At 34.2% G+C, this 72,089-nt stretch overlaps 2 protein-coding genes and 1 long non-coding RNA gene across 8 annotated transcripts; 2 read left to right on the top strand and 1 right to left on the bottom strand.

The window, feature by feature from the left end:
• The first annotated feature begins 731 nt into the window (after nucleotides 1-731).
• Nucleotides 732-1,799, top strand: LOC108336715 (uncharacterized). The gene is made up of 2 exons (XM_017573181.1): nucleotides 732-1,142; nucleotides 1,200-1,799. Exons 1-2 carry the CDS (start codon nucleotides 732-734, stop codon nucleotides 1,797-1,799), a joined length of 1,011 nt encoding a protein of 336 aa, XP_017428670.1.
• Nucleotides 1,800-38,692: 36,893 nt separating this feature from the next.
• LOC108338038 (MADS-box transcription factor 23) lies at nucleotides 38,693-64,626 on the top strand. Of its 5 annotated transcripts, XM_017574692.2 has the most exons (9): nucleotides 38,693-38,765; nucleotides 39,000-39,225; nucleotides 52,957-53,035; nucleotides 54,231-54,292; nucleotides 58,939-59,038; nucleotides 59,118-59,159; nucleotides 59,232-59,273; nucleotides 59,440-59,591; nucleotides 62,075-62,213. In XM_017574692.2, the coding sequence occupies exons 2-9, from the start codon at nucleotides 39,044-39,046 to the stop codon at nucleotides 62,136-62,138; spliced, it is 723 nt and encodes a 240-aa protein (XP_017430181.2). In that variant the 5' UTR covers nucleotides 38,693-38,765; nucleotides 39,000-39,043; the 3' UTR covers nucleotides 62,139-62,213. The 5 variants fall into 5 exon arrangements, with proteins under 5 accessions (XP_017430181.2, XP_017430183.2, XP_017430185.2 ...); XM_017574694.2 differs by lacking the exons at nucleotides 38,693-38,765; nucleotides 62,075-62,213 and adding an exon at nucleotides 64,440-64,626 and having other exon boundaries at nucleotides 38,806-39,225; XM_017574696.2 differs by lacking the exons at nucleotides 38,693-38,765; nucleotides 62,075-62,213 and adding an exon at nucleotides 59,679-59,919 and having other exon boundaries at nucleotides 38,806-39,225.
• On the bottom strand, nucleotides 53,256-67,050 carry LOC108338040 (uncharacterized). 2 transcript variants are annotated; one of them, XR_001832993.2, is made up of 4 exons: nucleotides 66,712-67,050; nucleotides 66,450-66,516; nucleotides 58,389-59,578; nucleotides 53,256-53,694 (listed from the first exon to the last, which is right to left on the bottom strand). It is a non-coding gene; the product is annotated as an uncharacterized LOC108338040 (long non-coding RNA). The 2 variants fall into 2 exon arrangements; XR_008250357.1 differs by lacking the exon at nucleotides 53,256-53,694 and having other exon boundaries at nucleotides 58,208-59,578; nucleotides 66,712-67,045.
• Nucleotides 67,051-72,089: the final 5,039 nt, after the last annotated feature.

Genomic DNA, 72,089 nt, shown 5'->3' with positions numbered 1-72,089 from the left:
GTCTTGAGAGTTTCTTAGAGCATCGTCCAGCCAAGTTTAATGGACAAGTTAGTCCGGATGAAGCAGATAGATGGTTCAGAGATATGGAGCGCATCTTTAATGCCAAGCGGTGTTTAGAGGAAAATAGATTAGCTTTCACGGAATACTTACTATCCAGGGAAGCTAGTCATTGGTGGAGTAGCATGAGGACGCTATTGGAGGGCAGTAACACTCCTATCACTTGGGAGTTGTTCAAGGGGAAATTCTATGCTGAATATATTACTGACAGCATCAGATTTGCCAAGGAGATTAAGTTCCTTTAGCTGATTCAGGGAAATATGTCAGTCTCTGAATATGCAGACCGATCCAAGCATCTGATCAGGTTTCATCCAGTGCCTATGAGTGAAGAGTGGCAGTGTCGAAAATTTAAAAATGGCCTGGGAGGAGAAATCAAGTTGTTGGTGAAAGGGCTTTCTATCAAGGAAATCCCTGCTTTGGTGGAGATGGCAAGAGTCTTAGAGAAGACCGTGTTGGAAGTTGATAGCCAGAAGAGCCAATCGTTGAGAGTGGGAGGACCAGTGGTGTCCAGAGGTGGTTCTAGTTCTAAGAGGACTCCCTACTCTAGGCCTCCTTCTCATCGGTCTAGGGGTTCCTTCTCTCAGTCTTCAGTGCCATCAGGGCAGTCCAGTCATTTTTGGGGTGTGAAGTGTTACCCTTGTGGAGGGCCTCATCTTCAGTCAGTCTGTCCTTAGATGGCTGGTTTCAGGAGGTGTAATATTTGCCGTGGTGAGGGGTATTACACTAGGGACTGTCCTATTGTCAGGAAGATAGGTCAGCAGACTCATCAGGCTTGGAGAGCTCATCCGAGGGGTGGTGCCAGACCGCAAGCTTTAGGCAGGGTGTATGCTTTATCTGGGTCAAAGGCAACTAGCTTAGGTACTCTCATTGTTGGAATTTGTTTGCTGAATGCTAGGGAATGTTGTGTGTTATTTGATTCTGGAGCGACACACTCCTTTGCGTTTGAAGATTGTGTTGCTGATTTGGGTTTGGTTGTGAGAGAGTTACAATATGATTTGGCTGTAGCTACTCCCACTTCGGGATTGGTTAAGACATCTACATTGTGTGCTAGATGTTCTATGGTAGTAGAAGGGCGTCAATTCAAGGTAAACCTCATCTGTTTACCTTTGCAAGGATTAAATGTAATCTTGGGGATGGATTAGCTATCTGCCAATCGCATTCTCATCGATTGTGGTGAGAAGAAGTTAGTATTTCCTGAAGAAGAAGTGGCAATGTTGTTGTCTTCGGGGCAGCTGAAGCAAGAGTTGGTTGAAGGAGCTTGTTGCTTTCTTGTGTTGTCGCATCTGGTGGTTGAGCAGAGTGAGCAGGGTTTAGATCACTCAGTAGTGAGTGATTTCTTGGATGTGTTTCCTGAGGAAGTGTCGGGGTTGCCTCCTCAGAGGGAAGTTGAGTTCTCTATTGATCTGGTGCTTAGAGCAGGACCAATATCAATATCGCTGTATAGAATGGCTCTAGCTGAGTTAGCTGAGCTGAAGAAGCAAATTGAAGATTTCCTTGAGAAACAGTTCATAAGATCGAATGTTTCTCCGTGGGGTGCACTTATGCTGCTTGTGAAGAAGAAGGATGGTAGCTTTAGACTATGTATAGATTACAGGCAGTTGAACACGTTAACAATCAAGAACAAGTACTCGTTGCCCAAGATTGATGACTTGATGGATCAGCTGCATGAAGCTACTATTTTCTCCAAGATAGACCTAAGGTCAGGTTATCATCAGATTCTGATCAAGGCAGGTGATGTGTAGAAGACTGCCTTTAGGTCTGGTCAGTACGAGTATGTAGTTATGCCTTTTGGTGTGACTAATGCTTCAGACATATTTATGGATTATATGAGCAAAATCTTCAGGCCGTTCTTAGATAAGTTTGTTGTTGTCTTTATAGATGACATACTTATTTATTCTAAGACTCGGGAGGAGCATGAAAATCACCTTAGAATAGTGCTTGGGGTATTGAGAGAGAAGAAGTTGTACACTAAACTGTCTAAGTGTGAGTTCTGGTTAGATGAGATGCAGTTTCTAGGGCATGTTATCTCAGCGGGTGGAATTGTTGTGGATCCAGCTAAGGTTCAATCAGTGCTTCAATGGGAGAGACGAAGTCTGCCACTGAGATAAGGAGTTTTGTTGGTTTGGCGGGCTACTATCATCGTTTCATAGAAGGTTTTTCTAGAATAGTAGCGTCGTTGACTCAATTAACGAGGAAGGATCAACCTTTTGCTTGGACGGACCGATGTGAGTCTAATTTTCAAGAGCTAAAGCAAAGGTTGACCAATGCTCTAGTGTTGGTTATCCCTGACACAGGTAAACCTTTTGTGGTTTTCTGTGATGCTTCTTATCAGGGACTAGGTTGTGTGTTGATGCAAGAGAGAAAGGTGGTCGCCTATGCTTCAAGGTAACTCAAGGTTCATGAGAAGAATTATCCCACTCATGACTTGGAGTTGGCAGCAGTTGTGTTTGCCTTGAAGATTTTTATGCACTATTTGTATGGTGCACAGGTTCAGGTGTTCAGTGATCATAAGAGTTTGAAGTATCTCTTTGATCAGAAGGAGCTGAACATGAGGCAGAGGAGATGGATGAAGTTTTTGAAAGATTTTGTGTTTGATCTCCTCTACCATCCGAGGAAGGCGAATGTGGTTGCTGATGCGTTGAGTAGGAAGACGACTCATGTATCAGCATTGATGGTTAGAGAATTGGAGGTGGTGAAGAGTTTTAGGAACTTGAGACTGCAGGTGGAGTTAGAATCAGATTTTATCAAATGCTGCAGTCTTGTGGTGTCTAGTGGGTTGTTGGACCGTATTAGAGATAATCAATTGTTAGACGTCGAGCTTCAAAGGTCAGCAGGGTTTATTGGTACCGAGCAGGGTAGAGACTTCATTATGGGGACTGATGGTATACTACGGTTCAGAGGCAGGGTTTGTGTTTCTAAGGATTCTGAGTTGAGGAGATTGATCCTTGAGGAGGGTCACCAGAGTCGTTTTAGCATGCATCCTAGCATGACTAAAATGTATCAAGACCTCAAGGATTCTTTTTAGTGGTCTAGTATGAAGGGAGACGTAGCACGGTTTGTTACTTCTTGTTTGACCTGTTAGAAGGTTAAAGTGGAGCACCAACGACTTGGGGGTTTGTTGCAGCAGCTGGAGATTCCTGAGTGAAAATGGGATAACATAGCTATGGACTTTGTTACCCATTTGCCACGAACGGTAAAAGGTCATTTTGTTATCTGGGACAGGTTGACCAAGAGCGCTCATTTCTTGGCAGTCAATTTGAGAATGTCTATGGCTAAGCTTGCTCAGTTGTATATCACAAAAGTGGTGAGACTGCATGGGGAGCCTTCCAGTATTGTATCAGATCGAGATCCACGGTTTACATCTTATTTTTGGCAGACTCTTCAGAGTGAGATGGGCAGTAGACTTCAGATGAGTTCAGCTTATCATCCACAGACTGATGGCCAGTCAGAAAGAACGATCCATTCACTTGAGGATTTGTTGAGGACATGTGTCTTGGATCATTTGGGAATTTGGGATGAGGTGTTGTCGTTGGTGGAGTTCACCTACAACAACAATTATCAGGCCAACATTGGCATGACACCGTTTGAGGCATTGTATGGGAGAAGATGTAGAACGCCTCTTTGCTGGTTTTAGGATGGAGAATTAGTATTGACTGGGTCGGAGTTGATTCAGCAAACGACCGATAAGGTGAAGTTGATTCAGGAAAGGATGCGGGCGTCTCGGAGTAGACAGAAGTCCTATGTTGATCAGAGACGGAGACCGTTGGAGTTTGCGATTGGGGATCATGTATTCCTCAGAGTGACTCCTACTACTGGCGTAGGAAGAGCCATTCGTGCTAGGAAGTTATCTCTTAGGTTCATTGGTCCTTTTCAGATCCTGAGGTGTGTAGGGCCACTGGCGTATGAGATAGCCATGCACCCCAACTAGCGAATCTTCATTCAGTGTTTCATGTATCACAGCTTAGGAAGTATGTGCCTGATCCTTCTCACGTGTTAGAAGTTGAAGAAGTGCAAGTCAGAGAAGATCTGTTGAGGTGCATCATGTCAGGATTGTGGAGAGCCAGACCAAACAGCTTAGAGGAAAGACCATCAGTCTATTCAAGGTTGTCTGTGATAGTAGAACAAGTCATTCCACTTGGGAGTTAGAGGGAGTTATGAGAGAATCCTATCTTCACTTGTTCTCTGGTAAGTCTAATTTTCGAGGGCAAAATTTTTTGTTGTTGGGGAGAATGTAAGGACCTAGAAAATAGAGTATTATAGAACAGATAGGTGTATTAAAATAATGAGACAAATTATTTTACTTTAAACTAATCTTATAATATAAACAGAATTTTATAAACACATCTCATTATTCTAAGAACACTTCATCTCTTTAGAACTTTATTCCTCAGAGTTCTCTGACTTCTCTCTACAATCTCTCACTGCTGAGTTATCTGTTCGACGATCAGGAGGTGCCTAGGCAATCCTGGCGTTGAGAGCTTCGATCTTGACCGATCCATTCTTTGATTCCAGCTGGTAAGCTGTTTATCCCCTTTCTTCTCTTGTTCTTGATTCTGGATCATGCAAAGTAATGCTGTTGCATGTGTCTCGCCGTTTTCTTCTTCAATTTTCAGCTCAATTTAGGTTCTAAGAGTTGTTCTTTATCACCAATTGGTGAGTTGTAGATTTCTGTTGAGTTCCCTTGCAGTGCAAGGTACGGTTGGAGCGATTCTATGTTTTGGACTATTAATCTATAAGGTAAGGGAAGCTAGGTTGTATTTCAGTTATTAGTATGTTCTGTGCGTGATAAAGTATGTGTTATAATGTTGTTTGGTTGAAAATTTAGGTTGTGAGTGTATGTTCTTTGAATGTTAAATTGTGAAAACTGTGAAATGATGATTATGAACAGAATTGGATGTTTTGTGCTGCTGTAATTGAATATATCAATGTGAGTAATCTGTTATAGTGGTGATCAAATAAAATGTAAAGTGAATTGTGCTTGTTTAAGTCAATTTAGAGGAAGTGAGGTAGTGAATTTTAGCATTAGAGGTCAAGTGCTGTTAGAGTCTGCTGGGGTTGTAAACATACTCAAACACATACATCACAACACTTGAATCATCCAAATTCAATTATTATACATATTATAACCCAAACAACACAATTATAATGCATATGATTATTACCACACCCTTACACATACATTTGCATGGAAAACCCCAAAGCCTCATAACTTTATTCTCCCTTAGCATCAAACCCTCTGTTGGGATAACCAAACAACCATACATACATTCATAGGGAAAACCCAACACAAATATTACATAAACCCTATACTCATGCGTACATAAACCTTTTCCCAACAAGAGAAACATACAACCATAATCATAATCTCTCTCTCTCTCCTTATCTCTCTTTCTCTCTCCTTATCTCTCTTTTCGTTTTAGATGTAGTTTAATTATGAAACCCTAGTTTCCCTTTCCCCTTTTTTTTTATCTTTTCTTATTCTATCTTTATCTTTTTAAATAAAATAATATCACCAACTACTAAATCTTTTAATTTCATATTTATTTTCCTTTCCTTTACTTTTTACACACCCATAACTTAATTTCTACACTAATTAATGAGAGTAAAATGACCTTTTTTCCATTAGGCCCAAAATACAAATTAAAACCCAAAAGTTTACTTGAACTCTCTTTCTTTCTAGAATTTGGCTCACACCTATTCAATCATAAATCATCCTTCTACCCTCAATCCAACACATCATATTAATAACAACAAATTACACAAATCATTCAAATAACAATATATCAATCATATGTTTCACTTAATCAATAATAACATCAAATAATAAACATAATAATTATAATTTTAGAAAACAATTAATCATAAAACACCAATTATCAAACAATGATATACAAGTCTCATAATCACATTAATTCCTAATAACCACAATTTCCTAGGGTCTTACAGTTATTCTATATAATATGTATGATTCAAGATTGGTTGCAGATATTGTTGACTTGGTTTAAAATAGGAGTATATATTTCAATATAATTGTGATTGTTTGATTATAATGAGTTTTGATGTTTAGTATTGTAAAAGATGGTTGTGTATATGAGATGATTATGTTTTGGACTTGAGTTTGGTTGTGAATTATGTTAGTTCGATATTAGTGGTGTCAAATTGGTATAAAGTTGATAAGGAATGAACTAGACTAAGTTACAAGTTATGTCTAAAATAGAGTTGATAGGTGAAATTTTGAATTAGGAGTTAAAAAGAGAAAACTGAGTTTTATATGATGATTTGGAATCAATTAAGACTTGTTGGGGCTATTAGTTGATAATAATATGTAGAATAAGGTGTGACTAGTCAAAAAGTTGATTTTAGAGGGTTTTTAAGTTCATTTTGGGGGTTTGGACTACTGAGATTTTGAATTTTAGGTTTTGTGTCAAAATGGTCATTTTGGAGGGTGTTGGTAAGTCATTTTTGACTTGTTAAAGTTTCAAAGTTGATCAAAAATGAGCTAGAACTTGTAGAATTTAATTTTGGTCTCTAAGGTGATGTTTTAGTTGTTTTTAAATTAAAAATCTTGTTGTAAAACAGTTAAGAACTAGTTCAAGTTGGATTATGCACATTTGTTTAGGTCTATAATAGTTTAGAATCTAATTTAGGTGGGTTAGAAGTTGGTAAAAGTGTTTAGGATAGTCATGGGGGGTTAAGTGTTCAAATTATATAGTTTTGGTGCTGTAGAATTATGCAGTCTCGTTAAGCGAGTGTAACTGCTAAGCGAGTGTAACTGCTGAGCAAGTGTATTCGTTGAGCAAGTAGAACTATATCTAGATGAGCGAGTGTAGTCGCTGAGTGAGCTGAACTCACTATTTTTGTATTCGCAAAGCGAGTCATGGTGGCTAAGCGAGTGGACTGGCAAACATTTTTAGTTGAGCGAGCAGACTTGGTGGCTGAGCAAAAATATCATATTTTCAACTAAGTCTTTCTATATATTTCTTAAGGTGTGTTCAATGTATGTGATTGTTTGAATGATTGTTTATAATACTTATCTTGAAGTATGAATTGATTTATAATATGAATTGGAATACATGATGATACGTTTCTGTCTAGGAAAGAGTACGATCTTTTCTGAATTTGAATCCTCAAGGGGCACAATAAAACTAAATCAGAGAAGAACGCAGAATAAAACAGAGATGGGGATGTCACAATCTAGTAGATTGATAAGTCAAGTGAAGTTTAACCATAAAGATGTTAATCTTTGATAAGAATCAGAGTTCTAAACCAAGAACCAAGAGAATCCTCTCTCAAAAATGAAAATTCATATATTATGACTCAAAAGTGTCTACATAGATATTTGGTACCCCTATATATAGATACAAATGTTTTAGGCACCTAAGAAACCCTAAAAGAAAGCCCAAAGACATCGGATATAAAAATAACTTGAAAAATTAAAAATAGAAACAAATTGTTTGCAATTAAAATAAAATTATAATTTATTTAATTTCCTAAATTATTCTTCAATTGTGCTCATGATCTTCATGTTCTTTAAATTTCTCTCTTCATGGAACATTATAAGATTCAAGAAGACATGTTTTGATCTTTGACCTTGTCATAGATCCTTGGAATTGCAAATGTTGCTCTTCAAGTTCTTCTCATATATGTTTCAGGAGATAATGTTTTATGACATGATGGTTAATTCTTGAGGTTATGTATGTACTTAAAGTATGATTGAAAAAGGATTCCAAGGAGGAAATTCCCATGGGTGATTTCATGTGTTGTTGATTTGAATGTAATAAGCTTTGTTCTGATGGGTTATCCTAACACTCTAATGGTCATGTATTCTCAAGTAGAGAGGGTGAGGCATGTGGTTAGAGTAGCAGGAGGTCCTAGTCTAGGGGCTTTAGCTTGGTCTAAGGCGTTGGTTAACAGACTAACCTTGTGTGGTAGCTTTGAGTGGGTTAGTTGTTCCATCACACAAATGCATAACCCACCATGATCCTAGCCTGAAGGCCTTTCTCCATCTGGAAAAGGGCGCTTTAACGGACTAACCTTATGTGATAGCTAAGGGGGGTCAGTTGTTCCACCACACCAAGGGCAGAACATGTTAAAGCTCGACATTCATACTATATCCGGATGAGTAGGTCTATGGTTGTTGTGTGGTTCTAAAATGTGTGAATTATTGGGGTTAGGATATATATTGAAATTTAAATATTATGTGATACTTCTTTTCATACTAGCTTACCCTTGTTTTTGTCTTTGTTTATCTATGTATGTTTCTCTTTGCAATGATCACCTTAAATGGTATGAGCTTAGGGAGGGGATATTTCTCAGTTTGTTTCAGTGTGAAGAGAAGGATGAAGCAATAGCTTAGATAAGTCCGTTCTTCAAGTGTATAATCTCCATCTATAGAAATCTCAAGTTTCTTGTAAGATATCAGCTATGTAACATTTTACTTTAGTAGTTTTATACTATTAAAATGAGATATTACAAATTACCTACACAGAAAATTCTTAAACAATATAAAAAAATTGTAAATAAAATTAGGTTATTTACGTATTTATTATAACAAAAGAATATCTAAATATATTACTAATAGTTAATTTACAATTGTAAAAATTCTTAAATAAGTTACATAAGAATAAATTTGTAAATAAAATTTAAACCTACAATCATGTCAACCTCTTTTCTTTTTCTTTACCCATTTTTGGCATATATTTATTATAAGCAACCACATCATTTCGATATGCTTCCATTCTTACATTATTCAAAATACATATTTCTACCATATGCACATTCATACCTTCAAATTTCATGTTGAACACTATAATTTTGGAAACAAGTTTTCATCCAAATTTCATCATGTTTTAAGAAAGTTATTATTAGAAGTGGGCTTTGAGCCTAACTCAACTTCACAAAACTGGCTTGTAGGATGAGGTTTGCACCCACTTATAAACTATGAATTGGTCTTATCTCTAGTCGATGCGGGACTTCCAACAATTATCACTAATGATTTTTTATGAAAATAAAGATGTAATTGTACAATTAAACAATTACTATTTAAATTAAAAAAAAAACATGAAATGTTATAAAAATACTCAATCTATATATTATTACCCTAAACATAATTGAACATATATTATTATTATTATTATTATTATTATTATTATTATTATTATTATTTTCATACATGTAAAAAATTATTTTTATCATTTTTATGAACCCAAATTTGTCATCAAATTGTAAAACATTGTTTCGTCATTCTAAACGAGAAAGCTGAACTTTATTTTTTTTATCAAGGATTTTTTTTATGTAAGTAAATTTTAAAATTATTTTACAAAAAATAAAATTTATTTTACAATATTTTCGTACAATAAAATGTAACATTAATTAGTATTGCAATGAGTTGGTTTCAATGATAATATAAGTTTATGAATTAATTTTAAAAGAATAATTAAAATCCATTTACGTTTAAGATTTGTTTAATTTAATGACATATTTTATATGGTGTATGTATTCATAGGAGGATGCATATAGTAGTGTTTGGACTGAAGACAAAAAAAATGAATATATATAACTTCGAGTTAAGAGAGTGAATTTAGAAAACGGGGATACAACAAAAAAGTTTCTAACTTTTCTTCTTTCAATACATAAAATTACTCCATCTTTCTTTTGTTCCTCTTCCTTCTTAAAAGCTCATCTTAGTTATGGTTTTCTCCTTTAACCTTTGGTTTCTTGTTTTCCCTTAGTTGTGAAAATTTGTCTTCTAGATTGTAAATGGAAAAACTTGTCTTCCTAGGTAACTACATGAAAACTTATCTTTTAGATAGTTGTGAGTAGGGCTGGGCAAAAATAACTGATCTGTACTGTACTGTAGTTAATTATACTATATTATACTAAAAATAACTGATCCATTTTTACTAAAACTTAAATATACTATTTTATGGTTCAGTTTTTAAAAGCTGAACTTATAAGATTTTCAGTTCAATTAACTGCTAGAACTGTTATCCATCCCTCTTTCATTTTTAATTTTTCAAGTATTCCTAAAACGTGCCCTAGCTCGCGTGTTCCACCGTGAGAGAGCTTCAGCGAAATCTCGCATTGTTCACTGTGACGCTGTTAACGAAGGAGAGCTTCAACGAAATCTCACAGTGATCTATCGTGACTCTGCCCTAGCTTGCGTTTCAACGTTGTCGTCGAAAGAGATCTCCAAAGATAACGCGCGGTCGCTGCCACCGTGACCCTGTCGACAAAGGAGAGTTCCACCGCGGCCTCTACCTCTTTGTGTTGTGTCTCTGCCTGTGCTGTTGTACTTTCCTTAAACCAATCTTTTATGAATTTTTGTTAATATTCAGTTCCATGTTATGATTTTGTTTCTTATATGATTCTCTTAAACTAGGGTTGATTGGTGTGTGAACCCTTTTAATCTTTCAGATATGATCCAAGTGTTTTCTGAATTGCCAAGAAGGGATATCAATTTCATACAGCATAACAGTCAACTGGGTTGAAAACTGTCACGTCTCATTTATTACTGTGCTGAATCACCTCTCTGCTTCCATTAATGCTCCATGCCACGCGTTCAGTGCATTAAAAATCCACCACCGATCCATGCATGCGCGCCACTTGTCAAATTGGAAACTTCTGAAGTCAGTGGTGGGGTGCAGGTGTCGACGAGAGGGACGCTCGTCCGTCTGACAGTGGGATTTGAACAAAAGTGAATTTCTGGAAAAATCTTCCACTCTCTCTCACGCGCACCTTCTCCCCTTCCAAACTCAGAATCTCCATTTCTCCCCCTTCTCTCTAGAACCCTTCTCCTTCTCTCTTCTGCAACTTACCACCCTTTTCTCCGTTCACGTTTCAGCACCGTAGGAACGTTCCCTGCACCGTGAGCTTCACGTCAGCTAAAAATACATGAGAGGAATTATCCAACGCACGACCTGAAGTTGGCAGCGGTCGTCTTTGCTCTGAAGATTTGGAGGCACTATTTGTATGGATCAGTTTTCCAAGTCTTCAGCGATCATAAGAGTCTCAAGTACCTCTTTGATCAGAAGGAGTTGAATATGAGGCAACGGAGGTGGCTTGAATTTTTGAAGGACTATGACTTCGAGCTACTTTATCATCCTGGCAAAGCGAACGTGGTAGTAGATGCGTTGAGCAGGAAGGTGGTGCATGTCTCGTCCATGATGGTTAGAGAATTGAGCTTGGTGGAGAATTTTAGAGACCTAAGGTTGCAGTTCGAGTTGGAGCCGAACAGTATTAAATGCTGCAACCTTAGGATAGCAAGTGAAGTGTTCGACCGGATCAGGATGAAGCAAAGGGAGGACGAAGATTTGGTGTTGATCTTAAACGCGCTCGGTACAGATAAAGCTAAGCATTTCAACACCGGGACGGACGGTCTTTTACGCTACATGGATAGGACGTGCGTTCCGAATGATGGCGAGCTGAAGAGAATTATTCTGGAGGAAGGTCATCACAGCCGTCTTAGCATGCACCCTGGCATGACTAAGATGTACCAAGACCTCAGGAAGTCGTTTTGGTGGCCGGGCATGAAGAGTGATGTCGCTCGCTTCGTGGCGTCATGCTTAACTTGTCAACGAGCGAAAGCTGAATATCAAAGACCGGGCGTCCTACTGCAACCTCTGGAAATTCCCGAATGGAAGTGGGACAACATTTCAATTGACTTCGTGACTCACTTGCCTCGCACGGTCAAGAATCACGATTCCATTTGGGTGATAGTGGATCGTCTAACGAAGAGTGCTCACTTCCTAGCGGTTAACTTGAAGATGTCATTGACTAATTTGGCAAAGCTTTACATCAAGGAGATCGTTCGTCTACATGGAGTGCCATCCAGCATCATCTCTGACCGAGACACAAGATTTACCACTCGGTTTTGGCAATCTCTGCAAGGTGAACTGGGCAGCAAACTCCAAATGAGTTCAGCGTACCATCCGCAGACGGATGGTCAATCTGAGAGAACCATCCAGACGCTCGAAGACTTATTGAGAACGTGCGTGCTTGATCACATGGGCGTGTGGGATGAAGTCTTGCCTCTGGTGGAATTCACCTACAACAACAGCTTCCAGTCTAGCATTGGAATGGCTCCCTTCGAAGCTCTGTACGGACGTAAATGCCGCACCCCACTTTGCTGGTTTCAAGAAGGAGAGAATGTATTAACGGGACCGGAGCTTATTCAACAAATGACTGAAAAGGTGAAGTTAATTCAGGAGAGGCTGAAGATGTCTAGAAGCAGGCAGAAGTCATATGCAGATAAAAGAAGAAGGTCATTAGAGTTCAAGGCTGGCGATCACATTTTCCTTCGGCTGAATCCAATTACTGGAGTAGGCCGAGCGTTGCGATCCAAGAAATTATCTCCCAAGTTCATAGGGCCGTATCAGATTTTAAGGAGGATTGGATCAGTTGCTTACGAGCTAGCATTGCCTCCTCAATTGTCCAACCTTCATCCGGTGTTTCACGTGTCTCAACTCCGGAAATACATAGCAGATCCCTCGCACGTATTGGAACTAGAGGACGTTCGTCTTCGTCAAGACCGAACGTTGGAAATGAAGCCGGTTCGTGTGGAAGACGTTCGCACCAAGTTATACAAGGGAAAGGACGTTCGTTTGGTGAAAGTTGTATGGGACGAAAAGACGGGCGACTCTACCTGGGAAGTGGAAGAGGCCATGAAGGACTTGTACCCTAGTCTATTTCCGGGTAAGTATTAATTTTCGAGGACGAAAATTTTTGTAGTTAGGGGGATTGTCACGTCTCATTTATTACTGTGCTGAATCACCTCTCTGCTTCCATTAATGCTCCGTGCCACGCGTTCAGTGCATTAAAAATCCACCACCGATCTATGCATGCGCGCCACTTGTCAAATTGGAAACTTCTGAAGTCAGTGGTGGGGTGCAAGTGTCGACGAGAGGGACGCTCGTCCATCTGACAGTGGGATTTGAACAAAAGTGAATTTCTGGAAAAATCTCCCACTCTCTCTCACGCGCACCTTCTCCCCTTCCAAACTCAGAATCTCCATTTCTCCCCCTTCTCTCTAGAACCCTTCTCCTTCTCTCTTCTGCAACTTACCACCCTTTTCTCCGTTCACGTTTCAGCACCGTAGGAACGTTCCCTGCACCGTGAGCTTCATATTGGACCGAACAACTTCCAGTTCTGGTAAGTTTCCACTTGGACGCTCGTTTCTGGATTTCCTGCAAACCAGTTCCATCTGCATGCATGGGTTTAAACTGAGCTCTTTGTGTTTCTTTTAGTTTTAGTGAAGAGCTCAAGAGAAAAGTTGATAGAACCATATTTGGACAAGCCAAGACCACTCATTTTAGAACGATCACTACTGATCCGGGTAAGGGAAGCTTATTAGATTTAATTCTTATGATTTTACTGTACTGCATGTGCGTTATGTGTTGTTTGAAGTATGATTTATGATATTGGATGTTTGGCATATGAGTATGATCCTGAATTGATGTATGGAAATGATGAAATGTTTTATGGTTTGATTAAACTGAAATATGAGCTGTATGATGAGATGAATGCATGAAAGTATATACTGAGAAAATGTATTTGATGTAAATGAAACTTTGAATATAAATTCTCATATGATATGGAACGTTCGTTATCGAAACGGTCTTTGACCGTTCGGTATTCTCAGTAAATTCTTTGAAATAGTCGAACCCTTTCATTTGGAAAGGATTCTATTTGAGGACGAACGCCCTCTTATAAATAACTTTACGTTTGAGCGTTCGGCCAAACGTAGATATCCTGAGTGTTGTGTGAGGATTTGAGAAGCTTGAGAATACACCTTCAGACACTTAGTCATATTGTCAAAAACATAACTTCACCATTACAACTTATATAAAATCCTATTTCTATGATTTTAAATCAGCAAATGGTCTCGACCCATAGACGTACGTCCCAAAGCGTACGTGATAAGTAGCGCTCGGTCTTATACCTAACGCTCGTCCCAAAGCGTAAGTGATAAGTAGCGCTCGGTCCTATACCGAACGTTCGTTCTTTATCAACGAGCTGAAATAGCGTTCGTCCTGAATTCCCATAAGCGTTCGTCCAAAAAGTAAATAGCGTTCGTCCTAAACTTCAGTGAATTCGCGTACCTCATCCGGTCATTTACTGGCAGTGGGTTTATTCTAACTAAATTGTACTTAGTACATTTAGCACTCGTCTTTTGTATCTTCATTCAGTTGGATTGACTCTGAATCTTGATTTTTGAATTATTCGAAGTATAAGTTGAATTGATCTAGAGTCAGTTCACTTAACTGATTCAAATTTTAATAACGTTCATCATGAAGTGTCAGCCTTATCCCTTTGGAAAAGAAGATCTTTCTGTCTCGCTCTTGACGTTCGTCCTCATTATGAAGAGGATTGAACGCTCGTCCTTTTATGGAAGTGGAACAAAGAATGAAAATGTGATTTAGAAGGAAGATTACAATGTGCGAACGGTATAAGAGATGAAACTATGATTGTGGATTTTGAACGAGCGTTCCAGGGAGGAACGACTCTTGAATGGAAATTGAGATTTGTAAAGTATGAATGTGGTAAGCTTAGCTGGCGGGTCATCCTGATATTCCGTGAGTGCTCGTTCTCAAGTAGAGAGGAGTATGTCATGTGTGGGAATGGCAGGAGGTCTTAGTCCATAACTGTAACTTGGACAGAACGGCCTAACCTCAGGTGGCTGCTGACGAGTATTCCAGCTATCCCACCTGGGTGCACGGACGTCGTAGCTACACAGAATTCATACAGTCCGGACAATCAGTCTAGTATCAGGAATTTGATTGAGTTAATGAATGAGTTGAATGTATGTGTTGTAATTATTTGACGTGCTTGATATGTATGAAATGCTTGATATTACTCGAATTAAATTCAATAAGCTTACCCTTGCGTTTGCTTTGTGTTGTCTGTATCTGTACGTTTGTCTTGTCCTTGCAATGATCATCCGTGTGGATGTGAGCAGAGGGAGATGCATCTCTGGAAGAAACACTTAAAGAAGAATTCATTGCTGATGAGAATCTTGTAGAGGTTGAAGTGAAGGTCGAACAGAAGGACGTTCGGTGAGCTGTTAGCTTAGTTGGATTAGCGGGCCGTTTTAGAACGAGCGCCCTTTTGCTATAGTTGTGTAGTTGAACGTTCGGTATTTAGTTTTGTAAATCGTTCGTTCTTAATTATACTGAACGCTCGTACGTTTATCTGTACCTATGTAAGGCCGTTCGGCCAAATTGTGAACCCGATCCCTTTTATTTTGTAAAACTGTTTTGTCATATTAATATATGTTAATATTCTATTATATAGTTGATGACTGTATAATTTTTGGGATGTTACATTATTGGTATCAGAGCAGTTTTGTTCTCTTAAAGGACATTGTAGGTTATGAGTGCACTGTGTTTTGCTGTGTGCTTGATATGTGTTTAATGAGTTATTTTTCAAACTCTTTGAACGTAACTAACGCTCGTTTTCTCTGTTCTAGAGAACAAATGGCTCCTAGACTTCCTCCTCCCCCACAGCCTAACGAGCCTGATGCGTCCAACAACGCTAGGTTGTTGGAAACGGTAATTGATAGATTGCAACAACAAAATGTCACTCTGATGGAGCAGAATGCTACTTTGATGCAACAGAACCAGAACGCTTTACAGAGCTTGGAGGCCGCTCGCGCCAACTCTGAGACTACACAGCGGCAGTTAATGGAATTTCTTGCTGCAACCAGGGGCACACCGGGGGCGTCCTCTTCTACTGCTACACCACATGCTGAGTGGAGCTTGGAAAGCTTCCTTCAACATCGACCGGCCAAGTTCAGTGGGACGTGCCTTCCTGATGAGGCAGACCAATGGCTGCTTGACATGGAAAGGATTTATAACGCTAAGATGTGCCCAGATGAGAATCGCTTAGCATTCACAGAATATCTTCTGACTGGAGAAGCGAGCCACTGGTGGGCGAGCGTGAGGGCCATATTGACGGACGCTCACAGTCCTATTACTTGGGAAGTTTTTAGAAGCAAATTCTATGAAGAATATTTTCCAGATAGCGTTCGTTTCGCCAAAGAGGTGGAGTTCCTACAGTTGACACAAGGAGGGATGACCGTTTCTGAGTATACGAACAAGTTTAAGCACTTGGTTCGTTTTAATACCATGGCAACCAGTGCGGAGTGGCAGTGTAGAAAATTTGAGAATGGTCTAAGGAGCGATCTAAAGGTGTTAATCTCCAGCCTGTGTATCCGTTCATTTCCTGCAATGGTTGAGAGAGCAAAGGTGTTGGAGAAGAACATGGCTGAAGCCGAACAACGTAAGAAGCAACAAGCCTCCAGGGGACCGATACTAACAAGACCAAATCTGACTCAGAATAGTACTCCATACGCTCGTCCAGTACAGTCGAGTGGATCACAAGCAATGGTAGTTGCTGGGCAGTCGGGACAACAGGGAGCCGTGAGATGTTTTCAATGTGGAGGACCCCACTACAAGTCAGTTTGTCCTCAATTGATAGGAGTAAAGTATTGTAATCGGTGTAGAAGAAATGGCCACCTGGAGAGCGAATGCAATATGGGCGGACGCGCTGTTATGAGAAAGGACGTTCGTTTGGTGAAAGTTGTATGGGACGAAAAGACGGGCGACTCTACCTGGGAAGTGGAAGAGGCCATGAAGGACTTGTACCCTAGTCTATTTCCGGGTAAGTATTAATTTTCGAGGACGAAAATTTTTGTAGTTAGGGGGATTGTCACGTCTTATTTATTACTGTGCTGAATCACCTCTCTGCTTCCATTAATGCTCCGTGCCACGCGTTCAGTGCATTAAAAATCCACCACCGATCTATGCATGCGCGCCACTTGTCAAATTGGAAACTTCTGAAGTCAGTGGTGGGGTGCAAGTGTCGACGAGAGGGACGCTCGTCCATCTGACAGTGGGATTTGAACAAAAGTGAATTTCTGGAAAAATCTCCCACTCTCTCTCACGCGCACCTTCTCCCCTTCCAAACTCAGAATCTCCATTTCTCCCCCTTCTCTCTAGAACCCTTCTCCTTCTCTCTTCTGCAACTTACCACCCTTTTCTCCGTTCACGTTTCAGCACCGTAGGAACGTTCCCTGCACCGTGAGCTTCATATTGGACCGAACAACTTCCAGTTCTGGTAAGTTTCCACTTGGACGCTCGTTTCTGGATTTCCTGCAAACCAGTTCCATCTGCATGCATGGGTTTAAACTGAGCTCTTTGTGTTTCTTTTAGTTTTAGTGAAGAGCTCAAGAGAAAAGTTGATAGAACCATATTTGGACAAGCCAAGACCACTCATTTTAGAACGATCACTACTGATCCGGGTAAGGGAAGCTTATTAGATTTAATTCTTATGATTTTACTGTACTGCATGTGCGTTATGTGTTGTTTGAAGTATGATTTATGATATTGGATGTTTGGCATATGAGTATGATCCTGAATTGATGTATGGAAATGATGAAATGTTTTATGGTTTGATTAAACTGAAATATGAGCTGTATGATGAGATGAATGCATGAAAGTATATACTGAGAAAATGTATTTGATGTAAATGAAACTTTGAATATAAATTCTCATATGATATGGAACGTTCGTTATCGAAACGGTCTTTGACCGTTCGGTATTCTCAGTAAATTCTTTGAAATAGTCGAACCCTTTCATTTGGAAAGGATTCTATTTGAGGACGAACGCCCTCTTATAAATAACTTTACGTTTGAGCGTTCGGCCAAACGTAGATATCCTGAGTGTTGTGTGAGGATTTGAGAAGCTTGAGAATACACCTTCAGACACTTAGTCATATTGTCAAAAACATAACTTCACCATTACAACTTATATAAAATCCTATTTCTATGATTTTAAATCAGCAAATGGTCTCGACCCATAGACGTACGTCCCAAAGCGTACGTGATAAGTAGCGCTCGGTCTTATACCTAACGCTCGTCCCAAAGCGTAAGTGATAAGTAGCGCTCGGTCCTATACCGAACGTTCGTTCTTTATCAACGAGCTGAAATAGCGTTCGTCCTGAATTCCCATAAGCGTTCGTCCAAAAAGTAAATAGCGTTCGTCCTAAACTTCAGTGAATTCGCGTACCTCATCCGGTCATTTACTGGCAGTGGGTTTATTCTAACTAAATTGTACTTAGTACATTTAGCACTCGTCTTTTGTATCTTCATTCAGTTGGATTGACTCTGAATCTTGATTTTTGAATTATTCGAAGTATAAGTTGAATTGATCTAGAGTCAGTTCACTTAACTGATTCAAATTTTAATAACGTTCATCATGAAGTGTCAGCCTTATCCCTTTGGAAAAGAAGATCTTTCTGTCTCGCTCTTGACGTTCGTCCTCATTATGAAGAGGATTGAACGCTCGTCCTTTTATGGAAGTGGAACAAAGAATGAAAATGTGATTTAGAAGGAAGATTACAATGTGCGAACGGTATAAGAGATGAAACTATGATTGTGGATTTTGAACGAGCGTTCCAGGGAGGAACGACTCTTGAATGGAAATTGAGATTTGTAAAGTATGAATGTGGTAAGCTTAGCTGGCGGGTCATCCTGATATTCCGTGAGTGCTCGTTCTCAAGTAGAGAGGAGTATGTCATGTGTGGGAATGGCAGGAGGTCTTAGTCCATAACTGTAACTTGGACAGAACGGACTAACCTCAGGTGGCTGCTGACGAGTATTCCAGCTATCCCACCTGGGTGCACGGACGTCGTAGCTACACAGAATTCATACAGTCCGGACAATCAGTCTAGTATCAGGAATTTGATTGAGTTAATGAATGAGTTGAATGTATGTGTTGTAATTATTTGACGTGCTTGATATGTATGAAATGCTTGATATTACTCGAATTAAATTCAATAAGCTTACCCTTGCGTTTCCTTTGTGTTGTCTGTATCTGTACGTTTGTCTTGTCCTTGCAATGATCATCCGTGTGGATGTGAGCAGAGGGAGATGCATCTCTGGAAGAAACACTTAAAGAAGAATTCATTGCTGATGAGAATCTTGTAGAGGTTGAAGTGAAGGTCGAACAGAAGGACGTTCGGTGAGCTGTTAGCTTAGTTGGATTAGCAGGCCGTTTTAGAACGAGCGCCCTTTTGCTATAGTTGTGTAGTTGAACGTTCGGTATTTAGTTTTGTAAATCGTTCGTTCTTAATTATACTGAACGCTCGTACGTTTATCTGTACCTATGTAAGGCCGTTCGGCCAAATTGTGAACCCGATCCCTTTTATTTTGTAAAACTGTTTTGTCATATTAATATATGTTAATATTCTATTATATAGTTGATGACTGTATAATTTTTGGGATGTTACATTATTGGTATCAGAGCAGTTTTGTTCTCTTAAAGGACATTGTAGGTTATGAGTGCACTGTGTTTTGCTGTGTGCTTGATATGTGTTTAATGAGTTATTTTTCAAACTCTTTGAACGTAACTAACGCTCGTTTTCTCTGTTCTAGAGAACAAATGGCTCCTAGACTTCCTCCTCCCCCACAGCCTAACGAGCCTGATGCGTCCAACAACGCTAGGTTGTTGGAAACGGTAATTGATAGATTGCAACAACAAAATGTCACTCTGATGGAGCAGAATGCTACTTTGATGCAACAGAACCAGAACGCTTTACAGAGCTTGGAGGCCGCTCGCGCCAACTCTGAGACTACACAGCGGCAGTTAATGGAATTTCTTGCTGCAACCAGGGGCACGCCGGGGGCGTCCTCTTCTACTGCTACACCACATGCTGAGTGGAGCTTGGAAAGCTTCCTTCAACATCGACCGGCTAAGTTCAGTGGGACGTGCCTTCCTGATGAGGCAGACCAATGGCTGCGTGACATGGAAAGGATTTATAACGCTAAGATGTGCCCAGATGAGAATCGCTTAGCATTCACAGAATATCTTCTGACTGGAGAAGCGAGCCACTGGTGGGCGAGCGTGAGGGCCATATTGACGGACGCTCACAGTCCTATTACTTGGGAAGTTTTCAGAAGCAAATTCTATGAAGAATATTTTCCAGATAGCGTTCGTTTCGCCAAAGAGGTGGAGTTCCTACAGTTGACACAAGGAGGGATGACCGTTTCTGAGTATACGAACAAGTTTAAGCACTTGGTTCGTTTTAATACCATGGCAACCAGTGCGGAGTGGCAGTGTAGAAAATTTGAGAATGGTCTAAGGAGCGATCTAAAGGTGTTAATCTCCAGCCTGTGTATCCGTTCATTTCCTGCAATGGTTGAGAGAGCAAAGGTGTTGGAGAAGAACATGGCTGAAGCCGAACAACGTAAGAAGCAACAAGCCTCCAGGGGACCGATACTAACAAGACCAAATCTGACTCAGAATAGTACTCCATACGCTCGTCCAGTACAGTCGAGTGGATCACAAGCAATGGTAGTTGCTGGGCAGTCGGGACAACAGGGAGCCGTGAGATGTTTTCAATGTGGAGGACCCCACTACAAGTCAGTTTGTCCTCAATTGATAGGAGTAAAGTATTGTAATCGGTGTAGAAGAAATGGCCACCTGGAGAGCGAATGCAATATGGGCGGACGCGCTGTTATGAGGCCGCCGAACGCTGGAAGGACCCAGCAAGGGAGAGGTGGTCGAGCTCAAGCTGTTGGGCGTGTGTATGCCATTACTGGAGCGGAGGCAGCAAGCTCAGGTACGCTCATCATCGGTACCTGCTTAATTCATGGAAATTCTTGTTGCGTGCTGTATGATTCGGGGGCAACACACTCCTTCATCTCGAAGGCGTGCGTTGAGAAACTGGGGTTAGCAGAGAGTGAAATGCAGTTCGACTTGGTGGTGTCAACCCCAGCGGCTGGTGAGGTGAGAACTTCCACAGTATGTGTTAGATGTCCTCTTGAGGTTGAAGGGCGTAGGTATAAGGTGAACCTCATATGTTTGCCTCTCATGGACTTAGAAGTGATTTTGGGAATGGATTAGCTGACTACCAATCACATTCTCATAGATTGTGGAGCCAAGGAATTAAATTTTCCTGAAGAAGATGAAGAGGAATTAGGAGTAACACTCGGGCAATTGAAAGAAGATATCATGGAGGGAGCTAGCTGTTTTTTGATAATGACGCACGAAGACAGGGGGGTTGGAGATATAAATTTTGAGCGATCGTCCAACAACAAGCACAGTGGAGGACGATCGGTTGTGGACGAATTCCCGGACGTCTTTCCGGATGAAGTGCCAGGATTGCCTCCCGTTCGTGAAGTGGAATTCACGATTGATTTGGTGACTACAGCAGCGCCTATTTCCGTTCAACCTTACCGAATGGCACCAGCTGAGTTGGCTGAACTTAAGCAGCAAATTGAAGATTTGATGGACAAAAGATTTATTAGACCGAACGTCTCACCTTGGGGAGCGCCCGTACTGTTAGTGAAGAAGAAGGATGGCAGCTCTCGCCTCTGCATTGACTATAAGCAATTGAATAAGCTGACCATCAAGAACAAATACCCACTGCCTCGGATTGACGACTTGTTGGACCAATTGCATGGAGCGAGCGTGTTCTCTAAGATAGACTTAAGATCGGGCTATCACCAAATTAGAGTTAAGGAGGGAGATATTCAAAAGACGGCCTTCCGTTCACGTTATGGACATTATGAGTATGTGGTGATGTCGTTCGGTGTTACGAACGCTCCAGCAGTTTTCATGGACTACATGAACAGAATCTTCAGGCCGTATTTGGACAAGTTCGTGGTGGTATTCATTGACGATATTCTCATCTACTCCAAGAGTTGTGAAGAGCATGAAGAGCATTTGAGATTGGTACTTGGAGTTTTGAGAGAAAAAGAACTGTACGCTAAATTGTCTAAGTGCGAGTTTTGGATGAAAGAAGTGCAGTTCTTGGGTCACGTTGTATCCCCTGGTGGGATTTCAGTGGATCCGGCTAAGGTACGAGCGGTGTTGGATTGGGAGAGTCCGCGCTCGGTCACTGAAGTGAGAAGTTTTGTGGGATTGGCGGGCTACTACAGGCGTTTCATAGAAGGATTTTTGAAGATAGTGGCACCGTTGACACAGCTGACCAGGAAAGATCACCCGTTCGCTTGGACCGATCGGTGTGAATCTAGCTTCCAAGAATTGAAGTAGAAGTTGACGAGCGCCCCAGTTTTGGTGATTCCGGACACGGCCAGACCTTTTGAAGTCTACTGTGATGCGTCTCTACAAGGTTTGGGCTGTGTATTGATGCAAGACAAACGAGCGGTGGCGTACGCTTCACGTCAGCTAAAAATACATGAGAGGAATTATCCAACGCACGACCTGAAGTTGGCAGCGGTCGTCTTTGCTCTGAAGATTTGGAGGCACTATTTGTATGGATCAGTTTTCCAAGTCTTCAGCGATCATAAGAGTCTCAAGTACCTCTTTGATCAGAAGGAGTTGAATATGAGGCAGCGGAGGTGGCTTGAATTTTTGAAGGACTATGACTTCGAGCTACTTTATCATCCTGGCAAAGCGAACGTGGTAGCAGATGCGTTGAGCAGGAAGGTGGTGCATGTCTCGTCCATGATGGTTAGAGAATTGAGCTTGGTGGAGAATTTTAGAGACCTAAGGTTGCAGTTCGAGTTGGAGCCGAACAGTATTAAATGCTGCAACCTCAGGATAGCAAGTGAAGTGTTCGACCGGATCAGGATGAAGCAAAGGGAGGACGAAGATTTGGTGTTGATCTTAAACGCGCTCGGTACAGATAAAGCTAAGCATTTCAACACCGGGACGGACGGTCTTTTACGCTACATGGATAGGACGTGCGTTCCGAATGATGGCGAGCTGAAGAGAATTATTCTGGAGGAAGGTCATCCCAGCCGTCTTAGCATGCACCCTGGCATGACTAAGATGTACCAAGACCTCAGGAAGTCGTTTTGGTGGCCGGGGATGAAGAGTGATGTCGCTCGCTTCGTGGCGTCATGCTTAACTTGTCAACGAGCGAAAGCTGAATATCAAAGACCGGGCGTCCTACTGCAACCTCTGGAAATTCCCGAATGGAAGTGGGACAACATTTCAATTGACTTCGTGACTCACTTGCCTCGCACGGTCAAGAATCACGATTCCATTTGGGTGATAGTGGATCGTCTAACGAAGAGTGCTCACTTCCTAGCGGTTAACTTGAAGATGTCATTGACTAATTTGGCAAAGCTTTACATCAAGGAGATCGTTCGTCTACATGGAGTGCCATCCAGCATCATCTCTGACCGAGACACAAGATTTACCTCGGTTTTGGCAATCTCTGCAAGGTGAACTGGGCAGCAAACTCCAAATGAGTTCAGCGTACCATCCGCAGACGGATGGTCAATCTGAGAGAACCATCCAGACGCTCGAAGACTTATTGAGAACGTGCGTGCTTGATCACATGGGCGTGTGGGATGAAGTCTTGCCTCTGGTGGAATTCACCTACAACAACAGCTTCCAGTCTAGCATTGGAATGGCTCCCTTCGAAGCTCTGTACGGACGTAAATGCCGCACCCCACTTTGCTGGTTTCAAGAAGGAGAGAATGTATTAACGGGACCGGAGCTTATTCAACAAACGACTGAAAAGGTGAAGTTAATTCAGGAGAGGCTGAAGATGTCTAGAAGCAGGCAGAAGTCATATGCAGATAAAAGAAGAAGGTCATTAGAGTTCAAGGCTGGCGATCACATTTTCCTTCGGCTGAATCCAATTACTGGAGTAGGCCGAGCGTTGCGATCCAAGAAATTATCTCCCAAGTTCATAGGGCCGTATCAGATTTTAAGGAGGATTGGATCAGTTGCTTACGAGCTAGCATTGCCTCCTCAATTGTCCAACCTTCATCCGGTGTTTCACGTGTCTCAACTCCGGAAATACATAGCAGATCCCTCGCACGTATTGGAACTAGAGGACGTTCGTCTTCGTCAAGACCGAACGTTGGAAATGAAGCCGGTTCGTGTGGAAGACGTTCGCACCAAGTTATACAAGGGAAAGGACGTTCGTTTGGTGAAAGTTGTATGGGACGAAAAGACGGGCGACTCTACCTGGGAAGTGGAAGAGGCCATGAAGGACTTGTACCCTAGTCTATTTCCGGGTAAGTATTAATTTTCGAGGACGAAAATTTTTGTAGTTAGGGGGATTGTCACGTCTCATTTATTACTGTGCTGAATCACCTCTCTGCTTCCATTAATGCTCCATGCCACGCGTTCAGTGCATTAAAAATCCACCACCGATCTATGCATGCGCGCCACTTGTCAAATTGGAAACTTCTGAAGTCAGTGGTGGGGTGCAAGTGTCGACGAGAGGGACGCTCGTCCATCTGACAGTGGGATTTGAACAAAAGTGAATTTCTGGAAAAATCTCCCACTCTCTCTCACGCGCACCTTCTCCCCTTCCAAACTCAGAATCTCCATTTCTCCCCCTTCTCTCTAGAACCCTTCTCCTTCTCTCTTCTGCAACTTACCACCCTTTTCTCCGTTCACGTTTCAGCACCGTAGGAACGTTCCCTGCACCGTGAGCTTCATATTGGACCGAACAACTTCCAGTTCTGGTAAGTTTCCACTTGGACGCTCGTTTCTGGATTTCCTGCAAACCAGTTCCATCTGCATGCATGGGTTTAAACTGAGCTCTTTGTGTTTCTTTTAGTTTTAGTGAAGAGCTCAAGAGAAAAGTTGATAGAACCATATTTGGACAAGCCAAGACCACTCATTTTAGAACGATCACTACTGATCCGGGTAAGGGAAGCTTATTAGATTTAATTCTTATGATTTTACTGTACTGCATGTGCGTTATGTGTTGTTTGAAGTATGATTTATGATATTGGATGTTTGGCATATGAGTATGATCCTGAATTGATGTATGGAAATGATGAAATGTTTTATGGTTTGATTAAACTGAAATATGAGCTGTATGATGAGATGAATGCATGAAAGTATATACTGAGAAAATGTATTTGATGTAAATGAAACTTTGAATATAAATTCTCATATGATATGGAACGTTCGTTATCGAAACGGTCTTTGACCGTTCGGTATTCTCAGTAAATTCTTTGAAATAGTCGAACCCTTTCATTTGGAAAGGATTCTATTTGAGGACGAACGCCCTCTTATAAATAACTTTACGTTTGAGCGTTCGGCCAAACGTAGATATCCTGAGTGTTGTGTGAGGATTTGAGAAGCTTGAGAATACACCTTCAGACACTTAGTCATATTGTCAAAAACATAACTTCACCATTACAACTTATATAAAATCCTATTTCTATGATTTTAAATCAGCAAATGGTCTCGACCCATAGACGTACGTCCCAAAGCGTACGTGATAAGTAGCGCTCGGTCTTATACCTAACGCTCGTCCCAAAGCGTAAGTGATAAGTAGCGCTCGGTCCTATACCGAACGTTCGTTCTTTATCAACGAGCTGAAATAGCGTTCGTCCTGAATTCCCATAAGCGTTCGTCCAAAAAGTAAATAGCGTTCGTCCTAAACTTCAGTGAATTCGCGTACCTCGTCCGGTCATTTACTGGCAGTCGGTTTATTCTAACTAAATTGTACTTAGTACATTTAGCACTCGTCTTTTGTATCTTCATTCAGTTGGATTGACTCTGAATCTTGATTTTTGAATTATTCGAAGTATAAGTTGAATTGATCTAGAGTCAGTTCACTTAACTGATTCAAATTTTAATAACGTTCATCATGAAGTGTCAGCCTTATCCCTTTGGAAAAGAAGATCTTTCTGTCTCGCTCTTGACGTTCGTCCTCATTATGAAGAGGATTGAACGCTCGTCCTTTTATGGAAGTGGAACAAAGAATGAAAATGTGATTTAGAAGGAAGATTACAATGTGCGAACGGTATAAGAGATGAAACTATGATTGTGGATTTTGAACGAGCGTTCCAGGGAGGAACGACTCTTGAATGGAAATTGAGATTTGTAAAGTATGAATGTGGTAAGCTTAGCTGGCGGGTCATCCTGATATTCCGTGAGTGCTCGTTCTCAAGTAGAGAGGAGTATGTCATGTGTGGGAATGGCAGGAGGTCTTAGTCCATAACTGTAACTTGGACAGAACGGACTAACCTCAGGTGGCTGCTGACGAGTATTCCAACTATCCCACCTGGGTGCACGGACGTCGTAGCTACACAGAATTCATACAGTTCGGACAATCAGTCTAGTATCAGGAATTTGATTGAGTTAATGAATGAGTTGAATGTATGTGTTGTAATTATTTGACGTGCTTGATATGTATGAAATGCTTGATATTACTCGAATTAAATTCAATAAGCTTACCCTTGCGTTTCCTTTGTGTTGTCTGTATCTGTACGTTCGTCTTGTCCTTGCAATGATCATCCGTGTGGATGTGAGCAGAGGGAGATGCATCTCTGGAAGAAACACTTGAAGAAGAATTCATTGCTGATGAGAATCTTGTAGAGGTTGAAGTGAAGGTCGAACAGAAGGACGTTCGGTGAGCTGTTAGCTTAGTTGGATTAGCAGGCCGTTTTAGAACGAGCGCCCTTTTGCTATAGTTGTGTAGTTGAACGTTCGGTATTTAGTTTTGTAAACCGTTCGTTCTTAATTATACTGAACGCTCGTACGTTTATCTGTACCTATGTAAGGTCGTTCGGCCAAATTGTGAACCCGGTCCCTTTTATTTTGTAAAACTGTTTTGTCATATTAATATATGTTAATATTCTATTATATAGTTGATGACTGTATAATTTTTGGGATGTTACATTATTGGTATCAGAGCAGTTTTGTTCTCTTAAAGGACATTGTAGGTTATGAGTGCACTGTGTTTTGATGTGTGCTTGATATGTGTTTAATGAGTTATTTTTCAAACTCTTTGAACGTAACTAACGCTCGTTTTCTCTGTTCCAGAGAACAAATGGCTCCTAGACTTCCTCCTCCCCCACAGCCAAACGAGCCTGATGCGTCCAACAACGCTAGGTTGTTGGAAACGGTAATTGATAGATTGCAACAACAAAATGTCACTCTGATGGAGCAGAATGCTACTTTGATGCAACAGAACCAGAACGCTTTACAGAGCTTGGAGGTCGCTCGCGCCAACTCTGTTTTGTCATATTAATCTATGTTAATATTCTATTATATAGTTGATGACTGTATAATTTTTGGGATGTTACAAAAACTGTGAGTGACATTGCTCCATTATTTGATTTTTCTACTTTAAGCCTTATTTTCTACATTTTCTACGCAGGAATGTTAACTATGAGTATCATATTTATTTTTTCTCTTTGCTTTCTTAACGAATTTGTTATTTCTTTGTGTATAAATGTTTTTTATGAAGCCACATTTTTTTTCACCTGTAATGTTCTTATGGTTAATAGGGTCATATTAATATTAACTTTTCTGGTAAATTAAAACAGAGGTGTGTTGGTGCACTTCTTGCCTATTAAAACTTGGAAACTGGGGAAATCTACTAGTACGTTTTGGTGTGGAATGAGAGAGAGAGAGGGAGCAAGTATAAGGAATTATTAATTGCTTATGGACGTTGGTTCGTGTTAAGAGGATGGGGGTGCGCTTGGTTGTGAAGCAATTCAAACTGTACTCTCTGAATAGTGAGGGGTATTTAAATATGAATTTGGCTCTCGTATTCATCAGAGAGGATATATTTGAATTATAAATGTTCATTAAACAATTGATGAAAAGAAACATAACTTAGCATATTAGTGCAGAACAGTTGTTTCTGATTGATGGGTCATAGTAATGATCTTTGATTGACATTGAAAACCTTTAATTAAGACATAGTGCTAGAGTAGGTTTTTATCTTTGGTTGCTCTCCTTTTTATTGAATAAAAATATGCCACTTCTCAACACAACATTGTGTTTTGTTTTTTATTTTAGAATACACCAAAGATAGAATATGTTTACCTAACGCTGCCTACTTAAAACTTACCACAATATCTTCATTTTAATTGGATTAAGGTATATATTGTGGTGTAAACTCATTTCTACAGTCCTTACATTCATTTTAGATTATTGCAATAATTAAAGACTGTATTTGAATTTTATGCACGGACTCTAAATATTCTGAATATATAAATGTCCAGGATCTATTCACTATAAGCTCATCGGCAAATAACTCACTAAAGTTTGTGCAGTTGATGTCTTTATTGTTTAGGGACTACCATTTACATCTGTTATCTGACCTTCAATACATCCCTTTACATTGCTGTCTATTAAAGATATTGTTGAGTCAAAGTTGACATCAAGACATATCTCATGGCCTTAGTATATTCTTTTGCCTGTTATGCTTCATTGCTGTCTATTAAAGATATTGATGCAAAACCATTATTCAACTGGATGTTAGTTTTCTGTCTTTTGTATCTTGTACAGTTTAGTGCCTATATGTACTAGGCTTGTATTCTCTGTTTCTAGTCAAGTGAAATAATATACAAGATCAGTCTTTGTTTATCTTCTTATCTTCTCTTCATATCATTTTCTGATATGGCTAGAATTTGATCTGCAATGGTCAATTCAAGCTCACACCCATCTGTTTCCCAGTTTTTTATGACTTCCATAGCAGAAAAACTTGATGATTCCAATTACCTCCATTGGAAGCAGAGTTTAAGGCCTTATTTGCATTCATAATTTTATTCTTCTAGCTGATTCCAATTAAATCTTTTCCTACATTATTAGGGATCATCACTGTACATTTTCATGAAAGGTCAAACTAAGTCACGTGATATGCTGCGATCCCAAGAATCTTTATACGGAGGGATGATGAACCAATTTAATGAATACGATGATGTCGTACGACATTTAGTGGTCATATTCGTAGCTGGGTTAGTTTAGATAGATGATTCTGACAGTTGATAATATAGGTTTTAAGATGTGCTTTTAGATTTTATGCTTGAATTTCTTAGATGATTCTGATAGTTGATAACCTGCACTTCTTCATATATTTTTAGTTTTAAAAGATTAGACCATTAAATCATAGATAGTAATTTGAACTCTTAATTAATGTAGTGACGTGAATGTCAGAAACGGTAGAAACCCTCACACCAAATACTTCTAGAATGGATCATTTACCTCCTTGTATCGATTCATCGTCAATTGAGAATAGTAAAGGTCGATCAGATGTGTGGGGACATTTTACTAAACAAGAACCTTATTCTGAGAAGAAGGCTAAATGCAATTATTGTGGTGATTTGATTAAATATTCGGGTGGAACAAGCGGGATGAGGAATCATTTGAAGAGATGCAAAGGAAATCCTAATAGAGAAGCATTCAAAAGGCAAAAGCTTTTATCATCAACTACAGAAGTTAGTGTTAGCCCTTCACCAACTATTTCTAAATTTGACCAAAATGCATCTCGAATGAAGTTGGTGAAGATGTTTGTGAAGTCCGAGCTTCCTTTTCGATTTGTGGAAAATGAGGACTTCCGTGACTTTGTATGGTCCTTGCAACCACGATTTGAAGTCCCATCCCGCACTACATTGAGGCGTGAAATGTGGGAACTCTATGAAGAGGAAAAAGCAAAGTTGAAAATGTTTATGTCAAAGCAGTGTGAGAGGGTTTATTTAACTACAGACACATGGACTTCAATCCAAAACCTAAATTACATGAGTTTAACAGCTCACTTTATTGATAATGATTGGAAACTTCAAAAGAAAATTTTGAACTTTTCTCAAACAACGGGACATTCAGGGGAGCTCATTGCTAAACATGTTGAGGCTTGTTTGAATAATTGGGAGTTGAAGCGAGTCCTTAGTATCACCGTGGATAATGCTACGGCAAATGATGTTGGGGTCCAGTACCTCAAAAGAAGGATGTTATCATGGAATTGTCTTGTATTAAAGGGAGAATATGTTCATATGCGTTGCTGTGCTCATATATTGAGTTTGATTGTGAAGGAGGGCTTAAAAGAGATCAAAGATTCGATTTCAAAAATCCGAAGTGCAGTTAAATATGTAAAATCTTCTCCCGCTAGATTTGCTAGATTCAAGGCATGTGTTGAACAAGAGGGAATTTCTTATAAAGGTATTGTTTGTCTTGATGTTGAAACCAGGTGGAATTCAACTTACTTAATGTTAGAGGCAAGCATGAAGTACAAAGATGCCTTTGTCTTGCTAGATATGCAAGATAAGAAATTTGGTATTGAAATGGCCAAAAGTAATGGTGGTGTGCCATTAGAAGAGGATTGGGAATATGCGAGGTCTATTCTACCATTTTTAAAGATGTTTTATGACTCTACCCTACGCATTTCTGGTTCTTCTTATGTCACCAGTCATATGTATATGAAGGAGGTGTTTGGAATTGGTAAAAGAATTCGACAATATTCTGATAGTAGTGATGTGAGCATAAAATTGATGGCAATGAGGATGAAGGGCAAGTATGAAAAATATTGGGGAAATCCTAATGGAATTAATATTTTATTATTGATTGCTGTTGTGCTTGACCCTAGGAGTAAGTTGGATTTTGTTAATTACTTCATTGACTACCTATTTGAATCTAGTATGGCTAGTGGATTGAAATTAAAATTATTGTCATCCTTAAAATCACTTTATGAACAATATCAAGGTATTGAGGAAGGTTCTCAAAGTAGCCAACAAGAATCTCAACTAGATGATGATGATGATGATCCTCATGGCATGAGTTTCTACCTAAGAGCTACAGGACGTAGATTTGATTACATATCAGAGCTTGATAAATATTTGCGAGAGGATCCTGAACCTTATATAAAGTCAGTTGAGTTTGATATTTTACATTGGTGGAAAGTCAACTCAACTAGATTTCCTATCCTTGCGAACATGGCTCGAGAGGTGTTAGCCATTCCTATCTCTACCGTAGCATCAGAGTGTGCATTCAGTACAGGAGGAAGAGTGGTTAGTCCTTATCGTAGTTGCCTAACGCCTAAAATAGTGGAAGTGCTTGTTTGTACACAAGATTGGTTAAAAGGAACACCTTTCTCTATACTTTTTGATGAGGATCCTAAAGAACTTGATAAATTTGAGCAAGGTGAGATTATATGACAAACTTATATATTTTTTAATTTATATTTTAAGTGTTCAAAATTTATGAAATATTTTATTTTATTTTTGTAGAGATAACCTCTCAAGATGAAGTGGGACCTTCAGTGCTGCTATTAATTTGGATGATTGAAGCTTTGCCACAATTTGTTAGTTATCTAAAGTACATGTGGGTAAGACTATAACCTTAATGCTTTGTTTTTCATGTTGTTTTGTCTTGGAGACGGTACACAAATGCTCAATACTGGCTTTCACTGTTTGGTTTTCATATTTGATGTTTTTGTTCCAAAAGAAAGTCCTAGAAATCTGGAGACTTGTATTGAATTTGATTTACAAAACTCGTTTATTCTCCAAATGCTGTTATTTAATTTACAAGTAAATATATTTGTATGTCCAGTAATAAGCTTTAATCATTTCCAGAATTCACTAGCAATATGCATGCGTCATATTTACTTGTAAATGCGAATTTTTCAAGTTCTTAATCTGGACATTGCTGGCTATAACTTTTTTATCCTTGGTTCTTCACATCATCTTTACTTGCAAATTGGGAATTCGAATATCTTTATTTGAACAATTGATAAGGCTGCTTCCAAGAGTTTTCGCTCTCCATTAATTTCAGCGATGAAATTAGTACTCATGTAAAATGCCCTGCAGTGGTTAAGTTAATCTCTGTAAGAGAATGGAAAAGAAAAGTTTGCAAGCACTCACTTCCCACAGTTTTATAGTGAATTGGAGGCTAGAGAGCATCAGAGAGCCAAAAGGATATAACTATTAATCAGTATGCAATTGTCGGCTAATCCAGATTCAAGTAAGGATTTCTCCATTTTAGAAAATCACTTCCCTTTACCCTAAGAGATATGATGGATATGCATTCGACGAAAGTATTTCTTGTGCATATGAATATATCAGATACGATTGCTATTGATGTTAAAGGTTTTCGTTTTGTGCAGTTTTTGCTTTTGAGCTTTAATTCTTCCTTTCTTGTTTAAAGGGAAATAAATGGGAGATATTAACATTTGGAGTGTCTTGTGTTCTTTTATTGAGGTTAATCAGGTTATATTAACATGTTACAGTCTGTTAATTCCATATTTTAGTGCCTTTTTTGAGTTCTGTTAATTCCAGGCTAAGTTAAGGTGTTATAATTCAAAGACCAAAATGATGGTTTTCTCTTTCAGTTGTATGGAGATGTCTGTTGTGTGACAGCATATCAAGTCTGCTTGATTCTTTCAGTTGTATGGAGATGTCTGTTGTAAGAGTCATTTTGCTGGTGAACTGATGCTAATGTTGAGATTTCTATACTTGCAGACTTGGCACAGCTTGTTGATGCAACTTCATTGTTGCTTCGGGAGCATTCTGCTTGTCAACAGAGTCAGACAGTGAAATTGATGATGTTGATAGTGCACATGATGAAGTGATGATAGTAGTTCAGTTCAGTTTAAAATTAATATAGTTAGTAGTTCAGTTCAGTTTAAAATTAGTATAGTTAGTAGTTCAGTTCAGTTTAAAATTAGTATAGTTACTAGTTCAGTTCAGTTTATATTGTAGTTTAGTACAATTTAGTACAGTACAGTTTAGTACAGTTTGATAAAATAAAAAACAGTTCAGTTCAGTTTGTTTGAACTGTTTTACAGTTCAGTTCAGTTTAAACAAATTAGTTTTTAGTTTAGTACAGTTTTTAGTAGTGCAGTGCAGTTCAGTTCCATTTGCCTAGCTCTAGTTGTGAGCAAGCTTAGAACAAGTAGAACCATGTGTACGTTTCTTCACTTTAAGTAATCGTCGGTAAGTTTCTTCACTTTAAGTAATCTTCGGTAAGTTTCTTCACTTTCTCTTTCCTCTTGGCACTCATCCATGCATGTCAAGATCTTTGGGAGAGATGAAACCTTGGTATTGTTTAACTCAATGTGTTATGATTGTTGGTTAGATTTGGATTCCTGAAATTATCAAATGATTAGGATGTTTTGCTTTATCATATTTCAAAACTCAATTTATTTGAGAAAACAGGTATTTAATGTAAAAGAAGATAATTTATTTTAAATTTCACTTTAGATTGTATATAAAATCCTAATTATGTAATTAAAAGATATGTTTTGTATGTGATTAATTCAGTGATGAAAATGAGTTATAAACTCTATGTGTTTGAAAATTATTTTGTTATCACTAAAATATTTGAACATGTGTCAATATTGGTTATTAAGATATTTGTAAGTTAGGTTTAAGATCTTTTATGTGATCAACCTATTTAATACATTTTTAATTGAAGAATCTCTATAAGAATTAAAATTGTTGATCAAATTTTATCAATAAAAAGAAATTTGTTAATAAATTTAAATTATTGAAAAAAAATTTCGTCGATAAAATTCTAAAAAAAATATTTGTTGTTAAATATGTCGATAAATTATAATTTTCATTATCAACGAAAATTTTGATAGTACAATCTGAATGTCAAAGTTCTTGCTTTGGGTATAACCGTTTTTAGTAAAATTTTGTCAATAAAACCATTGATACATTAAAATGTTTATTAGTAACAGATTTATTTTTTCCAGCAAATTAGAATTCTCATTAAAGATGATTTTTTTTTGTCAAAAACTTCGTTAATAAAATGTGTGTCAATTTTCCTGTCTAATATGACAAAATTTTAATTATATATAGACTGATGAGAAAAAGAAACAAAGAAGGAGAAAAATAAGGAACAAGATGAGGAGAATGAGAAAGAGGTAACAACAGTAGCATATGACGATGTCAACAAGATGACAACAATGCAGACAATGACACCAGTGGCAACGATAGTGGCGGCAATGATTATTGAAGGAGAAACTAGAGACAACGATGTTGTTGATGGTGTTGACAATGATTATATTTACATTGTATGTATGTAAGGATAACTTATTTCTTCATATGAAGAGATAAGTCACATACTTAAATGATTTCATTTAGACAAAAGGACATTAAATGTTAAGAATTTTACTCACTTGGAGAGACATTATAAAAAGTAGTGAAGGTAAGGGTGTCAATTTGAGTTAACTTGGCTCACATGGATTAGCTCGCCACGGGTTATGTTAAAATAAGTGAGCTCAACCTGACTCACATTATGGCGAGCCATGATTTTTACAACTTGGTCTAACCCACTACGTGTTGATAGCTTAAGTGGGTTGACTCACTGACCTACATAAAAATAAAAAATATTTTTTTTGTTATAGCATTTCCCTGATGCTAAAGAAGTTGTTACGAACTGGATCATGCCAACATTATTGTCATTTCCCCCTCCACACTTCATTGAACTTTGTTTACTCCTATTATGGATTCATGGATTATTACAAGACTAGATTTCATAATATCACAAGCTTGTTTATTAGGAAAGAGGCAGCAAGAGATGACAAAAATTAGGATAGTTTTGAATTTAGAAGATTTTTTTTTAAAATTTAAGGAAGATGTTGGTTAAATTACTATAACCCGATTCTAACCCTATAACTCGTAAGTTAAATGAGTTGGACCCATTTTGACTCATAATGGATAAAAATATTAATTTTTCAATCCAAACTAACTCGAATCCATGGTGTGTTAAGTTGACTCACGAGCTCTAACCTACTTTAATATGTTTAGGTGAAGTAAAAAGAAGAAATAAAGGGAAAAGTGGAAGGAGAATGTTAGAGGAAAAAAGAAAAAAAAGGAAGAATAAAAGAAGTAAGAGAAAGGATAAAAGAAGAATTAGAAAAAGAAAAAAAAAAGACACATGCATTTTTTTTTATAATTAGAGGACAAAGAGAAAAGATATTTATGATTTTATCTTTTTGGTTTTTCTATTTATTCTCTATTCATAATTAACTTTATTTATCTATGTGAGGTGTCCCATACCTCATTTTTATTTGTTTATATTTACCTCCTTTTTGGTTGATGTGAATAATTTAATAATGTTTAAGGAGATAGTTTTTTTTTTCTTTTAACTTTTTGTGTCTGCTCCAGATACACTTCTAGTCCTAGAAGAACAAATTGAAATTTCTTTCTTTATGCCTTCTACATTTCAAGTGAATCCTCTCGTCAACATTTCTTTTTTCAATTGTTTGAAGATTAGTAAAAATATTATTGAATAAAGAAATAATTGAAAATAAATAACATTCCTCCTCTCGTAGTATCAGAAAAGTATGTGCTATAAAATATATGATGTGAAAGTATTGTAAAATATACGAGGTTGTTGTAAATTATTTTATAAAAATTTAAGTACCAAAGTAATAATTATGTTAGATTTGGATAAAAGATATTGTAATAAAGATTCTAATTTGTTTACGAATATTATTAATAAATTTGATCAATAAATCTATTAATAGTAAAAATATTTATCAATAATTAAAATTTTAAGTTTCGTCAATAACATTTGTTTTTTAAATTATTTATAATTTTTTTTCTGTTGATAAAATTTTGTCAATAATTTAATATTTGATTGTAGTAAATAGATATTTTAATTATTTGGTTTTGTAAATTTATGTGTTTCGATACTTATATATTCATCATATATGCACATCTAAATATATCTGAAAATTGTATACTTTTTGCCGTTTATTATTATTTTAAGAAATGGGTAGCCAGAAATAAAATTTAAATGAAAATGCATCAACCGAAAAGGATTGACTTAGTATTGAACTGTAGTAATTAATTACGACATTAGAGTTCAGGTTCAGTTTTTATTGTCATCATTAAGAAAACAACAAAATATATATCAATTATCACTTTGCCTAAATTATAATCTTAAATTTTGTTTATACATCAAATAGAATGTCTTTAGTTAACGCTATCACATAGCCGGTTTAACATTTAAGGCCGCTAACGTATATGTTTTAGGCCTTCTCCTTCTGTGAATAAAGGTTAATAAAAATGTTATATTCACTTTAAAATATCGTTACCAGTCAATAGTTTATTTTAATGAAAATAGTAACTATTAGCTATTTCATATATACAAACTAAAATACTAATAAAAATGCTATATTGACATTTTTTACCATATTTTCTATCAGCCTTAAGAATACTATTAATGGTTAGTGTAGTTTATCTACACTATTAATATATGATGTCTTTTAGTCTATATATTTTATTTTCAATTTTACCCTTTAATTTGTTTTAAAACAAAATAATTATTTTAATAGTTACCTTTTAAGTGATTTTATTTTAATTAACTGGTTTTTTCGTTTGACTTTTTTTCTCTAAAAGTTGTAATAAAAATTATCTAAAAAAACTAAAAATTTACCTATAATAAAAAATATTTAAATTCATTTTTATAGTTATACTAATAATAATTTCATTATTTTTTATTATCATAAAAAAGTGAATACATATACGAATGTGTTTTTACTAGTCATTATATAAAAGGGATTTACTCTTTCGGCATACATATTTAGTTTTCTAATTCTATTGTTAATAACTATTTTTTTAATTAAAGTAACTGTTTTACAGATTTTATACTTTTAAGTGATCAAATTTTCACTTCATTTAAAATTTGGTTATTCGTTATATACAAGAATTCCTATTAAACATAAACATCTATGGCTGAATGGTTAAAACGTTTAACTCATAATTAACAAATTCGTAGTTGAGTTCTATTGTATGCACGAGTATCTTTATCTAAAAGTCTATTAAATTTTTGTTCTAATTCAATGAAAACATATCACATTCTTGATATGATGAATTGAGATATTTTGTATCTTAGTTATAATAATTATCTATATTACTTTTATAATTATAGTTTTATTATCATAAAAAAATATGAATGGGCCAGACTTGAATAGGTTTATCTTTAAAAATTGAAAGATCTTTAAAATAAAACCATTTGAATTATTTTAAAATGTTTTCCCCTTCTCGCAAGAATCTTTTCTTTGTCTTTTTTAAAATAACTCTTTTATTTTTTTAATAGTATTTTATAATTCGCCTTAAGTTTACCACTGAAGCCATTGCAGCAATCGTAATAATCTGTCTGCTCCACTATGTGACAGTGATAGTGCTCTCGTGTCACACTTGATTGGTAAACAAACCTACTATTAAAATATTTATATAATTATACACCTACTATTTTTTATTTTAAATGTTCTCTTCCATGTTATTAGTATCTTTTTTCCACCCTTTCATTTATTATATTTCCATTTTATTTTTTTTCACCCACATATAATATATATATATATATATATATATATATATATATATATATTATTTATATTATTATAGAATGTCCGTTTATAACTACTATTATCATTATTTTCTATGATACAAATGTTTCGTGGTACATTTTATTGTTCAAATGTGTGAAAAAAAAAACGAACTCAAGAGTTTGCGCAACGGGTTAAAAGAGAAATTTATATTGCAGCTTTTATTTAATACGTTTTGAAAATAAAATTAAGATTGATATATTAATTCATTGAAAGAATGTAATAATTCATAGGCCATTCCAATCTTAAATGTGGTTTTGATAATTTTTTTCATTTAGAAATTTTACATTTGACGTAATAGATTAATTTTGACAATGTTTTTTATTGTTTATTTTGCAATCGAATTATATCAGTGCGTTATTTAGAAATTCGAAATTATACTAATATAATTTTCAAAACAATAGTTATAAATATTAGCAACTTTATTACAAATATTAACAATTTTTTCACAAATATAGTAAGCTTTATTTTTTAATTTTATTATTTTGAATTAACAAGCCTAATGTATTACGACCAAAGAAAAAATATAATTTAAATTTAGTTAATAAAATAACAATTATACTTTTTAAATCTTGACTTTTCAATTGTAGGTATTAAGATTTTTTTATTGAAATTATAAGTATTATTATCATAATAATTATGTTATACTTAATTAATAACTCTTATATTTATACACACCAAATGATGATTACATATCATCTTTATTTTGTCTTTCTATTTAATATGAAAAAGTTATATTTTTATTTTTTACAATTTAAGTTTATATAAACCAGTATCTCACCCTTGTGTAGTCATCGTCTATATAGAATACAAATTATATAGGATGAATCAAATTAAAAAAATTCAGTCTGCCTCATTTTTTTCTTGTCCTCAGAGTTCGCCTTTTATTTCATGGACACTATATAAAATATATACTATATTGCAATTTCATTTTAATTACCTTTTTTAGCATAAAAATTGTTTCTTTATATCGAGTTTCTTATATCAAATATAAACCAATCATTTTTGTTTTTCAATAATGTAGAATTAAACCTAATAAATAAATAAAATGATAATTTCTTACATCAAAGAAAAATGGCACATGTTATCAAAGGAGAATCTGACTCTATTTCTTATTATACTAATAATAAAGAAAAATATTATGTGTTGTGCAGAGTGTGTTATTATCAAAGCAGCAAACATAGCAATATATTATTATAACAGACTATATAAATACCCACGCAAAAAGCATTTTGGCGGTGCATATTACAAAAATATACACGGAATAAGGGTATATTTGACAACTTACAAAAATGACGATTAAACTGTAGCGGTGCACAACGACTCCTAGCGATTATTTGACAGAAGCGCCATTCTCCAAAAAAAGCAAGTACTGCACGATCTACGGCATGCGTATTCGTAGCGCCACGCGTCAGCGTAGCAACGGTGGCTGGCACACCTTTCGAGGAACATATAAAACACGAGAATCTGATTGGGCCACGTGTAGCCTCAGGAAAACAACTAGTGGTTTTTTGGCCACATAAGTGGTTTCACTGCACCACCCAAAAGCTGTTTTCTCACTTTCCTTATATAGCTACGAAGCTCGTGCTGCTGATGCGCATTCAGCGCTTTGTCTCTTATTACCTACGCCTTCCTCAGTAATCACACTCTTTTCTCTCCTCTGCACAGTTTTTTTTTTTTTTTTCCTTTTTCCCCTTTAAGATTCTCTCTGTCTTTCTCGGAAAATCATTTGCTCTTCCTTCTTCACCACAGCATGTGGATCCAAGCGTCTATTTTCTCTTTCGCAACCGCGTCGTTTTGATTTTCGCTTTTTTATTTTTTCATGTTCTTATTCGTCTAATTGAAGTATCGGTTGTGGATCTGTTTTGCAGCTAGTGCTTTTCTGAATCGAAGGATCTGATTGTTAGGGTTTGGTATGGGGAGAGGAAAGATCGTGATAAGGAGGATCGACAATTCGACGAGTAGGCAAGTCACGTTCTCGAAACGAAGGAACGGTTTGCTGAAGAAGGCGAAGGAGCTTGCGATCTTGTGCGATGCTGAAGTCGGAGTTATGATTTTCTCCAGCACCGGAAAACTCTACGATTTCGCCAGCTCCAGGTACACGATTCCTCTATCGATCTATTTTTCTTTCTCTTTTTGTGGATGTTGAATGCTGCTGTAGATGCTCTACGAATTCACTGTCAAATTTCGTGCATAAATGTTGAATGTCATCTGTGTTTTAGCTATTCGTAACGATATTATTTTGTTGCTAATAATGTTTGAAAAACCATATATTGTTTGAAAAACCGTTCCCGTTACGGTGTAGTTAATGGTTAACTTAATTAGCACTGACGAAAACACTTCGTTAGGTTAGGCATGAGTTGCCTTCATCCAAGCGCAGAAGGTTTAGAATTTGATGAACGATAACGTCCGGTACTTACTCATACAATTAGTAAGAATAGCAGTAACTGCAATATAAGTAGTGCTATTTTGGATTCCACTGCGGCGACCGTGTTATTGGGTTAAGTTCTCTGTAGGCTTTAATACTGTTGTTTTTTTGCTGAAGATTATAATTGATAGAGGTGACGAGATGGCTAATCAATATTATTATAGCAATAAAAGCGCTTACATTATTAAGCAGAGCGGTGTTTTCTTCCAAGATGAAGTGGGTTTGGAAATTAGAATAGTTGAGTTGGATGAAAAAAATAGGGTGCGGAGTAATCTTATCACAGTTCTGAAGTGCTGAAGGGGCCCACCGGAAACCTAAGTTATCTTCTACAAGAAGACTTAAGATGTTTATCAGTGGGATAAAGAAACCACTTGATTGTATTGGGTTGGAAGTTGAATGAGCTCGTGCGTTTAGTGTTGTAGGTTTGAGCTGGTGAATTGAGAGTCGTTTTGTGTCTTGAACTTGAGTGCTTCTTTCCTAAGAAGTTTTGTCATATCTCTAAAGCATTTTTGAATTATACCAAGTTATATATTATTTATACATTCATAAGCTTGTCCTAGGCAATCTTTCCATGGAGAAATTATTTGATGAACTTGAATCACATAATGTAGGTTAATCTCTGTATAATATGTAATTAAGTATAATTAATTTTTATAAAATAAAAGAATTTAAGTATATGTCATAAGAGGTAGTTAGATCATAAATAAATGATGATAGTGTCTTATCTAATAATTTCTCCATTTTATATATTTGATTTAAATTGGAGAAAACAAAACTTATTACAGGCAAGTTGGCTTCCATTTCCTAAGATATCCAAGTGGAACACCTGAGTATAATCTCTTTCTTCCAGTGATGACATGAGAAGATTTTCACTTTATACATTATATTAATATATACTTTCTATTTTTTTCTTCCTATATTATATTATTTATTACATATATGCCTTTAGTTGTCTTCCCCCTCTTTACAGGTTAGTTGGGTTATGGCAAGTTTTAGGCCATTAATTACTTCCTGGATCTTATCATTTTTCTTCCTACACCCTATCACTACCCTTATTACTTTCCGAATTTATTTTCCGGAATACAATAAACAATTTCGAATTTCTTTTTCCAGAAATCAATCACTCCCTCTTTTAAAGGAAAACATTTTGTGAAGGTTTTGATAAGGTGGGAGGTGAAATTTGATGGGAATGCAGGAAGGTTTAACCCAACTTTTATTATACCAAAGATCTTAACACCACACTTTCTATTTTCTCGCCCATTAAATATATTATTTTTCTATTTTTAATTTATATTTTTTCGTGTGGAAATATACCTAAAAATATTTGCTTTTATGGACAGGATTAAAAAAAATAAAAGGAAAAAAATATTAAAATTTTCAAGACTCTATGTTCTTTTACTTGTGATAGTTTTTTCTTTACATAATCTTTCATGTTTAAAAGTCCAATTACATTAAATATTAATCACTTAAATGCATATTTTTAATATATATATATATATATATATATATATATATATATATATATATATATATATATATATATATATATATATATATATATATATTACTCTAGTCTAGCCTATTTTTAGATAGGCCAATACGAAAATTATCTAAATTAAATATAAATTATGACTTTACAATAAAGTATTTAAATAAGGTATAAATTTATTCTTTAGAAAGGTTTATAAACTTAATTCCTGTTTAGGTCAAAATGCTTAAATTTATAATGGTATACATGACATATGACTTTAATATATTATATAATTAATATAATAATAACAAAAATAGAAAAGCATTTATATTTTATAAATAATTTGACATTTTAAAACTTCAAACCTTTTGTTATGGTCTTCTGATTTTAAATTAAATAAGTTTCTATAAAATTTTTAACAAACTTTATTTTTTAATATTTGAGATAACCCAAATTTAATGTAAGGTAACGATTTGTTTATTTAAACCTCTCCATAAAAGAATTAGAAAATAAAAAAAAATGAATCGATCTTCTCGTTAAGTTAATTTATAAATATTCTCTTATATTAGTTTATTCATTAAAATATAATTTTAACTCACTGTAACATGTAATTATTAATTTAGAAGTATTTATAATAAAAACTGAACACAAATTATGAGAGTGTTGAGCTTTTTCAATCTTACTAGATGCTAATCCCGTTTTTTCAAATATGAGAAAAACCAATCTATTAAATCAGCACTTATCTCAAGTGGAGGAATACGTAGATTGTATCTAATTTAATCCAAGGAAAATATTTTTATTTTGATTAGTTAGGTATATTCCTAGATGCTAGGTAGAGGTGTACACAAGTAAGATTGTTTGTAATTTAATATAATCAAGATATTTAGTATATTGTTTTCTATCAAACTTGAACTAAATGAAATTTATATACGAAACAACCTGTTGAACCAGCACTTATCTCAAATTGACATACGAAACTAAAGAAGAAAACTTGTAAATAGGCAAGGTTATCAAAGTTTAACTAAATCTATTACTTAATCAATCCAAAATATTTTTATTTATATTAAGTCGTTTGTATTTTTCTTTCTACCAAACTAATAGCAAATGAGGTGAAAAAATTGTTTATCTTTTTAATTATAAATGATAATAAAACGTAAATAAAATGTAAAGATAATTAAAAATATATGAAAACAACCCAAAGTCATTAAATTCATGAATTTAAAATAGGGCTAGAGATATATTTGTAGTTTCTAATCTTAGACTTGAAATTAAAATTTGTTTCTATAACAAACTTTGATATATTTTAAACTTTAAAAATGAATGGATATTAGTACTCTAATTTATCGATGTTAAATTCTTTTGTGTTAAATGGTTTTTATACTAGGATTTGAATTGGAATGTGTCAAACAGTATATATAGTTCAAACATAAGTCTGAAACATTGTTTGGCATGTCAAAAAAATGTAATGTGTTCTGTTAAAATTATACTTATTCATTTTTAAAGTTTGAAGACTAAATTATATCAAAGTTTGGGATAAAGATAAATTTTAATTTTACGTCAAAATTTAAAAACTAAAAATATATTTAATCCTTTAAAATACTTTAAAAGTTTGCATAAAACAAAAGTTGTTGTATTTGAATGTGTAGGTTGGATTGGACCCAAACAATGTATTCATCATGTTTAAATTTATGAGTTACTTTAACTCAAATTTATGAGTTATTTTAACCCTTCAACATCCTTGTTTACATTGGAGGACACATTTGAAAAAGAGTGAATGGATATATTTAAAAAGATTTAGGAGAGAATGCACTTTTGTTTATTTTGAGAAATTGAAAGGTGAAAGTGAATAGATTTGAATGGACAGTATGTGAAACTTTATGAAAGATTTGATGAATGTGAGAAATAAAAAAAACTTTTAATACATAAAAATTTAATATTACACATTTGCCCTTATGGTTAAAAGTAATAGGTTTAATCATTCGCGAAGTTCTTATTTGGAGTGAGAATCTCAAATTAGTCCTTTTCTTTTTTCGCGTCTCAATTAGGTTCTTATTTTTCTGAAAATTGCAACAATTACACTCCTTTCGTTAAATTGGGCCTAATGACGTTATTAAGTTCACATAACATACTAATGTTATTTTCTAAATGATGTGGAATTTTTTATTAAACATTGAACCGAGCCACATTATCACCCTTGACACATCATCATCTTTCACCTCCAGAAACCTTAGCCTTTCCCTTTCCATCCATCGTCAAACCACCAGCTGCAAACTCGCCGCAAATCGCCATGGGGATCCTTCATCACCTCCACCACAGATCAACATTGCTGAACCACAACACTCATGTTCTCCATCATCAATAACTAAAATCATACCGTTGTTTTTGATTCATCTCCAACACGTCACCGCCATCGACAACTCAAACATGCATAGAGATTTCAAGCCAGAACCCAAATCTCAAGCCCTAATTGTAGGGAACATCGAACCACCACGAGAAAGCCATGAATTATGCCACCTCAACGTCAACCTCAATCCTGCAAAGTAGAAACAGTGACCACCTGCTCTCCATCAACACAGAACCCTAATTGCAAAACTACTTCGTCTTTTCCTAATCGCGAAACTTAATTTGGGGCTACGATATGAAAATGTTCGCGATCTGGGTTCTCTGGGTGTCACGATTAAGGCTTGCGAAGGCTGTTGGCTTGATTTTCCTGTAGGTTTCCATGAAGATGAACAAGAGGAAGGAACTTGGTTCTACATTAGGGTTCCATGGTGGACTCGTGGTTGTGGTTGATGCTCCCACAACTGTTGCGACTTGGACAAATTGGATTTTGAGTGAATCTATTTCTAGGTTTTCCTCTTTCTTTCCTCTCCAGGTTGATGAAGATGGAGAATAAGCAATGATGCAATGGAAATGAAATGAGCGAGGGTTTCTCTGCTTCATGATTTTTGTGTGAGATTTGATTCACGGTGGTTGCAAATGGTGAGGATTTCGTGGAGGAAGACGATGGCGTTTGCTGGACTCGCAGTGGCTGGCTAATGGTCGTGGAGGTCAGACTTGTGGCAGCGCAGAGGAGATGATCACAATGCGATGATATGGTTGCGAATTTCTTTTGTAAAAAAAATTAAATAAAAAAGACACATCAAAATATAATGAACTCCACGTCATTTAAAAACCAAGATGACAATGTCACGTCAACCTAACATTAACGCTGTTAGGCCCAATTTAGCGGCAGAAGTATAATTGTTGCAATTTTCACAAAATAATAACCCAATTGAGACGCTAAAAAAAGAAAAGGACCAACTTGATATTGTCACCCTAAATAGGGACCTCACGAATGATTAAACCAAAGTAATATTAAATAAAGATTTGACGAGTTAAACTTAAATTTTTTTTAAAAAAATATTGATGATTAGTTTTTAAATTAAAAAGTAACAAGTTTAATTAATTAAAAATACAATGTCTTTCCTATAAAAAGTAATTTTAATAGATAAAAATGTTAGACAATTTTTCCCTGGTTAATTAATTTAATACAAAATTAAATGGTATTAGATGAAATTAAATTAAAATAAATTTTAACATATAATAAAAGGCTTTCAAAAACTATGGATATGGAACATGGGAATCGATTCAATGGAAAGGTGAACCGATTCTCCCAACCGTCAATCCGGTTGGAAAAAACGTGACTCATAAATAATAATATTCTTCAATTCACTGAGGTTATTTTTCGTTGAAACTTTAAATAGGTGCAAATAAAATCTTGGGCCAAGTACAAATAATAAAAACTAACAATAGAATATCAACTAACTTAAAATAAAATCTACTTAATCTATCTTTATCTTATATCAATAAAATAAAATAATACTCTCATGAATAAAAGAAAAATCAAAACTATCTATATCTATTTTATCTTTATCAAAATCAAACCAAATATTACTAAATCCAAAATTAATAAAATAAGATTTTAATGAATCCTTTTAAGTTTATTCCAACAAATCCACCCACTTCGAGCACATGAAGACCAAGCCATAGAATCGATTTCACCACCATAATCATTTCCCCCACCATGCCAACCCATGCAATTCTAGAGAATCAGTCACGAATTCTCCCTCTCACGTGAAAACCAATCACCCTTCCTTCTTATCAGTGGCTGGCACATAGTAAAAAGCAAACAAAAAAGGTAAGCTCTGAAATGTGAAATTATACATAATTGTGTAGAGTAATTAGTAAAAACACTCATCATCTATAGTGTTCATCCACACATCCCCTTCCGACACAACAAAGACAATATCTCCCACACATCTCTCAAATCATCACTAACACTCATGCACAAATCTGCTGAAAGTAACACGTAAATCATTCGTCATATATGGTAAAACTCAATTTGATTTCTTGACTGATTTTTACAGTCTCATGATGCCAATTAAAATTTAAGAGCTCACATTGTTCTTCTACAAAGAAATGTTCTTAAATGTGTAAATAACACTTTGGAAAACGTTAGTGATAATATTATGCAATAACTACTTCTTACATTGAAAACTCAACTAAACCCAACTTCGTAGATGACCTTTTTTTAAACACTAAACAACATTTAAATCATATTTCTTTAAGGAAATAAAAATGTTCACTGTGTTTTGAGACCTAACTATGATGAAATTCGTGTCATTGTATGGTTGTGAATTTGTGAATAATTTATAGTTATAGTATAACTGCTTTGCGTTGATCCTTTTTCTTTCTTTTTAGGTTTAATACGTATTTTGGTCCCTCTTTTCGTAGGGTCTGTTCAAATTGGTCCTACTTTTTTTCAAAAGTTCACTAAGATCCCACTTTTTGCAAAAACGATGCACGTTAGTCCTTTTTTAGGTTTAATACGTATTTTGGTCCCTCTTTTCGTAGGGTCTGTTCAAATTGGTCCTACTTTTTTTCAAAAGTTCCCTATTTTGATCCCTCTTAGTGAACTTTTCGTATTTGGGTGAGCTGTACATTTTGATCCCTCAAAAGTTCACCTCAACGAAAAATGTACAGCTCACCAAAATACGAAAAGTTCACTAAGAGGGATCAAAATAGGGATCAAAATAGGGAACTTTTGAAAAAAAGTAGGACCAATTTGAACAGACCCTACGAAAAGAGGGACCAAAATACGTATTAAACCTAAAAAAGGACTAACGTGCATCGTTTTTGCGAAAAGTGGGATCTTAGTGAACTTTTGAAAAAAAGTAGGACCAATTTGAATAAACCCTACGAAAAGAGGGACCAAAATACGTATTAAACCTTCTTTTTATAACAAATACTGAATGTATTATTAATTTTCAAAAATTAAATGCATTTATATTTTCATTGGTAATATAATTGTAAGATAACTAGTTCAAAGATATATATTTATCTTGATATTATTAGTGTGATGAGCTTTTGTACAATACAATTGTTTACTTGTACAGGATATCACTATGAATAATAAAAAATACACACATTTTTTTTATCAAATGTATTTTCCACTCTAACTATATACTGAAATTGAAGTGTTTACATTTTGAATGACATCTGCATAACTTATATCTAGGTTCTTATAACATTGAATGGTTAAGTGGAGTTTCAAAATACAATAATATTATGGGTACCTAAAACTATGAAAGTTAATTTTCAGTTAAAAGTTAACCTAACTTTTTGAATTAATTTTTTATAGCAATTAAAGTTAAATAATAATTCTAAAATGGTGCAAAAAATATGTCGATATGATTTTTTATATTTTTTTTATAGAAAATATATTTTGAGACCATTATAGTTTCATGTTTTAATGAGCTCGTATTATTTTTATTAAAATTAAAAAAATAAGGAAATAATTAAATAGGTATCATAACAAAGAATGGGTTTTATTAAAACACAATTTAAATAATGATTTTTAAAAGGTTTTTAATTTTAATAAAGAAATTAAATAATTTATGACATGTCTTTTTAATAGAAAATTTTAGAAGAAATTAAAATTTTAAAAATTTATAAAATCAAAATAATTTCAGTACTTAAAAATAATATAATTTTAAATTTATTTAAAAAAAGTAAGAATTTAAAATTTGCCGTACTCTCTTTTTTAAAATTCATCTATCTTCTTTTAGTTTTTTTTTCAGAACTTAGTCAAGTTTGATTCCAGCGGAAGTTAATGTGTCATAAGTTTGACATCTTTCTTTTTTTAATTGATGTGGATAAAGGTTTGTTTCAAGTTAGAGTTGTTCATCTTCGATTGTCATTATTATACTTTTTTTATCAGCCTCATTACTAAAATAATTTTTTGTGATATATTTTTCAATCCACATTTGTTAGAACTTTTATTTGTCAACATCAACCATGTTTTTCTAGAAATTTGCAAAGTTGAAATAGTAATTTTGTATTTGGCAATTTATTTATATTAGTATTCTATATTCAAACAACAAAATCAAAATTTAATAAATTAGAATTGTGTTGTTGAAATAATAAAAAATTAAATAATTAAAATTAAAGTGATTTAAATTTAATATATTTTAATTTCTTGAAGACTGAAATATCCTTATTCAAACACAATATGTTGATGAAAAAACATAATATATTTTAAAGATAATAGAAATAAGATATGGGTTAAATAACATAATAAGCTGGTGAGATAAAATCATTTACTAAACATATGTGTGATCAAACAAATTAATTTAGCCAGTTGATTTGTAATAATTGAAAAGAATAAAATCACCACTTATCTTTGTCCTAAATGTTTATGATTATGATGCAAACTTATAGTTAAATGTTTTGAATAAATAAAATTAGCAGAAGATTGTAGAAAGTAGGTCGAAATGTATAAGATGAGAGAGTTAATTTGTATATTAATCTTTTTATTTGCAAAACTCCATATTATCAATATGAATAAACGGAGTTTATTGATAAACCCAAAGGCAAGCAGGCTTTCTAAATCATTGTGTATGATGGAACTTCAAGCTGGTAGATGAAATATTTAAAATATTTTTTTTTCAAAACTATCTCTTTTAAATTAGTTACAAATTAATAACATATAATATAAAAATATACGAGTTAAGAGATATTTATGCAAAATATTTTTGTAGTGGTAGATTTCATAACTCAAATCACTTTAAATGTTTAACCAACTTGATTGAGTTTCATTGTGACAAATTAATATTTCAAGTTATTAAGTATTATGTCCACCCACTTCTAAACAAAAATATATTATTTAGGCTCAATCTATTTTGGCCGAACACTAGTATTGAGGTGGAGTTACTGTAGCTATCTATGAGGAAAACAACACCTTAATACCTAAAAATCATAATAAAATAAAAATAATTCTTACAATTGAAAGAATCTCTAAGGTGCAAGAACTATAACACAAAAGGGTAGAAACCATTAAAAAGAAAGACATTTTTTTACAATAAAAAAATACTTCTCACGAGAAGTAAAATTTCATGGACACAAATAACAGTATATAATCATCTAACACATAACAACAGTAAAGCTTTCAATTTTGAAGAACAAAGAAAAAGAAATTTAAAATAAAAGTATTGTACGAAATTGATTTCTCTAAGAAAATATTATAAATCAACAATCCAGAAAATACCATGTCATAACTTGTCCATTTTTTTCTCAATCCAACAGAAAACAAAACAGAAAATGAAATTTCATTAAAGTTGCTCAATGATATGAACTTGTATTTCTACTCTCTCTCTCCAAAGGATGTAAAATTAATACTTTGTCTTAATCTAACTAAATACTCTTTACTTCACTTAAGTGAAACAAAATAGGTTTTACGCTTTTTAGATACATATTGAGAGTTCAACCCAACACTTATCTGTCACATAATTTTTACTTTGTTAATAATTAGCTAGTTTGTAACACAAATCAAAAGGTTCGAATATTCTTAATCATGTACAAATATATTTCAACTTCTTGGTTGATTGTCTCTCCACCAATGCATTAAATTCTTTGACTTTTCACATATTTGTAGAGTATAGATTCAACTTCTTAGAACAATCATTACCTTTTTGTTAAAAATTAGATTTTAAGTCTAGTTTAATAATACAAAACTAACTTATAAAATGAAATTTTAACTCAGTTAGATAATATAAATTGACTTTATCTTTACTTGAATGCGTGACTTTCAACCTATCATTTCTCACACCGAAACATATACATCTCAAATCTAAAACTGAATATTAATAGATGATGGTTTGATAACAGTTTAATAGCAAGTAAAATAATAAACCTAACAAATAATAATAATATATAAATACACATCTTTAACACTCCAAAATGACCATATAGCATGTGAAGAGCTCTTTTTTGGTGTAATATGCAATGTAATACCACAAGTTAAAAAAATTCTCTTGATATAAAGCAGAAATATAAAATAATCAAACCAAATACACAAACAATTGCTTGGAGCAATCTAATACATCAAAGTAATAAAACTTTCAATTAAAAACAAAGAAAAAAAAACCTAAAATAAAACAAAAGTGTTAAATTATTACAATTACTTTCCAAGAACTTAATAATGAATTAAAATTATTAATATTTATTCATTAATATTTATTAAAAAATGTTATAATATATTTTTTAATTGGATTGTTTTTTTTTATTTCTTACTATCCTATTTCTCTTATATACTATGCTTCTGTATTTCCTTTATCAACTTTAGCATGCAAAAGTAATTTGGATCTTAAACACAATTAAAACTTTCTATTATTAGCTGAAAGTGATTGAGAAGTGTAAAAGTTCGCAGGTTTCATCTCTCTTTTAATGACTTTTGATTTAAAAGTCAAATTCACTAAAATTTGTAATTATTTTTGACAAATATAATTCTTTTTTATAATTTACATTCTCTGTCATCCTTGCTTCCTACTAAACTAACATTATAATTGTAACACCCCCTTTTAGTAGAGTAAAATTACCAAAATAAAACATTACATAGATGATAACTTACCAAAAACTTATTTTATAAAACTATTGAGAAATGAGATCACACACCTAGAGAATACTTTCAATATATGCTACTGCTTCACCCTACTCTTCACGCTGAGACGATCAGAGAAAACCATTTTCTAAGCTCACACCATTTAAGGTGATCATTATAAAAGAGAAGCATACACAGATAAATAAAGACAAAAGCAAGGGTAAGCTAGTAGTAAAACAACTTATCATAATAAAACAACATTACAACATGTTTTAGACCTCACACAACATAACCATCAATTCTAAACATGCAACAAACTTAGACTTGACTATCCGGATATACAATGAATGTCGAGCTAAAACATGTTCTATCCTTCGTGTGGTGGAACAACTGACAACCATCAAAGCTACCACACAAGGTTAGTCCTTCAACATGCCCTTTGTTAGATGGAGAAAGGCCCTCAGGCTAGAACCATAGTGGGTTATGCACTTGTGTGGTAGAATAGGTGACAACCATCAAAGCTACCACATAAGATTAGTTTGTACCGCGTCTTAGATCATACTAGAAGCACCTAGACTAAGACCTCCTGCTACTCTCACCACATGACTCATCATCACTCTCTACTTGAGCATGGATGATCATTAGAGTGTCAGGATAACTCATCAGAACTGAGCTTCTTACATTCATACTTACAATACTTGGAAACCACCATTGAGAAATTTCTCCTTGGAACTCTTTTCCATACCGTTGAAACCATGCACATATGTCACTTTACTTTCACATTGAATATCAACATATATCATCACTTATCATGCATCAAAGTACCATAAGCAACCCAACAAGTCATCAAAAATCACATGAAATCATTCCTTGTACATTAATACACAAGAACAGTCCAAGAAGAACCACTAAACAACACAAAATCTCTTTAAAGTCATACTTAGAAAAGTAAAAAATCTGTTAAACCCTCACCAACAACTTCGGAAGGGTCAAAAATCCCCAAATCAAAAAAAAGTATGTCCAAAACGAACACCCGGAACCCCAAATTTGAGATCCTGAAAACCGAAAAAAAACCAAAAGGGGCAGGCGCCAGACCTCTGGAACAGGAGTGCTAAGGGGGTGCCCAAACAAATTCTTCTCGCAAAAACGCCCAGGGGCCCTTTGGAGGGTGCCCAATGCTGCACCAGGTTCTAAAATTCACCTATTTGAACTTTGGTGACCCTCTATACAAGTTTAAATGATTCCTAAACACTCTTAGGCACTGAGAAACATTGAAAAACATACCCCTAACTTGACTTGACAACTCCAAACTCAAATTGACCCATGAAAACCCAAATTTACTCCTATAAGCTACCTAAACTCAAATGTACACTTTTTAACCCCTATATCAGTTTCCGAACTGCATAACCACGTCCAAACACACTTGCTAGTACACCCCAACACCCTAGATTGCTCACAGTCCCTCTGTTTCAAGATCTCACCATTCAAAACCTCAAATTAGGCAAAGAACCTCTAAGAACTCATCCTAAGATGACACCAACTGTCCTATACGAGATTTTTCTCATTTAACAGCCTAGATAAGTCGTAATGGGTCTTATAACACACTCCCAACTGTAAAAAGCAGTCAACACCTCTTACTTCCAATTCTTACTACTCAACCCAACACCCCCCCCACCCCTCCCCTTTCCCTTTTTCCACTAAAACACTTTAAAACTTCAACAATGAACCCTAATTTTTGCTCTATATCAGTTTTCAACGATCTAAAGTGCTAGACCAGTTGCCATCTCACTCCAATACCAAATTCTCAATTTCACTCACCACTTGAATTTAGTTTCAAACATTTCAACATCATCATCATACTCAATTATAACAGTATTAATCATCACAATCACACTATACCACTTATATTCAACATCACACTATCAAAATCATCAATCAAACATACATTTTATACACCCAATCATACCAAATTTCTCAAAATCATCTATAACTCATAGAGACACCAAATTTATAATATAAACACAACTAAGATAAGTTCTAGTTTTCCTTACCTTACAAGAAAAAACCTCAACCCACAGAAACATCCTGTCAGTCGCTTAAAACGCAAGAAATTCCTAAACAAACCTACGAGACACCAAACTTGAAATGGACAAAGTTCTTAAAACTCTAAATTCACCAAGAGCAAGAAAAGAGAACTAAATAATACATGCATAACAGTTCTGTACATGATCATTGACCGAAGCAAAGAGGATAGAAAATGAGTAGAAACTTACTTGCTCTAAAACAGAAATTGATCGGTTGGATTTATAGACCTTGACGCCGTGATCATCTAGACACCTCCTAATCGTCAAATAGATGACTTAGGAGTTAGAACTCTTAGAGAGAAGTTAGAAAACTCTATAAAAGTGATTTCTAGAGAAATGATACATTTTAAAATAATGAAACTTTGTTTATAACAAAACTATTTATAATAAAACCATTTAACATTAAAATAATCGAGTCTCACTATTTTTAGACTACCACCACTTCTAAAATACCATTTTTATGAGGTTTTACAATATCTCCTTAATGTTAATAAAAAAAAATTGAATCCACAACTTTTTTCTCACTTTTCTTTCCAACTTTACTATTAAACCAGCCTTAGTTTTAGACTTTATCAACATATCAAATTATATATAATTTTTCCTTTTAAAACTAAGTAATTCTTTTTTATTTACTTGACCAAGTACTTAGAGGCATTAACTTTGAAGCTACCCCTCAGCCAGGGGTATTGAATTTTGGACTTAGGGAAAAAATGACCAGAGCTGAAGTGATGACTCATAACTACTACATCAACTAAAAATCTCATTCCAAGACATGTCAAGAAGTTTACAAATTCATGACATATTATTGAGGCACAAATATTACTTAGTTGAATCTGCACAGTAAGGTCCTAATTTCTTTACTTGAATGTTACAGTCAGCAGAGCACATGTCTGACGCATTTTTTATTTTGAATGACATTTTCCAGCATGAAATCAGTTATTGACCGATACAACAAATCAAAAGAAGAAAATTGTCAACTTGGGAGTTCGGCCTCCGAAATTAAGGTATTTATAAATATCTAACCTTATGCATGGGCACTTAAAATGCACACGTGAATCACTTCGGAGATTATTATACAATTGCACAGGGCATTAGAAATGCCTGAATTTGAAAAAGATATGAATGAAAATATCCTTTGTAATGTAACTTTTGCATCTTTAAGTTGCAAGTTTCTTCATTTTTCTTTCCAGAGTATTGATGAATTAAGACACCACAATTCTCAAGTTCAAAGAAAAAAAAACTTCATTATTTTGGAGCAACAATTCAACTTAGCAAATTGTTTTGGAGCACTTCCACCCTTTTCAAGTTCAGGGTTCAGCACATCATTACAAACTCTTTGAAGGATAGAATGCAACAAATTATTCTAAAATCTATGAACACTTTCCTTGAGATCAGTACCCAGTATGTATGCTAAACATAAAAGCAAGAATATAGCAGGACGTCTCAGTTCTTGGTTGACATGATTATAAACCAAAAATGTGATTTTACCAATTTTCTCCTAAAACATGTGACATGTTTTACTTACACATGAACTAGGGAAGACAATTTCAGCCTTTCATATTGACCTACAAATTCCCTAAAGTAACCTATTTTAAAATCCCATGATAAATTCAAAACCTTCTTATACTTATAATGTTTCCGTCCCTCCACAAGACACCGTAACCTGCACATGATTAGAACCACATATTTAAAGAGGAACTAAAGTGTTGACAAATAGAACTAATACCTAAAGGAAAAAATCCTTCCAACTAAAAATAGAAATCTTCAAAGCATAAACATTCAAATTTAAGAAGTCATGGTATTCTGAGATCTCTTACTCTTATATTTGTTCGATTGCATCATATACAGAAATAATTGCAGTATAGAAAAATATGTTTTGGTTTGTAATCAACTGAACTTGATAGCTAAAGTAATTCCTTTCGACAAGTTTTGTAAGCAAAGAAAAACAAAGAACCAAGTTTAAAATATCAACATCAACTACTAAATAATAAATAATTTGGTGCTGGCACCTGTTAGTATGGTGGTTTCTTATGTTATTCGGGTCATAATGCATATTCATAATTTTTTTTTTCTGTGTAACATTTAATTTAAATAATTATGAAAGCCTTAAACTTTATTTCTGATAAGAGCATATATATCTGGTGATTCCCCTTCCTGTAATATCTGATCAGACCTTTACTTATTTCTTTCAATTTTTAGTTTTGGCAAAGGGAGGCAGCAATGTTAAGGCAACAATTACACAATTTGCAAGAAAGCCACCGGTACATCCCTTATCAGAACATATGCTTATTCTATAGTCGAGTTTAAAAGAAAAATCCACATTTTAAAAAGAGTCTAGATTATTAGCGTATTTAACATGGTAGTGTCAACTAGAGTTATTGCATACTTGATAATTTGATGTGATCAAGAAGCTGTTTCAGGATATAATTACTCTGCAGTATTTATGCTGTTACTGATACCTGACCAATCACTAAACAAAATGCTTGTGTATTTGACACAATTCAGCATTTTCAATAATTTTTTCTATTCATACATATGAACAAAGAGAGCCAAATAGATCAGTTTGTGTAAACAGCATTAAGAGTATAATACCATACATTTAATTAATAATAATGCCATACATTTAAATTTCATTTCAGAAATACCTATAGAATTCAATGGTTTGACGTAGTTACATTTAATGGCATTACCATTATTCAATGAATCATTTCTTAATGACTTATTTTGTTATTGAACAATAAATGGATATACTTTCATGAGAAGTGTATGCAAGTTTCATTGAATACTTCACAATAAAAAGAAAATTAACAGTTAACAAAATTGAAATTAGTCATATTTTTCAAATTTTAAAATGCCAGAAATATGGAAAAAGAGGTTGAATTAATTTTAATCCATTCAATATATATGAAAAGATTTGTAACACTTTCAAAATTAATTAAAGGATCTTGAACTATAATAAAAGTAAATGTATAGATTGGATTTAATTTCTTTTTTACTTTTTGGCAATAGATGATTTGGATGAATTTATTATTAATAGATTTGATGGATAAATAGATTGATCTGTCCCAACTGATATAAAACAACATAAATTGTTCATAATTGAAAACTGCATTCATAGAAACTTACTAGTGGCAACTGCGCATTATGATTTCTTTTAACTAAAAATTGATGCATTATGATCATATATCGTAGTGCGTGCAATAATTGTTAATAGTAGTTTGAGTGGGCAACAACCTCTGTACAAGAATTTGATGCCAGGATAGCTAGTTAATCTGATTTAGAATTTTTGTAATATGATTTGACTCATCATATATTGATAGTCACCATAGTTGATGATTAGAGAATTGACTTATTTACAAATATTTTATTTTTTAAATTTATATATTTATTGTAATACAATAAATATGAATTAACTCGAGTCAATTTTTTTATAATAGTAGAATCAAAATGTTTACTTTTTCTAATATTATTATAAAGATAATAGTTAAAAATTAAAGTACAATGTATATAACTTAACAAACAAATAAATTAACAAACAAATAAATTGAATATCTAAACTATTCAAATATTATTAAACAATATTCTAGTACTTAAAAGTATCACATTGTAAATCTATATAAATAATTTTAATAAAAAACTTATAAATGTGATAAGAATATTAATAAAGAGTTATTGTTGTGGGTTACGGGTGGGTTAAGTGAGTGAGACTCACTTCAACCCTTGATAGTTTAGACTAAAAACAACAAAATAACTACATTATCATGTTTTACTATTTAAAATGATAAAAAGTTGATACGGTAGGAAGATGGAAGGTCAAAAGACTGTCCTAGACAACTAAGTACAATAAATAGAAATACAATAAATAGAAATAACTATACCTTATTTTAGTTCTTCTGACTTCACTAATCATAAATAGAATAATTATTTCCACACTCGCCATCAAATTAAACCATACAATGTATGTACCAAACTTAAAACAAATAAACTCAATCTAAGGTCCCCTAAGAATTTGGTCAACACACTTACAAGTTGATCATTTGATCCAACAAACTCAGTACATATTTCTTTTGTCAACAACTTTTTATGAATAAAATGACAATAATTTTCTATATGTTTAGGTTTCTCGTGAAACACTATCTTTGATGCAATGTGGAGAATAATTTGATTATCACAATGCATCTTCGTAGTATGGATGCCATAGAAGGATCATCACCATATAATATTTGTTAAGTTTTTTCTTGATTTCCTCCCAAGATTTGACTTCCAAGAACATTCTCAATTCTTCCACAACTAATTGGGAACAACTAATTGGGAAAGATATCATATTATGATCTGTCATTTTGAGATATTCAAGCTTGTTTGCATAATCATAGAGACGTTAGATATCATTGGCATAGATGTTTTAAGCTTTCTTCCAAAAAGAATGACATGTTTTGAAAGCTCTATGGAACATTAGAAATCTTGGTTCCACATTGTCAAAATAGGGTACACAATTGAAAATATGCTTGTTTCCATTGTAAAGCTTTTTTAGTAAGCACATGACTTACATCATGCTCAAACTGGTCATGATGTCCTTAAACTAAGAAACTACATTTCAACAACAATACACCAAGAGATAAATTTTCCTATTTAGCTTCTCAAAAGTAATGGAGGAGTTTTCAGAGAATGAAATAACACTTCCAATTGCCATCTTTGATCATGGGAACAAAAAACAAGATGTTAAAAAAGCAATGAAAAATGAAAACCCTAGAGTGACTTCCATAGGGGTGGCTTCTGAACTTCCCTGAAATGAAGTTTCAAGGATCATAATAGAGAGAGGGATCCGACAACAACTATGGAGGTAGTGCGATGACGTTTGGATGAATGGATGGCAACGGACAACATGCGTCTAGTTACAACAAACAGAGATGGTAGGCGTGGTAGCAAACTAGCCCGCCCTCTGCACTGATAGGGTTGGTCATCGCTTGGAGTGACAATCCAAATCCGATGGTCGCATGACAAAACTACAGCGATGGATGATGGTTGGATGGCAACGAACTAGCATAGAATCATGATTGATAGAGTTGGACAGTTTTAAAAGGCAGTGGACAAATTATTGATAAAGGAGGAAAACAACGAACAAAGTTTGACAATAGCGAGCAATGATTACTAGTGCCAACATATAAAACAAAACAGAAAATAGAACAGGATCAAACTACTATGATACCAAATTGAGATTAAAAATAAAGAAATATAATCTTAGAGGACTTAATAGACCCTTCTCCATGTTCTACTATTTATATTGATAAAAAGTTGATACAATATAGAGATGAAAGGTCAAGAGACTATCCTAAACAACTAGGTACAATAAAATAGATAACCCACGTACTACTCCCTACTCAAGTCCTTCCGACTTCACTAGATAGACTAATTGTTCCAACAGAGGAAAGTTGACTCATGAGTTAAAATTCATTTTGACATCTCCAAGTGTATCGTTGTTCTCGGTTAAATATTGTATTTTATTACTTTATATTTTATCAAAATGCCGTTACAACTTCATAAATTACAATGGGACAATGATTTAGAAAAAAACAGAGGATATGAAATCAATTTGGCTGCTGTAGATCCCGAGTATTTTCCTCATTGAATTACATAATTTATGGAAAATCAAGAGAAGTCATTAAAAGCATTATGCTAGTGTGTTAACTCGCTATATTTGTTATGTGTTGATTTTTAACATTTGTTCTTGTTGAAACAAACTTTAGGGTTTAGGGAGAACTGAATAGCTAATTAACACCTACTAATACTGTCATAAGTATAGTTGACTAATATTCTGTCGTTCAAGGAGGATGCTGTATCCTTCAAAGTTCGAACTTTGAAAACAGTGTTGAATTACGTGCTAAATAAATGTTAGTAAATCTACACTAGAATTCTGACAACCTCCTTTGAGCTGGAACTTAACTATATGCTCTACTTCTTTCAAACAAACACACTTAACTAGAACCACCCAGAAATATTCAAAAGTCAACTGGAAAAAATCAGGCATCTCACGAGAGGTAGAGAGCGACAGACATCAACTGAAAGCTGCTAATAACACTGCTAGAAGGTAGTTGGAATGGAGCGAAACCTAATTATTCAAATATAACATAGACGTGTACATACCTTCATAAAGATGAACGAAAATGTTTAAAACAACATAGAGTAATTAAAGGCATTCCACATTCAAATAATAACAATAATGTTAAAGAGTAAGATAGTTGTTAAGGTTTAGTAACTTCAATGATTTAGAAAAATTATCTCAATGACCCACATTCTATATTCAACGAATACCAACTAGGCTCTAGCATGAGTCTTATAGGCATGTTTAGAAACTTTTACCATTCTAGCACTGTTCCTTTGTTTTGTTCCCAGATAGGAACACTGTAGTAAAGATTTACGAGAATGGCAAACCCATCCTCGCCACTGTTCTGCATCGTTGAAGACGCTCCCACCACTGTCTCCAGCATCCACGGCCTCAACCATGTTGGCCTCTGTGACATGCTCTTTTTGGATTTGAGGATACCCTTCTTCATTTTTCTCATCTTTCCCCTCTACTCACCGGTTTGGAATAACGGCCAGAATTAAATTCTGGCCGTGAACAATCCTGCTCTAAAATATACATTAACGCACGCATATCATACATAAGCCACAGAGTGTCGGTTTCTCAACTTGTTACAAGTATTATTCATGAGATAAATTGTCTTATAATTATAGAAGAATAAACATGTGTATCTCTTAAGGCTTGTCAAATAATTTAAAATACACACAAAAAGGTACTTTCAAGATTATATTTTCAGTGTCCTATTTGTCTCTAATCTTTATAGTGAAATATCCATTAAGGTTCCATATTTTCAATACATACAATTTTACTTCTAGTTTGATGTGGCAGAAAAATCATGGGGGAGGAACTGTCAGGTTTGACAGTCAAAGAATTACAAAATTTGGAGAACCAATTAGAAATTAGCCTTCGCGGTGTCCGTATGAAAAAGGTTTGTATTCTCTATAAAAAATGTGAGCTCAATTTTGAAGATAAAGATGTAATAGTTAACATGATATTGGCATATGCAGGATCAACTTCTAATGGATGAAATACAAGACCTAAATCGAAAGGTCAGTCTTTAAACAGAGAAGTTAATGATCTAAGTATTTTGTTAGTTAAAATATTCCTTTTACTTTCTGCAGGGAAACCTCATACGCCAAGAAAATGTGGAACTGTATAAGAAGGTAAACCTAATTTGTCAAGAAAACATGGAATTGAAAAAGAAGGTATTGGTTTGGATGGCAGATCAAACTAAAATAATCTTCTCAAACTGAATGATCCAACTTTCTAAATGGGGACAACCTTGTTTACTATTTATTCTGAACTTTAAAAAGAGTTTTACTAACTCAGGTCCATGGAACAAAAGATGACAGCGAAACAAACAGAGATTATGTTCTCACAAATGGTCTAGGCATAGGAGAGGATTTGCATGTGCCCGTGAATCTCCAGCTAAGCCAGCCACAGCAACACTATAAGGCTCCTTCAGGAACTGCAAAATTGGGGTATGATCTTTCTATCATTTTAACTAGTAGACCAATAATCATGTTGCAAAAGCATTGATATCAGATTTATTTTTATTGTTGCAGCAGATTGCAATTGCATTGATCCATTTACAGGACATGTGTTTCTCGATTGCTATTAAGAAAAATGGACTCAGATTTTAAGTATGATGTGTTTATATAAATGTTCTGGCATATAGACCCCAAACTAATTATTTTAAATATCTAGTTATCAAGAAAAGAAAACCAACCTTAGCATGTATGTCAGAACCAATGAAGAACCTATTGAGAAGCAAAGACTCAAATTAAGGAAGAAATTCTTCAAACCACACAGATGTGTAGTTCCTTTTATCAGTTTTATGTGTTAAAATTTATTACTGACCTTTAAATGGGTGAAAGATGTTAAAGCAACCATGCTGTCAGTAATACATCATATAAAATCATTGCAATTTTATATTGATTCCAACTGAACAAATACAAACGGTGAAATGACTTTAAAGGCCTATGCAAGAAAAGAAATACCTACAACAATTGAAAGGAATCCATGTATATAATCACAATCACCAACCTAAATTCCACTTAAAGTTTATAAATGAATGATTAATACAATCCTATCACTTTTTCTTCTTGACTTGATAGCATCACTTCCAAAGGAAAAACAACTGAATTGATGAAGCTTATTAGCAGGTCAAGAGACATGAAACATTATCGTTTTTATTTGAACTGAAAAGGAAACAAGTAATCTATACTAAGCTAAATTTTACGAAGGTGCGTAGGAGTCGAGATCACTATATTTCTAGAAAATCAGATATATAAAAATTGGAAAACAAAGAAAGCTCTTAAAGTACAGTTTCATGATGTTACTTTAAGAATGTGACACAGATACATGGCAAAAATCAATATGCAAATAATTTAGCAAGAAACTTGCATTTTAAAACTGACCTTTTACAACCATGGCTGTTGAGAATCAAACCATGATTATAATCTACACCTTACAAACACACTATTGCGTTAACTATGTACTTAATTTTAACAGGCAATGGCAAAAAATATTAATGTTGGAAAGAACACTACCAATAAATAATCAAAATTCCTGGGTGTGATATCATGAAAATCGGACCTCCACAGACACCACATGACATTATGATTGTAAATCACTACAGAGTGTAGACATGATATCAAAACCTGTATATGACCAAATGGTACACAGTTTGATCCTTTACCACTTCCCTTCTTCTAAAATAGAAGTTTTTGAGCATAATGTAGTGAGTCTGCACACTTAACCATACCTCAAGCCCAAAGGGCTCTTACACGAGGGAACATCTTCAATACAATTCATGAATCTTCATTAAACAGTGTCAATGTTAGTTTTTAAAAGTTATAAAGTCTTTTCAAAAGAAGTCAAGAAGGGCAAACAAATTAATAATTCTCTAAATTGACTGAACAGAGCAACTATATATATTGAGCTTGAACATGTATAACAGTAAACCTAAAAGAATCTAATTTAGTTCATGTAACTCAATTCAAAATAATAATTTAGTACCAAAATATATTTTTTCTATCAAAAAGAATGAGTGATTTTAAGTCGAATCCGTGGTAAGCTTTATTCCACCCACAGGCAATAGTTAAAAATCAAACATTGTAGAGTAAAAGTAAGGCAAGGACTTTGCAGTTCCTCTTTCAATTCTCGATAGAAAAAATCAGAAAGTATACAAGTTGTTAACTTGATACTAAATTTAGAAATCTCGGCAATTGTTTCCGAATACAAATAACAGATTTTAACCAACAAAAACAATTCACACAATTAACACGCAAACTTTCAATAAAGAATACATTAACAAGAGCGTGTAAGAGACATAAAAGTATAAACACAAAGCAGACAGTCCGAATGCTAATCATTCTATTCATATCAAGTCAAAAACATGAAAAGTATTTTAATCAAGAACTGGGTTATAAATAGAAAATATATATATAATTTCAACTAATCATATCATATTATTTTAATTCCCTTTTACAGTTAACAACCTCAGCTTGTTATTTAAACATTATTTTTTCCCAGTAGTCCTCTTCAATTTGAAGAGGTCTTCTCTATTATTGCCCTTCTTGGGATTTTCTATATTGGAGTCTCATAATGAGGGTATAAAATATGTCAATGATACAAGACGGAGTACAATAGAAGAGTATAAGAAACCCACGAGAAAACTAAAATGATGGTAGTGATGACTTTATGTAAGATTTAATGAACAACTAACAGATTGAAAGCAAATTGTGATGAATGACCATATAACTGAATGATGCAAGACAATCTTGGTAGCTTGATGTAATTTTATTTGTGATGATTATGTTGTCCATCGCATTGTCATTTGTGCAGTCTCTTCAATCTTGAACTCTCTCAAAATAGTATCCGCCACATTAGTAAAATCACGACCTTGTATTTTGTTTCAGAACTTGATCTCACTACAACAATTTGCTTCTTACTGTACCAGGATACCAATTTTAATCCAATCAGGACACATGCAGGAGCAGATCGCCTACCATTGGATGAACTGACCTAGTCGGACTATCTCTGAGAAACCAACTATCTGAGCATGCCCCTTGTCTTTATAAATGACACAATTTCCTACAGCACTCTTAGTGTACTTCACTATCTCCATTATTACATCCTAATGCTTCTGGCAAGGAGAGTTCAAGAATAGACTCACCACACTTACTGCACAGGGAACATGTGGTGGATGAATGACTGAAGATAATTCAACTTTCCAATCAACATCTTATATTTCCCCGAGATTCAATAAGGGCTCCTCCCAGTTTGGTAGCAATCTAACATATGGATGAATGAGTATGAGATAATTCAATTTTCCAATCGGTTCTATAATTCCTCAGTTTCAATAAGGGCTCCTCCTAATTGGATAGCAATCTAACATGAGGTTTCATCGAAGTTTCTACTTGCTTGGCATTCAGTATATCAGTTTCTGGCAAGATGTCAAGAACAAATTTCCTCTAATAGGTTACCAAATCATCCTTGGATTGAGCAATTTTGAAACCTAGGAAATACCTTACCAAGGTCTTTAATCTAGAACTGGCACGAGAGGTACTATTTGAGGTTGTGAATTTACACCGACCAAAGCTTATAAGGAAATTATCATTTACAAACACAATAAGATGAATGCATCCCTGAGTTGAATGGTGATGGAAGATAGAGTGATAGACTTTACTACAAATCATACCAAGTTGTTGCACAGCAGTAAGAAAGCGACCAAAATAGATTTGAGGGGACTATTTGGGTCCATATAGGAACTTGTGCAGCCCGACAAACCATAGTAGAAGACTCCCCCTAAGCAACATAATTTGCTCTTTTGTTCCATGTATGTAAGCTTTATCAAGATTATCATCCAACACGGCATTCTAAATAAATACAATATATTATGCTTCTATTTTCAATAATTGACTTCAATATGATACAAATATAGATATGTGACTTCTCCTTTTCTACTTGGATTCCAGTAGGTCAGGCAAAGTAGTACATGACATGTGTAACTACAATTATTTAGAACTCATGATAATCATTGTATGAAAATTATTTAAGATTGGGTAATAGAACTTGGTATGTATACTATTCTTGTGTTGGCAGGAACTAGCTATTTCAGACACTGGAGGGGAAACATAAAAAAATTCTAATATAGCTAATATGTTTGTGATCATATATTATGATCTATCATTAGGCAAGCTAGGCTAAAGGTGAACAATGTCTTATGAAAATCGGACATGTCTCACAAATGGTGTGTCCCTATGTCCAAAACATATAGGACATCGACCCGTGTATGACAATCATACGACATATATCAAGGAAGTTTCCTATTTAAAAGACATTTTTTCTTGTCTCTTGTTAAAAAGTGGACTTTAAGGCTAACTCAACCCCACAAAACCAGCTTGTAGGTTAAGGTTTGCACCCACATATATATATATATATATATATATTTTAAATTGGCTTCTAGTCGATATGAACTTTCAACACACCTCCTCACGTCGAAGTATATACATCTCATGCATAGGCTCTAACCCATGACTCTGATACTATATTAAGAAGTGGATTTTAAGCCTAACTCAATCCCACAAAATCGACTTGAAGGGTGAGGTTTTCACCCACATATATATATTCTAAATTGCCCTTATCTCTATTCGATGTGAGACTTCCAACATCACTGACATAATTTTGACATGGCTCCAACACAATTTGAACAAGAACAAATACAATGATTTTCTAAAAACTCATAAACTTGTAAACTTATTGCATAAACTTCTATTATGATTATAGAAATAAGGACCAAATTTTATGTGACTATTTTTCACATTTTGGATATTAGATATATTAGATTCATTTTCCTATTAGGTTACAATATGTTTAGACTATCATATTTAACTAACCTTGTTTGTAGATGATTTTGTGTATATAAATATCGATTGTTAAATTAAATAATCATAATTATCTAATATATAGAATCGAGTTGCAAACCTACATTTTAGAGACTACACATGTCAAAGTGTCTATGTTCATGTCTAATTTTTGTATCATATATGTGCTACATAGATGATGTCCATGGTGGGACCAATTTTTATATGACTATTTTTCACATTTTGGATATGAGATAGATAGATTAGATTTATTTTCCTATTAGGTGAGAATATGTTTAGACTATTATATTTAACTAACTTTTTTCTATAGATGATTTTGTGTATATAAATAATGATTGTTAAATTAAATAATTCATAATTATCTAATACATATATTTGTGTTCCCATGTCCTACATTTTAGAGACTACTCATGCCAAAATGTTTGCGTTCATGTCCAGTTTTTGTATCAGTATTCGTGTTACATAGACGATGTCAACCTACAAAGTGGTGATGGACTTGAAGTGAGGCCATGACACCTAGCTTAGCCAAAACAACATCATCAATCTTCAACTCAATGGCAAGCTCCTTCAGTACAACAAAGTCTCTACCATCCATAGCAAGCTCCTTGTATGCCTCCTCGATTGACTAGTCAAAGCTCAAAAAGTTGGCATCATCAGCAACATAACAAAGTGGTTGAGATATGGGTAGTTTTTGTGTTTCATGCTGTGAAGTGGTTGTGTCATTGAATTCCTCAAGTTATTTGTCATCAACAAACAAGAATCTCTAGTTTGAAAATTATTTTAGGTTTTCTGTTTTGAAATAATCTCGAAACATTTTAAAACTAAAAGGAACAAGAGTGAAAAGATAGACAATCTCTACAAACTTATTTGTCTTATAACATCAATAAAAACTTTGTAGCTCGATGAAGGCATCCATGGTAGTTCATCAAGGCTACCATTTTATTCTGTTGAAGGACCAACATTGATTAGTAATATGGTCAAAATGGCGTATAAAAGTGGAGGGACAGTCCTGACTCTACGAGCTAGCTTGAGGTTGAGGTAGTAACAAACCCAATATTTTAATATTATATAGAACCACAAGCAATTCTGTTATGGTTATTTTAGAAAGTTGTAAATTCTAATGAATCAAGCAGAAAAATAATAGACTACTTCATATTGCTCTCCAAAACCCTCTCTTAAAATATTGGCTTCTAGTTTATTCATAATGTCCTACACATCACCCGTATGTACTGTGCTGAATGAAAAATTCAAAATACACCCTTACCATCAAACAAGGTTAGAGTAAATTAAAGGATAAACCAAAATTAACCCTCCCAAGAGATGCGAAGCATGAGCACATTATCTCAAATTAGGTCAAAGGAAGTTATGAAAATTCACACAATGTTGCTTAAATCTAAGTTGTTTTCAAACATAGGGCTAAGCTTTGTGAATGGACTTATTCCATCTCAAATTCTAACTTATTTACCTTCATAAAAGTTGAAATATTCTAAAACAAGGGTATATCAAACTAGTTAACAGGATTTAATTTTACAAAGTAAAAACAACAAAAGCACTTCAAAATTGAAAATGGGAATAAAAAAATAATATTACGTAATGCCACACCATGAAGAATAGTGTTACATAAAATATGATTTGAGAAGGAAAAAGTTAACACAGAAAATGTGGAAATAAAACCACTAACGTCTGCAAACTCATTACCCTACATCCCAAATGTTGCCAGAAAAAATAAGCACAAAAACAGGGATAGAATAAGAAAGACAATTACAAAAACACGGTACTACATGTGACAAGCGAAAAGCATCCTAAAGAAAATCTTAGACATTAATTGAATTCCATAGTGGTTTGTTCCATTACAAATTTCCACCATGTTATTTTCCATCAACTTGATGAGAATTGGACTAGACGTGTCGACTGCAAGGATAGCTAATCCTGTCAACGCTCTTTTTTCTTCAAGGACAGTGCTAGAAGAAGCAACATCGACCAACTCACAAAACAGAAGAGTATTACACTTTTTACCGTGAAATCTACGTAAAACTATAGGTAATTAATTATACCACCGTTGAAACCGAAGGAAGTATTCCTCAACACGATACTCATCCTAGTGAGTGGATAAAAAACTAAGAGAAAAAGCAACCGGCAAACAAAAAATTAAGCAATTCGACGGGGTAAAGTTTACTTTTAAAGGAATTGAAAAGTTGTATATATTAAAAAATAAAGTATTAAGAGAGATAGTGCAAATTATATTTGTTGTGTGATATATTTTTTTAAAAGATCAAACAATGGAACTCTAAATTTGATTGATATAACCAAAGCAATGAACCAACAAAGTATGCTACTGAATTATATAAGACTGTACTAAAAGTTGCAAAAAGAAAATAGAATAATAACACATCTATTTATCGAATACAACTAAACTATCATACACCGTACATGTAAGTTCTTAGTTACCTGAGATCCAAACGCAAGTCTCCACCGAAAGTTACCATTGCTTCAGAGATTAAATAACATCTCTAACCTATATAACATAAAAATATACCGGTAAGTGCACGACAAGAAAAGCACCCTCTGATGCCGCGATGGTACCAAAAACAAAGAAAAACAATTCTTCTTTCGCCAAAAGTAATCTAAAAGAGAAGAAATATGTGCAACAGTTAGGGTACGGTGCAATTAAGATCACCGTTTCTTGTCAGTTCTTCGGTTTCATTTTTACCTGTACTTCTCGCGCGGTTTTTAAGAAATCAAACGGATTCAGAAGAAAAAAAAAACTCTTCACCGATGTAAGGCGAAAGAGAAACACCAAAAACTCGTTCCATGAAAGCGAAGCGAGCACGGTTAGAGCTTGAATGCGGTTTGGAAAACGAATTTTGATGAGAGAATTGGAATCCATGGATTGATAGAAGGAAACAAGAAAACGAAGCATTGAAGGTTAAATGTGAGATCTGTGTGCGTGTGCTCTGGAAGATTGAAAATTGAAGAACAGTGTCTGACCGTACGTCAGAGAGAGATGTGTGATGGAGGTTTGAGGAGGAGGAAATATCAGGAGGCACTCCAAAAGCTATTTATTTGAATAAGCAATAGTGGGAATTATAGCATCGTACTTTAATTATTAACTAGTTTTAAAGTAAGGAATGATTAAAATAATAAATATTTTTAAATTTATAATTAAGTTTAAAAAAAATCTTAAAAGTAATTTATAGGTTTAAAAGTTTCTATGTTTATAGAAAATATAAATAATAAATTTATAAAAATATAAAAGATAAAATATATGCAAAAATACAGAAAACTCTTTAAAAATATAAATGATATGTAAAAATAGATAAAGTTGATTTATTAAATATAAGCTAACGTATGAATAGATTAATGTAATCAGAATGGTTGTTATATTTCTTTAATGTATAAACTTAATATATATTTTTAAACTCTTATGAAATATGAAATATTTTTTTATACTTATTTAAAAAATATGAAAAATATTAATATATTAAAATAAAATATAAACTAAAATAGATAAAAAAATGTTAAATGATTAAAAAATTAATTTCTAAAATACTTGTTAAAAAAATAAAATGATAATAAAATAAATTTGCTAGTATTTTTTTAGTTCAATTGAATATTTGTATCAATAAAAAAAATTATTATTGATGCTTATCATAAAATTAACCAACTTTCCTTATTTTTATTTTTACTTTTATTTTTTTAACTTTGGAATATGGACAGTCATGTATTGAATTTTTATAATATAAGAAATATCATTTCACTTTATTTGATATGCAATTGTTGAAGATGAGGTAAAAGAAGTTTTAATATAATTATTCCAATTATTGAAGAAATACTTCGTACTTTAATCAATTATTTATGGTAGTTGTGGAACAAAAATATTATTACTCTAATTTGTATTTGTAGATGTCAGATAATACAAATTTTATATATTTATATCAAATCATTATAATATACACCATATTGCGTCTAATTAAAATTAAATTCAAATTTAATTTGAAGAGATAACTACATAAATATTAATATGTTCTTTTCATTATGTATCTGTTCAGTAACTCTTTTTTATACTCGTTATACTACTGATTTTATTTATACTATCTATTTCTGTTATACCATTTTTGGTATAAAAGGGTTCATCTTTTTTGTATTTCTATTTTACTTTTTATATATGATTTTTAAAATTAAATTTATTATTTTACTATTTTACCTTTTAACGGTAAGATCCCATAAAATAATATTTTAGAGGTGATAATAGTTTAGAAACACTGAGACTCAGTTATTTTAATATTAAATGGTTTAGTTATATATAGTTCTTTTATAAACGATTTTTATTATTTTAAAATGCATCATCTCTTTAGAAACCACTTTTGTAGAGTTTTTTACCTTCTCTCTAAGTGTTCTTGCTCTTAAGTCATCTGTTTGACGATCACGATGAGTATTTACGATCACGACGTTAAGGTCTACAAATCTAGCCGATCAATTTCAAGAATAGAGCAAGTAAGTTTTGACTCATTTTTCTCCTTTCATTCCCAAATATGTTATATAATAATATAGTACTATTGCATGTATAATCATGGTTCTTCTAGTCATTCTTGGTTCGCCTAGAGTTCTAAGGATTATGCTTGTTTCCAATTTGGTGTTTCGTAGGTTCGTCTAGAGATTCCTTGCATTTTATGCAATTGGTGGAACGTTCTTTGAGTAGGACGATTTACTGTGAGGTAAGGGAAGCTAGACTTTATAGATTATGTTTGTAGTGTGAAATTTATGGTCTAATTGAATGATAAATTGATTTGAATAATAATTTATAAGTTGATGTTTCTACTATTTTTCGTCATGATGATAAATGATTAAATGATGTTTGAATGTTTGATATTGAATGTTTGATATTGAATGTTTAAATGTTTCTACAGTTTTGATTGTGTATGATGAAGATGTTTAACTGTTTGAAATGGAAAGCAAAGGAGTAAAATTGAGAAAGAGTCGGTTACTTGAGTTTTAAGCATAAAAAGAGGGTGTGATAGGTGAATTTTTTAGGAATTAGTTAATTGAAGGGTACAACAGTTTGAGGTCATTCGGGAAGTCATTTAGGACTTATGTAAGCTTTCAAACCAATAAAATATGGTATAAGAGGTTTTGAATGATTTATGAGTGAGTTTTTACATGTTTTTGGTTCTAACTTTGGGTTTTGAGTAGTGAAATTGTGAGGGAAGGATTGTAAACTATTTTGGAGAGTTTTTGTTAAGTTAGGAGATCAATTAGGACTTGTTTAGGTTTAAATCAGAAAAATTTGTCATAGAAGTGAAAAGTGTTTCATAGGTTGAGTTCTTCAGTCATTTTAGAGGTTTTAAGTGATGGGAATGTAAAATAGGAAGGTTGGGATGAAACTGAGTTGTTGGAGGGTGCTAATAAGTGTATTTATACTTGGTTGTGCAGTTTGTAAACTGATATAAAGGTTAGAAAGTGTAGAATTTTATTTGGGTAGCTTATAGGAGTGAAATTGGGTTTTCAAGTGTCAATTTGAGTTGCAGTAGTGTTTGCAGAGTTTTCACAAGGTCTGAAGGGTCGTAGGGATCTTTAGAAGTTGGCGGTAAAGTGTTCAAAGTGAGAAAATTGAGTCTTAATTTTACTAATAGCGCCGGGTGCCTAAATTACGCGCTGAGTGCTGAAAATGCGAAAGTTGCGCTTAGGGCGCTGAAAACCAGCGCTATTGGGTAATGCTGTAACAATTTTGGACGGTTTTCAGGGTTTCAGGTGTCCGTTTTGGACACTCCTTAAGTCATTTTGGGGGTTTTGGATCCTTTTGGAGCTATTAGTGAGGGTTTCAAAGTTATTTTCCTTACCTAAGTTTGATTTTAAAAGGGTTTTGTGTTGTTTAACGGTTCTTCTTGGGTTGTTCTTGTGTATTAATGTATACAAAATGGTTTCATGTGATTTTTGATGACTTGTTGGGATTGTTTATGGTTCTTTGAAGTATAATCAATGTTATATATGTTTGTATGCAAGGTAAAAGTGAAAGGTTATATGTATATGGTTTCAAATGGATCCATGTTGTATGCAATGTATATATAAATATATGGTTTATATGAGAATGAAAGTGGTGTGTAATGTAATATGAGAAAAATGTGTTATGAGAAGAATCTCAAGGAGAGATCTTATATTATAGCAAGTTGTAAGAGAATGCTTGATAGAAAGACTACGGTACCCAGGTATCTTGATATTCTACCAACCATTTAACTCATGTAGAGTTGAATGGGGTGGCAGAGAGAATGGCAGGTGGTCTTCACCCAAGCCCTCTAGGTTTTAGGAGTAGAAGATTTACCTTATGGTGAGTAGGTCGAGTTGCCCTTGTTTATAACTCTGCAGAGTATAAATACTAGCATGAGTGAATGCTTGCAGTAGTCTATATCAGCATTATATCTGGATAAGTGAGTATAATGGTCTTGTGGTTGTATGAATTGCTTGTTCTTGAATGTTGTTAATTGTTAAACCAAATTATTATCTGATGCTTTTCTTGTATCTAGCTTACTCTTGCTTTTGTGTTGTCTGTTGTGTGTTGTTTTCTCTTTTGTGATGATAACTTAAATGATGTGAGCTTAGGGATACAGTCCTTTCAGTTGTTCCAACGAGAGATGAGGGCGAGACAGATGAGTGGTAGATGGATCTACAGAGGTAAATATATTGTCTTCTTGTAGGTTTGTTTTCATATAAGTAATTCTATTATCATATATGTAACGTTTTACACTAGTACAAAAACAACATATAACGTCATGCGTTCAACGTCCAAACATTAAATAGCCAACGTTAAAAATGATCGATGACATTTTTGTAAATAAATGCAATTATTAAACGTCGTTTAGAATTGTAATTTGACGTAAAAGGATATAAAACGTCGAATGTCCCAGCGTTAGACGTTAAAAGGTTAGTGAATTCAATAAAAATTTGAGTGGGAGATTGAAAATTCATTCACTTTATCTTAGCGCGAGACATTATTCTCTTCTCAAACTTTTCTCGAACGAAGTTTGACGACCATGAAATGTAATATTTCTTTCATTTGATACAAATGCATGTTAATTAACTACTTTATCTATGATTTACGTTTGTTTTGACTGATTATTTTCGTGCTCTTGTCTTTCACAGGCGCATTCTACTTTCTCTGTCACTGATGATGACACTTTATTCCGACTAACCCATCTTTTGAAGGTTAGTTTTCGTTTTCATTTTGAAGAACTTATCTGTTGAACTTGTTAGTTGTTTTTTTTGGTTGAACTTGTTTGTTGTTGTTTGCTTGAACTTGTTTGTTGTTGTTGTTTGATTGAACTTGTTTGTTGTTGGTTATGTTGTTTGTTGTTGATACTAAGTTCATAGTTTTTGCTTTATAAAATACCAAAAACTGAAATTTGTTGTTTTTCTACTTTTCAAAACTCGTAGAGTTGTAAAAAGTATCACAATTAATTAAAAAAACAATAAAAAAATTGATTAACGTCGTATATTGACAAAATTTGACGTTAAGTTAACATGGTATATTGACAAAATTCGACGTTAGTTTAACCTCAAATTTTTTAAATTCGATGTCAATTTAACGTCTCCTGGTATGACGTCGTTCGCGAATTCGTCGTTAAAAGCTCAAAATATTCGACGTTGTAGGCAACTTTTGTACTAATGTTAGTAATTTTATACTATTAAAATGAGATGTTACATTAACTAATTATTATTTAAAATTTAACTATTTTTTTATTTGACCATATTTTCAAAATTAATTACTTTGTTAAACTAAAAGAACTATCTATGTTAAAAAAATTCTATAAAATAAATAAAATCAATTACAATAAAAATATAAAATTTATTTTTATAATAATAATAATTTTATTACTATTTATTATGATAAAAAAAGTAACACATGTTGACCAATTTTTATTTAATATCTTTTAAAAAGTAATCATTTTTAAATTAAATAAATAAAAATCATCTACAAAATAAATAAAAATTATTTATATTTACTTTTATAATTACTAGTAAATGCACATGTGTTATTTTTTTATCATAATAAATAATAATAAAATTATTTTTACTATATTTATAAAATTAAGTAAA

Source organism: Vigna angularis, chromosome 7 (genome assembly GCF_016808095.1).
Source record: "Vigna angularis cultivar LongXiaoDou No.4 chromosome 7, ASM1680809v1, whole genome shotgun sequence".
In the NCBI taxonomy this organism is placed as follows: Eukaryota; Viridiplantae; Streptophyta; class Magnoliopsida; order Fabales; family Fabaceae; genus Vigna; species Vigna angularis.
The sequence above is the reverse complement of the archived record's forward strand: the minus strand, read 5'-3'. Positions and strand labels throughout refer to the sequence as shown.

Excerpts from the sequence above, each read along its gene's own strand:
- LOC108336715 (XM_017573181.1), top strand. The coding sequence starts at position 732 with ATGGCTGGTTTCAGGAGGTGTAATATTTGCCGTGGTGAGGGGTATTAC. Across the intron at positions 1,143-1,199 it reads TAGAAGGGCGTCAATTCAAG|CTATCTGCCAATCGCATTCT; the intron begins GTAAACCTCATC and ends GGGATGGATTAG.
- LOC108338038 (XM_017574692.2), top strand. The coding sequence starts at position 39,044 with ATGGGGAGAGGAAAGATCGTGATAAGGAGGATCGACAATTCGACGAGT. Across the intron at positions 54,293-58,938 it reads AATTTGCAAGAAAGCCACCG|AAAAATCATGGGGGAGGAAC; the intron begins GTACATCCCTTA and ends TTGATGTGGCAG. Across the intron at positions 59,160-59,231 it reads TACAAGACCTAAATCGAAAG|GGAAACCTCATACGCCAAGA; the intron begins GTCAGTCTTTAA and ends TACTTTCTGCAG.